Source organism: Diplotaxodon limnothrissa, linkage group LG4, assembly GCF_057381915.1.
Source record: "Diplotaxodon limnothrissa isolate DT_005_m linkage group LG4, D_limnothrissa_male_GT1.1, whole genome shotgun sequence".
Taxonomy (NCBI): Eukaryota; Metazoa; Chordata; class Actinopteri; order Cichliformes; family Cichlidae; genus Diplotaxodon; species Diplotaxodon limnothrissa.
In genome coordinates this window covers 5676599-5734612 of record NC_140599.1, presented here as the reverse complement: position 1 = coordinate 5734612, position 58014 = coordinate 5676599, and the positions used below count along the sequence as shown (strand labels likewise).

Sequence of the window (58014 nt, the reverse complement as noted above, 5' to 3'; positions counted from 1 at the left end):
AAAGTCTTTGAGACCTTTTTGAAAAAACTTGTTGGCAGGACATCTAAACAGCAGGAGGAGGAGTTCAGTTGACCTAAGATGTCCTCCAGGTCTTTGCTGTTAATAGGGTGAAACTGTTTGATGGTGGACACAGTACATATTCTGGATCTGCTGTTGATGTACCAACTGCTTGTCTAATCTTTTGGATTTTGTCTGTGAAGAATTTGGCAAAGTCATTGCAGGCCATGGTTGAATGAAGTTCGGCTGCCACTGACACAGGAGGGTTTGTTAGCCTGTCAACTGTAGAAAATAAGACCCGAGCATTATGGCTGTTTTTAGTGATGATGTCAGAGAAGTAGGACCTCCTTGCATTCCTCAGTTGTAAATTATAATTGTGAAGTTTCTCTTTATAAATGTCATAATGAACCTGGAGGTTTGTTTTTCTCCATCTGCGCTCAGCTTTCCTACACTCTCTTTTTTCATTTTTCACCAGTGTGGAGTTTCTCCATGGAGACTTTTTCCTTCCAGAGATAACCTTCACCTTAATGGGAGCAATAGTGTCCATTACATTTAACATTTTTGCATTAAAGCTATTGACGAGCTCATTGACTGAACCTTTGGACAGGTCAGGTGTTAATGGGAAGACCTGGTTAAAGATCTCACTACTGTCTTCAGTTATACACCGTTTTGTGATCACTGCTGTTGATATATTTGTGTGGGCTGAGATTTTACTTTCAAAGAAAACACAGTAATGATCAGATAAGCCCACATCAGACACAGTAATGTTTGAAATGCTCAGGCTCTTGGAGATCAGTAGGTCGAGAGTGTGTCCTCTATTATGTGTGGCCTCTGTTACATGCTGAGTCAGCCCAAAGTTGCCCAGAGTGTTACTCAGGTCTTTAGTCCCTTTGTCCTGAGGGTTGTCCACATGGATGTTAAAATCCCCAACAATAATTACACAGTCGAAATCAACACAGATCACAGACAGCAGTTCACTGAGGTCATTAAAAAAGTCTGTGCAGTATTTGGGAGGCCTGTAAACATTAAGAAACACAACTTTGGATGGGGCCTTCAGCTGTAAAGCCACATATTCAAAAGACTGAAAACTTCCAGGAGATAGCTGCTTACATTGAAATGATTCATTAAATAAGACCGCAACCCCTCCTCCTCTCCTGCTCACCCTGGCCTCACTGATAAAACTGTAGTTAGGAGGGGTCGTCTCGATGAGAACAGCTCCACTGTTATTTTGGTCCAACCAAGTTTCAGTTAAAAACATAAAATCAAGGCTGTGCTCAGTAATTAAATCATTAATTAAAAATGTTTTCCCAGCTAAAGATCTAACGTTTAATAAAGCCAACTTAAGTGTTTTAGAGGCATTACTTGTCCCCTCGTGTTTGGGAGCAGTCTGTGGCACACGAGGTATGTTTACTATATTTAAAGATCTTTTAGAGTGCAGCTCTCTGTGTTTTGACCAGGCCACATGTCTCCTTCTGTCACCTAAAAGTACAGAAATTTTAAAACCTTCTAGTAAACAGGGTCCCAGCTTCTCCTGGGAAAAGTCACCACTGCCATAATCCTCGCAGCCCGGACCCTCCACACATCACACATCAGACTGCGGAGACAAAGCATGAAGGTGGTAAGGAGGAACTAAGTGGGGCGAGGCTGGGCAATGTGACTTCGATTGCTCTGTTGAGGGTGGGGCTCGGTGGCGAACCTTTGGCTGCTTTGGTGGGGGGTTTATGGGGGACAAAGAGGGATTGGGCCGGGGGGTAGATCTGAGCCCAGCATTGACCCGCTCCATCATCTCTTCAGTGAATTTCAGGTGTGGGGAGGAGGGAGAAAGGGAGGGGGAGGAGGGTGATGGGGGTGATGGCCTGTCAGGGGTTTGGGGGACTGGGGAAGATCCTGGTCCTGGTCGTTGGTGTTCAGTTGTTTTGAAGGTTTGTTGTTAACCTTCCTATTCACGGTTGTCCAGTCCTGTTTCCTCTCGTATACAGGGGTAGAAGAGCTTCTCTGTCTCGTAGGAAGTGAAGGCCAGTTGGTTTCAGAGATTTAAGCTCGCTGTGCCCTGCCTGTGGTACGTCCTCCCCCTTCCAGGAGACATGATTTATGTCTTGGTTTTGCACCAAGACAGTCCAAGGGGGGATTATCGCTTGAGGAGCGAAGATCTCATCCTCCAACAGCTGAATGTGAGACTGGGAAGCTTGACATATAGATGGTATAACAGGTAAATGGTTAATTTGCAGTAAATGTAAGAAAACAGCTGTATGGAGTGTGAACTGAAAGATTTCTGGAGCATCATTCTATACATACATGTCTTGCAAGAGTAAGGTTATTTCAGTGGGCCTCATTTACTAACAGTGCATACACATAAATCTGTAATTTATCAATATTTTACTACTTTAGGATTACATTTACAATTCCTTCTTATGAACAAATGACAAAAATGACTTTGACCATCACTTGCAGTATAATTCCTTGGAAACTTTGGCAGTGGGTTTCTCACCTGAGGCTGACAGCTCCTTATCCTCCACCTGTTTTCTTCTTTTTTCTTGTAATCTGACTTTTTTTTTCACATCAGACTTTCTGATTCCAGGCTTTTAAAATGTTCGTCACTCCGTGGAAACTCTTTGGAAAGTTGAGCCTCAACAGTCAGACTTCCTCCTTATTTCCTGCGGTGGAGCTGCAGGCTTTGCTCTTATAAGTCTGTCCCCAATTTCTGTGCTTCAGCTGGAGATATTATATAATGTTTATTTATATAGCGAAATTGGGGGGAAATCCTCTTGCTTGAGGGTGTCAATGATGGCCTTCTGGAGAGCAGTCAGGTCGGCATGATTACCCATGATTGTGGTTTTGAGTAATGAACCAGGCTAGGAGTTTTTAAAAGCCTCCGGAATCTTTTGCAGGTGTTTAGAGTTAATTCGTTGATTCAGAGGATTAGGTTAATAGCACGTTTAGAGAACCTTTTCATGATATGCTAATTATTTGAGAAGGACCTGTATATGCTTTCGGTACCAGATTATATCAGTTGCTGAGCCCTCCTCTTAGCAAAACCCACTGGCTCACTCTTAACATCTTTCTCCGAGAGTGAAATTGTCACTAACCTCCTTATCCAGTCTTACTTTCGGGAGACAAAAAAAAACAAAAAAAAAACAGGTGTAGCAGAAAGACAAATCATCTTTATTTGGGTCAACAAGTTCAGACAGTAGAAAAGAAAAATGCAAAAAAAAAAGAAAAAAAAGACAGGCATACTACCAAAAAACAGTCCAAGTAAGAAAACAGTCCTTTGAATGAATAAGTGAGGTTACCTGTGCATTTCTCTGGTGAAGTTAGATGCATGTAGTGCCAGCAGGAATCTGTGGTCTAAACAAAAGCCTCGCCTCACAGAGAAGCTTTTACAGGTTAAATGAGCAAAAATTAAATTAACTGAGTACAAGTGTCAGTTCTTTCTACTTAGACTTCAATACAGGGGAACAAATATCCAAGTTAATGTTTTACACTCAAAGCAAGACATGTTATTCAGATTTTTTAAAAATACCCTGGAGATGATCCCATCATTATTTATTTGCTGGGATCTTCATGCGTTTTGTATTGAACTTTAATTTTCCTCATCTCCAGCTATACAAGACCTGCACTCAGATTCATACATGGGTAAGGTTAGTACATAGCCAAACATGCAGAATATGGAAAAATCAATTGATGCTGACTTTACAAGGGTGTGTGTTAAAATGGCATCTGATTCAAGAGTACAAATTACCAAGGTTGCCCTGGATTACACTCGTTTAATAAGGTTCACTAAATCACAAAAGACAAAAAAGTAACAGTAGTAGTTCTGCAAATGAAATTTATCTAGAAAATTGAGGTTTTTCAATAAGTGAGAGCTGAAAATATTGAGGTCCTTTTGTCAGAGCTGGCCCTTTAACATATGTCAGGTTTCTCAAAATGAATCGCAAAATAAAACTCTGCAGTGGTCCAAAAAATAAACAAACAAACATGGAGCGTAACAGCCACAGCATTGAAACCTCTGATGATCATCACAGTTGTGCTGGGAAAACTTGGCTACCAGCCTTCATCTGGTTGTTGAGATTCACCTACTCGCTGCTGCATACCAACAAGCTCAGCCGCTGCAGCACCACAACATCATAGATACACTCACACTGCAGTAATGAAGTGGACAACAGCAGGGAGGTGGTTTCAATGTTGTGACTGGTTGTTAATGTGCTTAATGCATGCAGATGTGTGTGTTTCAACCACATCCTGTCTATACAGTAAGCCTCATCTCAGGTGTTTATTTGAACCATAAGGGGCACGTGGCTGCTTTTTCTCGTTCATCTGAAGCCGTTTCACTCTGAAGTCAGTCGTGATTCAGGTTTGTTTTTGTTAAACCTTTTTATAGTCTTAAAAAAAAAAAGAGAGAGAAAAAAAGAAGAAGAAAACAGTCTCACTAACAGATTGATTCACTTCTGACCTCAGTGCTGGGGATACAAACCCTGATGATAAAAGTAAACGGACTTTCAGACTCGGTGGTGCGGTTTGTGCTGAGCAGTTGTTTCACAGCCCTGTGTTATCCTATTTCTGAGTGTGTATCTGATTACTTTAAAAAAAAATAACATCAAGTGACCTGATTAGAAAAGAGGAAATGCTCTCACAGTGCCTGGAGCACAAACTCAAAGAGGGCCAGGTGTTGTACTCTTTGGTGACGTTTCAATTAAGTCAGATTATCAGACCAGGCATGCTGAGTAAAGTTACAGGAGGCATACAGAGCTTTAAAGGAAATCCTACTTTCCCTGCGTTTGGTGCAGCTACATGAAGCTGGATGATGAAAATCTACGTCACTCTCGCACTATTTTTTTTTGTATTGACTTTACTTTTACACCTCTCAACCAATCAGTATTTCTCAGCTGTTACAGAGCCACTTCTTCTGCATCACTACAACACTGCTGCTCCATCCAGAGAGGGAGAGCTGCAGCACCAGGAGGACATCTACACCCATCACTGTACAGGCAGCACTACTACATATCGTACTGCTGGCTGCTCTGACTGGGGGTCAGTAGTGGTGGTGGTGGTGGTGGTGGAGGGGTTGCTTCTTCTGAGGGAGGGGCTGGTGCTGCGGCCTCATTAGGATTAGCTGTACTGAGGTTGGCTTCTTGGCCTACAGGTGGGTCTGGGAATGAGCCTGATGCTGCTGCTCCAGGTGGGATGTCTGAGGGTGGAGGAGGCATGCTGTTGCTGCTGCCCCCATCATCACTGGGGGCACTGCTGTTGGGAGTACTGCTCTCCCTGGGGAGCTCAGGGGGAGGTGTTGCTTTATCAGAGGAAGACGATGAAGTATCAGATGGTGGTGGTGGTGGAGCCACCTGGGGGTCTGAAAGCGGCTCTGCAGGTGCGGCCTCATCTAAAGAAAGGAATGGATGCAGATTTGGTATAAACACATCTGATTTAAAAAATAAGCCGTCTTTAAAGACACATGTCATTGACATTTAAAACCTGAATAATGAAGAATAGAATTAAACCACTCTTAAAAGTGCAATATTTGTATAAACGATGTTTAATGCTGTGTCCACTAAACTCTGCTCAGTTTTGATTAATTTTACTTGAGATGTTGCTAAAACTCAACTAAAACTAAAGTAATAGTAGCTGTACCTGACATTTACAGCAGTTTCAATCCAATCCAGTTTTATCGAAATCGAAAACAACAGTCACCTCAAAGCGCTGTACAAGCACTAAAGCACTTTGAGAGGTCAGTAGAAGTATTGTGTCAACAACATCTACGTACTAAACAGTTTTCATAAATGTTAACCTATCATGCAGCACATTAGCTAGCTGTTTAACTATTAGTAATAAGCTGACAGCCATGTTAGCCATTAGCAACATTTACAATTTGGAGTAATTAAAAAAGCCTTTTCATTCATTCTGTTGGTCCCACAATTCAGTCAATACAAATAATGAAGGCATTATAGTACACATCAAAGGTGCGGAGTCATAACTGGGTAACGTCCCAGTAAATCTGATTTAAATGTTCATTGCTACTTGTGAGCTCTGCAAAATTAATAAAACAGTTAAAGAAAAAAATTAACTCCACTGACCAAACCTATCTACAGTGGGGCAAAAAAGTATTTAGTCAGCCACCGATTGTGCAAGTTCCCCCACCTAAAATGATGACAGAGGTCAGTAATTTGCACCAGAGGTACACTTCAACTGTGAGAGACAGAATGTGAAAAAAAAAAAATCCATGAATCCACATGGTAGGATTTGTAAAGAATTTATTCGTAAATTAGGGTGGAAAATAAGTATTTGGTCAATAACAAAAATACAACTCAATACTTTGTAACATAACCTTTGTTGGCAATAACAGAGGTCAAACGTTTACTATAGGTCTTTACCAGGTTTGCACACACAGTAGGGCTGCTCAATTAATCGAATTTTAATCACGATTACGATCTGGGCTTTCAACGATCATTAAAAATGACTGAGCCGATTATTAGCCCCTCCCTCATTTATCCGCGACACCTTAAAGGCCGGTCCGTGAAAATATTGTCGGGCATAAACCGGTCCGTGGCGCAAAAAAGGTTGGAGACCGCTGATTAAGAGGACCCGAGGGAAGCTTCAGTGAACTTCAGTGGTGTTGCACACTATTTTATATTATTTTTTTAAAGTCATTGTTAACCCTTTAAAGCCGGTCAGAGCAGCACGCTCCGTTTTGCGTAACTATTGTTAAATCCCTGTAGAACCTGAACCGTGTAAGCTAGCGCAATAATTTGTTTTGCATATGAAACCGGAGGAGTTGTACTTACATCTTATGCCATCAGCTTGTCCTCGGTCACGGTTTCGTTCCACATATAGCTTTGCAAAAATTGCATAAAAAGCGCTTGCAGGAACAAAAACATAATATTCCAGAAACACGCTTTGCCGTTCCTATCAGCTGTTCGTAACACTTCCCACAGTGAAATGATGCACATGCTGTTTGCTTTGCAAATTTGCATCATAGGATTGTTTTTTGTTTTTCCTGCAGTATATAAAAATTGCTGTATCTCCAAAATAAAACTATGAAGACACTCAAAATAAATTTCCTGTGGTGGGAAACTATTTTTTGCAACTTTATTGTATTTAAAGTTTTGAGGGATAAACCTCTTAAATTTCTCCAAGTAGAAATATATGTAAACAAAACAAAAGCGATTTTCAATTTTTTTTGTAGTTTATTGCACTTTTTTGCACTTTATGTAATTACTATGGACTTAATGCATACATATTATTAAAATATGGGCTATAACAGTTGTATTGATGTATAGCAACTTGAAATGCTCCCACAAATGGCACTACAGCATGTAAAAAAATAATATAAGCTCTGGTGGACTTGGTTCTATAGTAGGTCTTAAAGGGTTAAATAAATATCGTCAAATAATCGTGATCTCAATTTCAGTGAAAATAATCGTGATTATCATTTTTGCCATAATCGAGCAGCCCTAACACACAGTAGCTGGTATTTTGGCCCATTCCTCCATGCAGATCTTCTCGAGAGCAGTGATGTTTTGGGGCTGTCGCCGAGCAACACGGACTTTCAACTCCCGCCACAGATTTTCTATGGGGTTGAGGTCTGGAGACTGGCTAGGCCACTCCAGGACTTTCAAATGCTTCTTACGGAGCCACTCCTTTGTTGCCCGGGCGGTGTGTTTTGGATCATTGTCATGTTGGAAGACCCAGCCTCGTTTCATCTTCAAAGTTCTCACTGATGGAAGGAGGTTTTGGCTCAAAATCTCACGATACATGGCCCCATTCATTCTGTCCTTAACACGGATCAGTCGTCCTGTCCCCTTGGCAGAAAAACAGCCCCATAGCATGATGTTTCCACCCCCATGCTTCACAGTAGGTATGGTGTTCTTGGGATGCAACTCAGTATTCGTCTTCCTCCAAACACGACGAGTTGAGTTTATACCAAAAAGTTCTACTTTGGTTTCATCTGACCACATGACAGTCTCCCAATCCTCTGCTGTATCATCCATGTGCTCTCTGGCAAATTTCAGACGGGCCTGGACATGCACTGGCTTCAGCAGCGGAACACGTCTGGCACTGCGGGATTTGATTCCCTGCCGTTGTAGTGTGTTACTGATGGTGACCTTTGTTACTTTGGTCCCAGCTCTCTGCAGGTCATTCACCAGGTCCCCCCGTGTGGTTCTGGGATCTTTGCTCACCGTTCTCATGATCATTTTGACCCCACGGGATGAGATCTTGCGTGGAGCCCCAGATCGAGGGAGATTATCAGTGGTCTTGTATGTCTTCCATTTTCTGATGATTGCTCCCACAGTTGATTTTTTCACACCAAGCTGCTTGCCTATTGTAGATTCACTCTTCCCAGTCTGGTGCAGGTCTACAATACTTTTCCTGGTGTCCTTCGAAAGCTCTTTGGTCTTGGCCATGGCGGAGTTTGGAGTCTGACTGTTTGAGGCTGTGGACAGGTGTCTTTTATACAGATGATGAGTTCAAACAGGTGCCATTCATACAGGTAACAAGTGGGGGACAGAAAAGCTTCTTACAGAAGACGTTACAGGTCTGTGAGAGCCAGAGATTTTCCTTGTTTGAGGTGACCAAATACTTATTTTCCACCCTAATTTACGAATAAATTCTTTACAAATCCTACCATGTGAATTCATGGATTTTTTTTTCACATTCTGTCTCTCACAGTTGAAGTGTACCTCTGGTGCAAATTACTGACCTCTGTCATCATTTTAAGTGGGGGAACTTGCACAATCGGTGGCTGACTAAATACTTTTTTGCCCCACTGTATATACAGTGAAACTGCTTTGAACGACTCCTCCATCAACCCAGTGGCTATCAGGTGGATTATGATTGTACTTAAATCCAAACAAGTTTTAAGATTTAAAGCGTTTTATCCAACATGCCTTATTCACACAAGCACTTTCCATCTCACACATTGATGGATGAATCTTGGGGATTGTATTTTTCCCAAGGATATTTGGCTTGCAGAATGAAGCACCCAAGGATAGACTCACCAACCAGACACCCTCCCCACCCCCCTGTGTATGTCTTTGTGTCCCCCCCACTGGTACCTGTCTCCATTGGTGTAGGTTTGTCCTCCTCCTTGGTCCCTGAGGTGGGGCTAGCATTAGTGCTGCTCTTCTCTGCAGCTTTGTTTCCAGCAGCCTCCTGTTGCTGTTGAGCAGCTTTCTCTGCCTGCTCAGCGGCCTCCCGCTCCCGCTCCTCTGCCCGGCGCCTTGCTGCCTCTTCAGCGGCAGCCATCTCTGCTGCTAGTTTCTCCATATCCACTTCCACCTTCTGACTGCACAGCTGGAAACACACAAGACTCAATTAAACAAAATGAATTTAAAAAGTTGCAAATGTCATAAGACTGAAGGCAAAGGGAAAGTAGTAGGCCTACACTTACAACACAACAGTCTGTGGTGACAAATTTCTATCTAAAGGGATATTTAGTCATCTAGAAATAAAGCTCTTCCTTCCTACACACTCAGCTCTCTCTAGGTAAATAAACAGTGCTGCTTTACCCGCTTCAGCTCAGTATTGAATGAGTCAGTGGTCTCCAGAAAACGTCTTTTCTTGTCTTGATGGCGGTCCTCGATCTGAAGAAGTTCAGCTTCAAGTTTCCTCTGAAATCACAAGCAATCAATCAGCAGGAATAGATCCTTCCTTTTAAATGTGAAACAGTTTATAAAACTAGTGCAACTACTTTTGGTTGTAAGCAAAAATCTTGTCACAAGGAAGCCAATCCCATTTGAGGAATGCACATTTATATTAAAGTGTAAACAATGCTTTTGAAGTCAGTTTGAGTAATATTAACACCACATTAGCTTTACAAGCTAAAAAACAAAGTAACAAAATGGAAGCAAAAATGTCCTGCTAACATACCTGGTGCACCATAAGAGACTGAACCTGCCTCTTGAGGACCTGCATGCGGGCTGTGGTGACCACAGAGCGGACGTCGGGCACCACAATCTCACTGAGGATGTCACTAATGAGCCGGTGGTTTCTCTGGAAGCGAGCTGCTGCTGTGTGCTTCACTGAGAAACCATCATCATAATCTAGGTGGAGCGAAAAGACAAGATGGGCAGAACCATGACGAGGACAGACAGACAGGTCAGTGTTTATTTTAAGCGCATTACATTACATTGTGAAGCCATGATTAAAAATCATAGATAGCTTCATAATTAACCTACCATCAGGATCTTCAGCAGGCTGAATGCTCATGTACGGCTCTCCTTTGTCCATACGTGACTGCCTCTGCCTGCTCTCCTCCTCCATTGCCGCCTCAGCCCGGTTCTTGGCGTTGATGTAGGCCAAGTAGGCAGGTGAGTTGTGGTAGGCCTTCAAAGAATCATTGTACTCAATCTAAGAGGAAGAGGGACAGGAAAAGAAAACAAGCCCTTTAAAACAACTCTGATCATTTCTTATTTTTCAATGCAGGGATTCTTTAGTTGTCACTTCTACAACTGCTGTTGAACTGCCAACATGTAAAGAAGGTATCCAAGAGCAACGGGTTACTTACAAAAGAAATTTAGGCTACGTTCACACTGCAGGTCTTAATGCTCAGTTCCGATTTTCTTGTCTGCTTGTTCACACTACAAATAAAATGTGACAGCAAACGTGCTCTAGTGTGAACCCTCAAAGCGGCCCGCATGCGCAAAAGAAGATGTCACACACAACGCGCGCTGTTTAGACCCAGACCAAACAGTATTGTTTGACTGATGGCCCTTAACATAAAGACTTGCTTCGGACTTTACGTTTCCCAATTTTGCTTTAAGTTATAAAGTTATTTTGTTATTTACATATGGCCTAATGATGACCCTTATTGCTATTTTAGAGAGGAGCGGTGCTTCAAAGGATAGTTGCAGATTTCTGTCAGAATCTGCAGATTATACAGTACAAACAAAATGTTCACGTTTCTCCAACGTTGACTTCCAAACAGTTTCACTAACATCTACACTGGATGACCAGGAAGCATTCACGATGTCTTCTCGGGCACGTCTCCGGCGCTGATAATTGGCGTCTGTCTTGTGTCAGTGATGCAAAAGGCGGATTTAATGTGACATGACCATTCAAACAACAGTCGCTTTCTAAAACATCAGATATGTATCGGATTCAGTACCACATACGAAAGTGACCCAGATCGGATTTGTGCTGTTCACGCTAGCATACCATGATAGGATATGGGTCACATAGGGTCAAAAAAGTCAGATTTGATGCGCTTTCGCCTGCAGTGTGAACGTAGCCTTAGACTCTTGCTCCTCCTTACCTTCTCAGCCTCGTACTCATTAAGGTAGTCCTGCTTCTCTTCATCACTCAGGTCCCTCCACATGCCCCCAATAATCTTTCCAATCTCCCACAGCTTTAGGTCTGGGTTGGAAGCCTTTACTTGGTCCCATACCTTTCATATTCACATCAAAACACAAACACACACACACACACACACACACACACACACACGCAGGATCAAATGACATTGACTGTTACAATACAAAGGAAATACGGGAAGCAAAGTACAGAGGTAAGAAACAGTGGATGAAATTATTAGTAAGGAAAAGCATAACTACTTAAGTGCTGCAAGAAAGCATGATGGAAAATATTCACTTATATATGGAATTCAATTTTTTTCTAAATGCAGGATCCTTTAGATCACATTTTGTTTTTGAGAATACAGTGTTAAAATTACAGCTCTGAACTAGAGAAAAGCAGGCAAGAGATGAGCCTATAAGGGGGAAAAATAGAGTGCCAGGGACAGATTATCCCCGTAAGAGGAAACATATGGAGATGTAGCAATTTTGCATGTTGACAAACACAGAAGGCTACTGTGAGTCAACGGAAACAAAGTGGAGAGCCTCCACTAGGTGGCTGAGGTGGTGGTGAGGCGTCATGGCTTGGCTGTTTCCCACCCTCAAACCCCTGCCAGCTTTTCAGGGGGATGGGAGGACAAGCAGTAAAAGCAGACACCGTGGATGGGTGTCTTACCTTCCTGCTTACCTTCCGGCTGTACCGCATGTATGGCATCAGTGGCTTGTCTGGTGGTTTGGGAGGCTTTGGGACGGTGATGCCCGAGGAGTTCTGTGGAAAGAAGGAGAGAGGGGGCACAAAGAAGAAGGAGGAAAAAGTATGAATGGAGAGATGGAAGGTATGAAGCCAAAGGGAAACAAACAAACAAGGGCCAGGTTTAGAGAGTGAACAGAAAAAACAAAAACTATCATAAAACATCTGCTGATTATGATCTGATATGGTTTGTGGAAAAGGTAAAACAACAGATGTGAATGTAAACATGACAATACACAATACTGAAATGTTCCTTAATGCTTTCATACAGTCAGATAAAAACAATTTTGATGTGTTAAGATGTTCTACAAGCCAAAGAATGGCTTTAAGTGTTTCAGAGCATCTCTGTAAGGCAAATGATGTTTAGATGTTTCACAGGCTGCTCATTTACATTACTATCACCCCCTAACTGGTGATGCAGAAAATGTTTTTTTTTGTTTTGGCTGTTCACTTTGGTTTTGTTACAAAAAAAATGAAATTCCAACATTGTCTTTATTTTGGGATTGTAATTCTAGAGGATTACGTGTGAACAAATCAAGCTGCCAGCTCTGATGTGTGTTAATGTTAGAAAACAGCACCACTGACTGAGTGCACAATGAGTGGGAAAATAAATAAATTTTCAAAGTGAACAGTTTCCTGTAGCATTGCTTTCTCGGTGTTTTGTTCTGCTGTAATATATCTTGTTTTATGCAAGTGCACTCAGAGCCTGAAGGAAAAAACCTTGTTTAACAAAAGGTTGGCAACTACTGTTGTGATACAAGTTATCTCAGATTCGGTTTTAGGTTGTGCTGAAAGAACTAGCAACGTTTGGCTAATTTGGCAAGGGCAAAACATCTTTTGAAGATAATTCAAACAATAAAGGAACACATTCACCACAAAGGTAGTGTTTTGCCTATGCCACCATGCACACCCACAGGAAGGCTTGTGTTCTAGTCCGACAAGAGCAGATCTACTTTCTATCTGACTTGATTACTGCTAACTGCAGTGCAGGAACTGTTGAGGCCGGATTGGTCACATTGAAAACGTTTTATTCCCCCCCCCCCAGGTCAATATGAAAATAAATCTTATTCCGTTTATATTTTTTTCCAAAAGCAGAGCTGTCATCAAATGTTACGTTCCAACTGACATCACATCTTACTTTTTTTTTAATGCATTAATTTGTTTTTTCAACACACATTTATGCACGCAACTGAAGCTCTTTAAAGCTGCAAGTCATATATTCAGTTTCCCCACTTCAATATACAGTCTAAGCCTTTCTTACAATCCTATCATTCTTCTCATACCTGGGCCCTTTATTCAATCCAAAACATTTACTTGTGCTTTACACTTTCTGTTACATTTAATTTGTTTTTCCAAATCGCTCCATCAATTCATTACCCTGCTGGAGCCTCCGGAGCTCCCTCCCAGTCGGAGGTTGTTGTAGGCCAGATGGCTGTAAGGGTTGTAGCCCACAAACCCTGGGGTGGAAGGCATTTGCTGATGGAAGACAAATGAGACAAAACACGAATGAGAAATGGCTCACACACAAGAGGAGGAAGAGGGATAAACATAAATAAGTGAAAAGGAGGGGGAAACATGAAAATACATGTATATATAGATATATATATGTTGACTTTTTGATTTGTTTGTTCCATGATCTTATCATGCAAGGCAAAAAAGGCAACTGGATGGCATTAAGAATTAGTGCACAACAAAAACTTATTTAACTGAGTGTGTATCAGCAGATTTCAGCTCTACACAGTGCTTTGCACTGCATCTGAATGTAAGGAAATGAAAAGCATCAAAACAAGCATGTATTCTGTTACTTCACATATGTCTACTAATAACATCAGCCAAGGTAGATTCTGCAAAGCTCTTCAGTCAAATAACAAACTAACTTGATCCCCATCAGTAATCTCAAACACCTTTGGTGCAAGACCTAAAAAAAAAAACGTGTGGCATGACAGGAAAAAGGGGTGAAAGCGATGATAGAGAACTGAAGAACAAGGTTTGTGGCAACCTTGGCACGTTCACACATTAAAGATTTAAAGGAAAGTAACAAAGAAAAGAAGCAAAAAAATAACATGGCCCTTGGCTGCTAAACCATGAACACTAAGACTGGTGCTAAAAGTGGGACACTTACTGTTGTTGGGGCAGGGGGAGGGGGAGGAGCGTAGGATGGTCGTTCTGTTCAAAGTTTAAAAAAAAAAAAGAGAAAAAGAAAAAAAATGTTAGTCAATCCTTGCATACCTGCTCTGTACAAATGACATGTTTTCCCTGCTGTTTACTTTTGCCTGACAATAATACCACTTGAGTGTGAACAGTGAGGGTTCTTCCTAACTGTCTACTGTGAAAGTACTTCAGCCCCATTTTTCACTCCTCTGCATCATGAATGTCTGAAAAGAGATGCACTTCTATATGAGGTAATCCAACTGACTGCTGCTGTCACCCAGGTACATTTTGCAATTCAGTATTACTTTCAGTTTTCAGCCATAGACAATTCCTTATTTTTACATTTCCATTAATGCCAAAAAACTAGATCTGTAGCATTTCACTTTATCGACCAGCCTGTGCTGGTCCTGAGTGTTACTCTGATGCTCTTCTGGGTCTTAACTGTCAGTTGTACATTTTCAAACTCCACCACTGTGTTCTGCATCTCAAGTCCAGAGTCCTCATTTCACTGCAACGTCAAACTCAATGTGACCGCAGAGCAGAACAAAGGCTACCATCACTATCTCCAGTTTGAATCAGTTGACTTTGAGTCTATACAAAACACGAGGAACTGACTAAAGAGGCAGATAGTACATATAGGACACAAATCTGATTCTATGAGAAATAGTGCAACTGTACACACTCTTCAATATTGTTTTTATTGAAAAGTCCACCGATCTAGACAGCATGACACTATGAAGCATGGCAACCTAAAGCTTAAAATTCTGCATGAGGCATCCTATGTGCAAAAACAGCGCAAAAATGTGCCTTATGTTATCTGAGTCCCTTACTTAATGAAATAGTATTCCTACATATTTTCCCCAGTGTACTGGTCGCATATATATATGAACCATAGAATGAGACAGGTGTTGGCATATAAAGGATATCAATGACTGATTTATTTACTTACTTGACATCGCAGCTGAGGAGCGGCCTATGGAATGGAGGCTATTTTCATGCTGGTTAAGCTGAAGAGGGAAACATAAAGAGAAAGGAACTCAACTACAGTCCACTCTGTAGTTTTGGCGTAGAACGAGGAAGAAGAAAAAAGCACCGGTAAATGAGCGGATAACAACAACAATGGCTGACTGGGTTAGCATTAGCTTACAAGGCCTACTAGCTAAACTCGCCGACACCAAAACCTCTTTGTCCCATATTCGTACGAGTTATCCATCGAATTTAATGGCTCTAGGTCCAAACAATAAAAGTAAGCAAACACGAATATGCTTTCATTCAAAACTATGTGACACTTTTAAAGAGCAAAACGCTTAAGCGACGTCAGTATAAGCCTTGCTGTTAAAGCTAGGTTAACGAAGAAGTCACCAGCTCCCGCTATCAACCAACATCAATTAATCAACCAGCCCAAGTTTCCTCTGGCACATGAAAATGTTTTCCCGCTTCTTCCCCGAAGTTACAAAATGCAACAGTGACACTTTTTAAAATATAAATACGTGCATATATTTATATATACACGCATGCTGGGAACAACATACAGCAATTCACTTAACCGTCCTTTGTTCCCTCTGTAGGGCCGCTTGTTCCGCCTCTCACTCACACACCGGAAATGATATTTTTCAAGCAGGTCGTCCGACGGATAAGAAATGAGCATTTCATAATAAAAGTATATTTGTGTTAAAATACTTTTTTTTCATGTATTTAAAATATCCCAACATCCAAACTATTAATTTTTGTATTCCAAACCACTTAAAAGTATGTGTAAACCGTGGAAGATATTGATGTATCTTCTTGCCAGAAAAGCGAAACCATCAAATGCCTTAAGCCAGGATAAAGGCCAGCAGGGGATTCCTGTGGTTGTAAGACAGAAGGATTTATTAGTCAATCCTTTAACCAGTGAGTCTGTGTTTAAAAGAGTTCTGTCATCCCTGTGATATTACCCTAAGTTGGGGAAGTCCTGTTGTGAAGCTAGTTGGTTTTCTGAAAATGGACTTGATCTCAGTGTGACACCTCATGCTCTTTGTTCTTCATGGCTGACAAGCCATTAGCCAGTGAATGTACTCTGGTTTAGCCATCTTTGTGACATCAAATAAATATTATAATTTACAAAATAAAATTAATGTCCCATTCAATAAGAGGTAACACCAGCAACAGAGCCAGTTATCAGGAAACTATCTCTTGACGTCATACAGTACACAACCTGCGAAACCAGAATCGATGCCCACTGTTGGTCATTAGAAAAAAACACATTCACTATTCAGATCTGGAAGCTACATCCATCCATTGAGTTCTGGTTACTGACTTTCCTGTTGCTTACCTAGATTTTTATGGCTCTTTCTTTGGCATTATATTTCACAGTAGTAAAACCTACAGACTTCATACTATGCTATTCTTAAAACGAAATAATTTTCCATGTTTGTTACAGTGGTCAGTTCCTCCCCATTTTTATTTCTCATACTCTCAGTCTGAAGTACGCTTTTCATACCAAATCATATTGGTCAGTTTTTAAAAAAGACATTTGTTGCCCTCTTTTGCTACTTTGATGACATGGTAGGGTTAAAAGAAATTCCATTGGCGCCATTTTTAGTGTTAATTCTGGTTGCAAAGACAATAGCAAGCCACAAGATGGCAGTAATGTAAAGGATGGATGCTAAGATATGAGCTCTTTGAAAACAACCTTATATCTTTCAATGTCTTTCACAATTCCACTGATATTTGTAAAAACCGCCAGTGTAGAAAAAATATCTACACTGTAATTCAACTGACATACAATTAGACATAGCTCTGGATTCCTCATCATGTTAACGTTCATTTAATAATAATAATACAAGTCTTGTAATCATTACAATCTTTTACTGGAATTTAACTTGCAGTGCAGGAAACACAGAAACACGAGAGAAATTGTTCTGCACTGCAGTGACTCTGAAAAATAAAATGACTGAAGTACAATGAAAAACTTTTGTAAAACTTTGAGCACATACTCGGAAGATGCCGGACATAAATATTCCAATAGATATTCCAAACGTTGTTCTGGAAAAATCATTTTATGATGTTATCAATGCACTTACTTTATGTGCACATGCAGTGTGAACATAAAGAATGAGTGTTCCACTTATTCCCTGTGTGACCCCTGGTGAGTTGTTAAAATTATAAAAAGTGCTGTACTTCAAATATTGTACTATTATTAAAACATGTTCTCATGGAGATGCATTTTCCCGTGTAGTGTGCGCAACAAAGAGTGCGCAACAAACACAAAAGTGTTCCATCATGGCCACAATATCAGACTGCAGCACACCTTGCATTAAGCACACAAACCATCATTGTGTGGTTTTAAAAAATGTATTCTGTTATAATAATTATGTTTCTCTTTCTTTAAGTAACCGATTTGGGGAGGTGGCTGTTTCTCATTTCACGCAAAAGGCGTGGCCGAGGGCTGAGAAAAACACAATAATGCCTGCTCAGCTGTACCAACCAAGTGCTTGTCAGAAACAGGGGTATTTTTGGTTTTGTTACGTTATTTTTTGTTTAGTTAGTAGTGGTGTTTCTTTTTTTTCCCCCCTATTGTGTGTAAATGGTTTGGCCAAACCACTATAAAGGTTGTGCCTTTGTCTTTAGATCAGTTTGTGAGTTAAGTTGTGTCTGCTTTGTTTGGTTAAGTTTCTGTACTGTTTACATGTTGTCATGTAGATCTAATAAACAAGAATACCTTTATTATCGAAAAGTATAGGTTAATGTTATTGTAGTTACTATTCATTAGAAATATCAGTAGATATATGACTGTAAACTTTTTTAATTCAATTCACTTCACTTTTATTTATATAGTGCCAAATCACAACAGCGGTCAACTTAAAGTTCTTTATATTGTATTGTACTGAAACCCAACAATATTGCAAAGATAATTCGAACAGTCACACTTTATAACAATCAACAGTCTTAGAATGAACTGGCTTGAGATGACCAGCTCAGATTGAAGTCCTTTTTACTCACTGTGGTGGGGTTGAGCTGAGGTGGAGAAGGATGAGAGTCCTTGAACACATTTTTATTTTACTGATGAATTCATTGAAAGTCAGTGTCGGGTGTGTTATCAATACTGCCTGTCCCCACTTTAGTGCTCTCCCATGAAGCAAGGTCATCATGAAGCCAATCTTAGACCCTAGCTGAGACTCTGCTGAAGGAACACCAAAGAACATTGCATTAGGAAACCAACAGTTTTATTCAACTCATCTTAAAAAACTTCTGGTATAGGGAGTGACCTCTCCAGCGTCTTGGAAGGTTGTAACGAGTTGTCCAAGCCAAAAGTTTGTACCAGGTTCTGTGGAACAGGTGGGTTAAGCAGTGTGACTGGAGCTGGAGTGGGGACCGTATCTTTTATCTCAGCCGGGCATTAAAATACCAGCCCTAACTATATGCTTTAGCAAAAAGGAAAGTTTTCTTGAAAGTAGAGATAGTGTCTGTCTCCTGAATCCAAACTGGAAGCTGTTTCCACAGAAGAGGGGCCTGAAAACTGAAGGCTCTCCCTCCCATTCTACTTTTAAATACTCTAGGAACAACAAGTAGGCCTGCAGAGCGAGAGCGAAGTGCTCTAATAGGGTGATATGGTACTCTAAAAGTGCTCTAATAGACTTTAAGACCTTGTATGTGAGGAGCAGGATTTTGAATTCAATTCTGGATTTAACAGGAAGCCAATGAAGGGAACCCAAAACAGGAGAAATCTGCTCTCTCTTTCTAGTCCCTGTCAGGACTCTTGCTGCAGCATTTTGGATTAGCTGAAGGCTTTTCAGGGAGTTTTTAGGACATCCTGATAATAATGAATTACAGTCGTCCAGCCTGGAAGTAATAAATTCAAATTCAAATTTTATTTGTCACACACACACAACCATACACAGTATGACATGGGGGTGAAATGCTTGTAGCTGTACAATGCCCGACCATTAAATGACAGAAGAAAAGTTTTACAATATTTACAATTTACTACAAAAATTTACAAATTAACTTAAGAATTTACAGTAAAGAATGTGCAAATAGCAGAAGAGATTATAAAGATAAGGATTATAAATTATAGGAATTATAGGATTATAGGAAATGTGTGGTGGTGCGTGTGGTGACGTGTGTGAGAGTCCAGTCTTATAGTGACGTGTTTGGGAGAGTCCAGTCCTACACCTGGTTCAGGCCCCGAATAGCCTGGGGGAAGAAGCTCCTCTTCATTCTCTCTGTTTTGGCCTTAAGGGAGCGGAAGCGCTTCCCAGACCTCAACAGTGAGAAGAGTCCATTGTTGGGATGGGAGAGGTCCATCATAATCTTCCTAGCTTTGGACTTGCACCGCTTGGTGTAGATGGACAGCAGGTCAGGGAGCTCTGATTGAATGATGCGTTCTGCCGAGCGCACCACCCTTTGCAGATCTCGTCTGTCCTGCTTGGTGCTGTTCCCAAACCAGGTGCAGATGTTTGACGTCAGGACGCTCTCGATGGTGCAGGAGTAGAAGTTCTTGAGCACCTTCAGTGGCAGATGGAAGTCTCTAAGTCTTCTGAGGAAGAAGAGACGCTGACGGGCTTTCTTAACCAGGGTGTTGATGTGACAGGACCATGACAGGTCCTGAGTGATGTGGACACCCAGGTATCGGAAACTGTCCACTCTCTCCACTGGCGTGCCACTGATAATGAGGGGTTTGTAATTCCTCGCCTGCTTTGTAGTGAAGTCCACGATCAGCTCCTTAGTCTTGCTGATGTTTAGGAGGAGGTTATTCTCCTGGCACCAGGTCTCCAGGTTCCTAATCTCCTCCAGGTAGGCCGTCTCGATGTTGTCGGAGATCAGGCCCACAACAGCAGTGTCGTCAGCAAACTTGACAATGGAGGTGGTGTCGGATGTGGCTACACAGTCATAAGTGTACAGTGAGTACAGCAGGGGGCTTAAAACACAGCCCTGAGGCACTCCAGTGCTGAGTGAGATGGAGGGGGAGACTTGTTTTCCTACCCTCACTGATTGGGGTCTGTCTGTGAGGAAGTTGAGGATCCACTGACACAGTGATGAGGTGAGTCCTAGATCCGTCAACTTGGTGAAAAGCTTAGAGGGAATTATTGTGTTGAATGCTGAACTGTAGTCCACGAACAGCATCCTAACATAATTCCCTCTGCCAGTGTCCAGGTGACACTGCATGAACTAGTTTTTCAGCGTCACTCTGAGACAGGATATTTCTAACGTTAGAGATGTTGCGCAAATGGAAGAACGCAGTCTTACATATTTGTTTAATCTGTGCGTTGAAGGACATGTCCTGGTCAAAAAAGACTCCAAGGTTCCTCACAGTGTTACTGGAGGCCAAGGTAATGCCATCCAGAGTAAGAGTGGTACATAGCCGATTATTAGAGATAAGTTGATCACATTTAAGATTGAAGCATTAATTAATGGCAGGACTGAACATCAATGGTACTAAGAGTAGCTGTAGATAATATTACATCTGTGGGATGATTATTGGTAATTTTTTCTCTAATGATTAAAATTTTATTTGTGAAGAAGTTCATGAAGTCATAACTAGTTAACATTAAAGGGATGGTTGGCTCAAAAGAGCTCTGACTTTTTGTCAGCCTGGCTACAGTGCTGAAGAGAAACCTGGGGTTGTTCTTATTTTCTTCAATCAGTGATGAATAGTAAGATGTTCTGGCTTTGCGGAGGGCTTTCTTATAAAGCAGCAAACTATTTCTCCAGGCTAAATGATGATCCTTTAAATTTGTGACACGCCATTTCCTCTCCAGATTACGAGTCATCTGCTTTAGGCTACGTGTTTGAGAATTATACCACAGAGTCAGTGCTTCTGATTTGAGACCTTAGTTTTCACAGGAGCTACAGTATCCAGAGTCGTACGTAGTGAGGAGGTAAAATTATAAACAAGATAATCGACCTCTGATGGTGTAGTGTTCAGGTAGCTGCTCTGCTCTATGGTACAGGGCATTGAAGATGATAACAGTGGGTGGATTATATTCTTAAACTTAGTTACAGCGCTTTCAGAAAGACATCTACTGTGATAAAGTCTACTCCCCACTGCTGTGTAATAATGTCAATAAAAACAAGACAGTGCTTCAGGAGCACTGTGTCGAGGCTTGGTTCATCTGGTCAGAGTCACGTGATCAGGCACATCCGAGCTTCATTCAGTACATCATTGCTTCGGTACCTGTTCAGTGGTTCATACAGAAGTAAATCACTGCCAGGATTTGTGGCGTGATGCGCGAAAATAGTGAACCAGTGTGCAATATAATGAGTCATGGAGCCCGTGAGGAAGAGAGGATGCTCTGCCTATTCCTAAATAAAAAACAAATACAATAATTTATGTGTAATGTTTTTATTTTATCTGTTTATAAGCAATTCTACCCCAGGGTAAAATCATACCTATAAGCTATAATATATTATATATAAATGAACATGTCCACTGATCAGTTACACAGCATGTAAGCATAAGCATTACTCCCAGCCTTTTAAAACAGCGTCTTATATATTTTTATATATAATGTATTTTTATCTATGAAGTTTATAAATGTTCAGAAGTCACAAGCAAAGGGAGCACACACTATGGCACATGTGTAAACAAGGATGGTTTATTCATCAAAATTCCAATCACACAGACATAACATTGCTTTTCTTCACCCCTACAAATACACATTCAAAGAACCACAATTGTAGCCTAATTTCACACAAAATCGTCACATGACATTAATGATAATAAAGCCGTTCATTTTAATTTGTAGAATTTAGCTGCTTTTCAGTTTTTAGCCAACAAAAGAGGACTGCGTTTAAATGTAATGAATGACTAATGATCCCTTTTTTTGATACATGCTTCAGTGCTTCAGAAAGCTTCATTTGGCCTTTACTAGTGAAAACACAGTTGTTGTTTTTTTAGCTAAAACAAAAATGTCAAAGCAGCTGGAAGTTCAAGTCTCCGCAAAACTTCGCAATAAATGCAAACAATAAGAAAAGTAGGAGGAGCGCCTCTGCTTCCTTATGAAGCTGCCCAAATGAGATTATCCAGAACAGGCGTGTCATTCTCAGCACGTGTGTTAGCCTGAAGGTGGGAAACTCCACTGTTCCCGACAATGTGCATAGGCCAGCACATACACGTCCGCACACAAAGAGGGAAAATGGGAGAATGAAGACACAGACCAGTCCAGAACAACAGCTCAAAATCATCATCAATTTTAATTAGGTTACTGTGTCCATACTGTGTATAGTAAATAGCCTATATGACTATGGCTACTACTACTCCTACAACCGTCACCAAACAGTTATGTGTTATCTGAAAGTTGTGATATTTAAAAATTCTTATATTTTATACATAAAATAATAAAAAAGACTTTGAACATGCATACAGCTATTTATTAATCATTTTATACTGTTCAACTTTATCACCATTGTTTCTGTATTTTGCAAATATGTAAATCTCATATTTAACATGTTAGAAAAAAGATGGTTAAAAATATTTATATTTTAGGTATAGGCATAGATTAATATGTATTTTATATTTCTCACTAATTTTCTACTACCTCAGTTATTGTGCTGAAGTGTGGGAGAATACATATGCGAGTAATATAAAACCCCTATGCTTGCTACAGTAGAAAATGGTATGAATGGTTCATAATGTTAAATATAGAGAACATACAAATGATCTGTTTATAAAATTGAAATTGTTGAAATTAGAAGATTTAGTGACATTACAGACAATTACTCATGTTCAAGGCAAAAAAAAAAAAAATGCATTACCTCTTAAGTTATAAAGGTTATTTGTCATGTGTTTAGGATGTGGGCATTGTAAAAGGAAATTTTACTTGTACTTGTACAGTATTATGTACTGGAATTTAACAAACACATTTTTCTTGCAGGAAACAGAAAAACATTTACCTAAAAATAAAAATGATGTGCAAGATAGAAATTTTTCTGTATGAGTTCAAGTTCCTGCAGATTACATATTAAATCAATGAATAAGTTCTCAGTAAGCTTTGATTCATTTTGCAGACCTTCTATTGTTTATCCATATGTTGACAGTTGGCTTTGAATCATGTTACTGCTATAACTCGCCTTGCAGGCTTTTTCCGTGTCCTTATTTATTAGATGGTAGTCATTGTTTTGTCCTGTCAAATGGTATGCTACCAGGTAGCTCACATGCAAGCTAAACATCACTGCTTAAAGTATGTGCTAATAATAATGCAGTAATTATCTCTGATTATTGACAAACAATCGGAGATTATTACTGGAAGTGCCAAGGATATTATAAGCTTGCTGGATGCTCGCACTCTCTCGCAGTACAAAGTGTAAAATGACATAAATATATTCATTAACACTCATCTAAAGTCATCATCTGCTTAAAGTAGTGTATTAAAGGCAATGGACTATGAACTCAGTCTTACACTGTCAATTAGGAAGAAAATAATAAGTGAAGGATTTTTTTTTTTGACCAGGTAAACTGCAGAGATGGAAAATGTCGTAGATGCACCAGATATTATCGGGAATGTGTTTGGCATTGGTCAAGGTATTGCCGGGGCACTGCCAACAGATCGTGCATACACTGTACAGATAAAGAATGAGTGTTCCACTTATTCTCTTTGTAACCCCTGGTGAGTTGTTAAAAAGTGCTGGACTTCAAATATTGCCCTATTTTTAAAACATGTTCTCATGGAGATGTATTTTCCTGTGTAGTGTGCACACAAAGAGTGGATGCTACGCCATTCCCTTCCCACCTACCATTCAACTATCTGCTGAAGGGGAGGCTCAGTTTGTCAAGCGTCCATCCAGACTTAAAGGAGCAGTGAGCATCATCACTTATGATCTTTGCAATAGTTCTTCCAAAGAGGCAGCTGCAAAAATTGCCATCATGTCCAAGGTGCCATAAAAACAGAAGCCAAATCAATGTGGATTGGGAGTCTTTGATATTGGCACAGAGTGTAACCGAGATCTCTTTCATGAGATGTCCAAAAACTCAGGCACAACATTTGTCAGAGGCCCAGCCAAAGGCCCCAATCTCACATACAAAAGTGAAAGTGTTACCATCATGGCCACAATGTCAAAAGGCATCACAGCTTCAGTTAAGGTGCAAGTAAAGAAAAACTGCAAATAACTTTCCAGTGGTAAATCTACTTTTTCAGAGTGATTTTGTGCTAGTTGTCTAAGCTAGTTTGATTGTTCAGCTTCATGTGGTTAATCACTGATATTTGCTTTGAATGATGCTTCTCTGGCTTCTTGGAAAACCTGCACTGAACACAGATCTGTAAAATGTTAAATAAATTGGTAAAACCAGCAATTTATGCATCTCTCTGTGTGTTTGTTTGTACCCTTTACGCATTGTCATGTAGCTGTATTAACAGCTGTGCCCTTATTATAGAAAATCATCGGTTAATGTGCTTGTTGTATTTTACAAATATTAGTAGATATATGTAATATGACTGCAAGCTCTTTCAGTTTAAATCAATTCACTTTTATATAGCTCCAACAGCAATCCCCTCAAGATCCCAGGATGTTTTAGGGTTTTCTACACTCTGACATTGATAATTGAGGTACATTACAAACCTGAATTGCTAATAATTAATTCAATATCCTTTTAATGGTGCCACATGGGGGCATGTGGCACCATTAAAATGTGGTTCTAATAACATGTGGTGCTAATAACTTGATTAATGGCTCTGTGGCATTAATGTTCTTATTGCCATCAACCTTATTGTGTTTTTTACCCCTTCCAATTCAAGTACATAAACTTATAGTGCGGGCTGTAGATTTGATTTGTCCCACGAGGATAATATGATGAGTGACCAGGATGGATAAAAAATGAGTATTGAAGGAGCAGCTCTAGTTTTGTGGTTTGGAGATAAAGTTGGAGAGGAGAGGTTGCGATAGTCTGGACAACAGATTCTGAATGTGAAGTTTTCAGGTAAAGACCACAGAGAAGATTCATGGGTGTAGTAAAGGAGGACATGCAGAAGATTAATGTTTCAGAAGAGGATGTTAGAATAGATCAACTGTGGTGACCCCTAAAGGGAGCGGTCGGAAGAATCTGGTGATTCCTGGGAAGCTGCAGCATGTCAATAAAAAGACTTGTAAATGAATAGCTTAATTGTTTATTAAAGGTATCACTGTAATGGTTTATTGCAGGCATCTCACATGCAACTGGTGAGGTTTTCTTTAAATGAAAGCTCAATGAAAAGTGAATGAAGGTGACATTTGGCAGCAGGTTTAAAATGTCTTTATCACTTTTAAAGAATCCAAGAACAGCTACAGCAGAAGCAGTTATGGTGGTGGACGTGCAGATTTGTATTCATCACTCACACATTTGTTTACACATTTAATTCAGCTGACCTTACAGCATGACTGGAAACTATCCAAAGATATATATCATAAAAAGCATTAAATCTTATCTCGAGACGTGAAATTTTATGTACTCGAGAAGAACACAGACTCCACCACAGCTACCAGGTTAATTTGTGACTACTCTGATTGCGTTTGAGGCGGGTCTTCAGGGCTAGAAGGTCAATGTAGAGGATCTGATTGAGGACAGCTGACGCACAAAGCAGTCCACCGTGAAGAGCTCCAGCCATGCCATTGCAAAATACGTCCTGACCTGAACACACACAGAAACATCAGGAAATCATTGCACTCAGAGTTTGCATATACTCAAAGAACTAGTTTGTAGTTGCCCATATGGAAAAGATATATATAAATCTTATAAAGTTTGTATCTGTCTTGTGTGAAACTTGTATGAAAAGCATACAAGAGTGAAAACAGATATAAGATCCCTTGAAAAATTATATAATGAAACTTGTATGTTTTGGATACTTACTAAAACAATGTATGAAAGTAATGGGAAAGTGGCCACTTTCATGAGTAAATCATATAAGTTTTTACTATTTCTTTTCCATATGGGTGAGTTTGTAGAGTAAGATTGTTGGGGCCATTTTTGTTAAATTCTTGGGAATCATACTTTTTTAGCCATTATTGTTATAGTAAGAATATACTTAAGCTAGTTTGCTTTTTAAATCTGTAATTACATTTTTAATTTTGGAAAAATTTTCATTACTGTGGTAACTTTTGGAACCTCCCATTAATTAAGAGCTTAAGAGAACACTGTGGGGTGCGGTGGAAATCTATTTTGTTTATCAAAGGTCCAGTAAGACGACAGGAGGGTTTTAAACGGCCTTTTTTTAACCACTTTTTGAACTTGTGGAATTATATTAAATAATTATATATATTAAAAGTGTAATTATAATAAACTTTCATTTACATCTAAGTTGTAAGAAATTATTTGGTTGATTTTTGGTTCATATTTATATAAGAAATAAACAACATATGTTTTTCAAAGAATCAAGGAAGTGCATTCAGAAACAAACTACCGGTTACCACCCATGGCCTTTTCTTGGAGTATTTTTCTTTTGTTTCTTAAAAGGCTGTGACAAAGATGAATTATTGTCACTGTGTGAGTGAGAATCTTAGTAAGTGTAGATATGGCTGGGGGAATGAGAATCACCTGTTAAATAGAGACCGCTGATGGGAGTCTGTGGTCGTGTCTTAGCAATCACTTCTGGCTTGAAGCGCTCCAGGTTGTGTTCAGCTCCATACATCTCACCTCTTGGAGCACCCAAATAGTGGACGTTTGTTAGAGGGGTTGCAGCATCTACCATTACTACCTGAAAAACATACACGTGTAAATTAATAGAGGATTTATCAATAGAGTTTGGGACTGTGAAATTTCAACTAGTTGTTGTACAAGTTGAGCGGATAATGAAATATACAGAGATGTTAGTGTTGCTTTTTGACAGTTAAATTGTGGACATTAAAAAAACTCAGAGCAGTTCTGTTGTAAAACGACAAAAGCATACATATGACAAGTGATGGAAGCCGGAACATTTTTGGACTTTCCAGCTTGAAAGGGATGACAATGAGCTGAGAACATGGAGCTAACAATGACAAAGTCTTTTTTTTTTCTTTAGATTTCTTCAAAGCATAGATGAGAATTCTCCCATGAGGGGTTAGATGTCACAGGGTTCAAATTCAAGCCTTTTCAGTGATTTTCAGCACCTCTACAAGTCCATTTTTAACCCTAAATAGTTAAAAAAAAAAAACAACTAACCCTGACTAAAAAGCAACTTTTGAACAGAAAACTGTTGAGTAATGCACGTTAGCTTAGTTTGCAAACAGATTAAGTTAATTGCATAATTTGACTAAATGTGATAAATCAAATTTAGATCATTAATGAATCAATCAGAATACATTGTCTGTGCAGACCATGAACACATTCACAAGTATCTACACACACCTTGTCTCGCAGATGAGGGAAGATGGTTAGTGCCCATTCCAGCAGCTCTTGGGCCATACTGTTCTTCAGATCCACGTAGTCCTGTCCCCGTTTCCCAAGCTTGGTCCCCTCCCATTCCTCAAACCATTCATAGCGTGCCATGGTTAACAAAGTCATACAGGACTTACCTGTGAAGAGATAGGAAGAAGAATAAAGGGTACTGTACTACTGTCAAACAGTCAGAGTGGTGCATCAAAGATGCACAGGTGAATTTTGTCCATGCAAATGTGCATTACCTGGATGTCTGATGCTGGCTGTTGGATCTTTAGCAGACGGAAAAGTGATAAACATCATGGGAATGTTTCCCAAAACCTGCTCTCTGCTTAGAGATGAATACTGCTCCATGCTTCTCACACAATGTTTTGTACAAAGACACAAAAGAAAATTTGTTAATTCAATCCATTAAATGTTAAATACACTGCAATGGTGATAAGATAGGGTTGAATTATTATTATTATTATTATTATTATTATTATAAAACACATAAACATGGAAATATTTAGATGGAACACTAGAATGACAAAAAAGTATAGACCCAGATACAATTTTTGACTAGATTTTAGAAGAAATCGGATATGTCTGTGAAGGTTCTCAGTCATCCAGGTCATCGTAGTCAAAGGAGCTTGCAAAGAAAAGCGTCTGGACTTACAGCATACACCACATTGTTAAGTTTGTGTTTTGGCGTTTTGTCTTTCGGGTGAACCAGTTTCTGTCTGAGCGTGTTGCTGGGTCTGAAACAATGTGGTGTATGCTGTATAGTGCAGCGAGGAATGCCCAGACCTCTACATTGGAGAGACCAAACAGCCACTTCACAAGCGCATGGCACAACACAGAAGAGCCACCTCCACAGGACAAGACTCAGCAGTCCATCTGCATCTTAAGGATAAAGGACACTCTTTCGAGGATGCCAATGTTCACATTTTGGACAGAGAGGACAGATGGTTTGAAAGAGGAGTGAAAGAAGCCATCTATGTCCACTGTGAGCGACAATCTTTGAACAGAGGCGGGGGTTTACGACACCAACTCTCTGCCATCTATAATCCAGTTTTGAGATCCCTTCCCAGACGCCTTAACGCCCACTCACATCCTGGGCCATCTGACCTCAGGAATTCGCATGATAAGGTGGGGCCAGGTTTCACAATGAACACACCCGAAACTCTGGCTGATTGGGACCCACACCCAGTTTCACACCTTGGCTCAGGCGATTAGAGGATCATCAGGGGGTCCTTTTGTCCCTCTGTGGGGGGAAACTCCCACTAGGTTTATATCTGGGACTCTCCACCATTTGACCTTAGAACTGAAGAAGCTTCTCGGATGAGAGGTGAAACGTCTTCAAGCAACTTAAAGAAGTCCAGACGCTTTTCTTTGCAAGCTCCTTTGACAAGAAATCAGATAGAAGTTACAAGTAGAAATAAAGATAAACTACAAAGAGATGAAGGAATGAAAGAAGAGAGGAAAACCTACAGTGAGTCCAAGTCATTGTCTTTATACATCCAGAAGTTATTGGAAACAATGCCTAGCTCCTCTTTGGTTCCATCCAGACCAACAAAGACCAAAAAGGAACCCATGCCATGATGTACCATACTCAACAATGACTGGATCTCTATACAACAGAAAACATATAGAATCTTTAGAGGGCAAAAGACACTTCAGGAAATGCATGACACTCATATCAAATTAAAATCAAAAACAAGTGCAACACATCGACTGTTACCTGGTTTTTCTTGTATATTGTGAGGTAGAAACTTCTGGAAGGTGTTGAAGATTCCAGCATTTGAAATTACAGCAGGGGCAAGAACCTCTATCTCTTCTTGTCCTTTAAGAACCACCACACCTGAAAGATACAAAGTGTTATCCTGATATTATTACTTGGTGGAGATATCGTTTTTGGACATTGGATCACACTTGCTCCTGTTTCTCAGATAATGTAGAGTTGCTTTGGAAAAACAGTAAATCCAAACTTCAGATAACCTGAGACATTAATTTCAAGACAAAGAAATTTCTCAATAAAGTTATCCAGTCTAAAACCATCATGACATTACAAATTTACTACCAATGACCTAATATCTAAGGTGACTAAAATTCTACCAGCAAAACATTTGCCACTAATTGCCACCTCATTTTACTATCTGTAACCACTAAGTAAACAGAGATAACTGCCTTACTTTTAATAATCTGGTCTGACAAATAAGTTTGTCTCACTGGTTGTTGCGGTTTTGTGCAGTAGGATTAAGAATGTGTTGTTCTGAAGAGCTCAGTGAATTAGAGCATGGTACTGTAATGGGATGCCAAGCCATTTCATGAAATTTCTTTCCTCCTAGATATTCCACAATCAACTGTACTTGGGATTTTTGCAAAGTGGAGGAGTTTTGGAACTACAGTAACTAAGCTATGAAGTGACCATATAAATTGCAGAGTATGGTCACTGAGATGTATAATAATGCATAAAACTCTGCTGAATTAGTCACTGCAAAGTTCTTCTGGCATTACAATCAACTCAGAAACTGTGCTTCAGGAGCTTCATGGCTTGAGTTTCCATAGGTGAGCTGCTGTGGGTTTAATGTGTAGATATCCCAGTACTTTTGCCCATATAGCATATACTGACAGGTTGACATTTAATATTGCAAAAGATCTGCTGTAGTTTGCAACAGAAAACATTCAGCAAACTTAGTATACTTTGAGTACATTGTGCAGTCATACAAGTTAGTAATTCAGGCTGTGTCCATTTGGACACTCGGCTAGACCCACAACAAGCCATCAGACTGTTCTCAAAGAATTTGTCAAGAAATTAAACATGAAATATGAAGTTATTTTCTCTCCCCCTGTCCCACTCACCATACGCCTTCCCCTGTTCGTTGACAAGGATGCGTTGCACTGGAGCCCTGACTAGGACTGCACCACCTGCTTGCTGAATGACTGGGATGATGTGAAAGGCAAATTCACTTGCGCCCCCGCGTGGATAGTATGCACCACGCTTGTAGTGGTGAAGGAGGAGGGCATTAATGAGAAAGCTGGAGTCTTTAGGAGGGACGCCTTCAAGAGAAGAAGATGAAACAGAACCATGAAGACAATGTACCGTCTGATCTGAGTGGCAATATGCCTTTGTGTGTGTCCAGCACCATAGAACAGGTATGCAGAAAGTGCCTGCAAGTCCTTGCTCTGTGTGAGGTGGGATATTAATTCTGAATGGCTGGTTGTTGCAAGACGAAACACTGAAGATATCCAATGTAATAGGCCAGTCCGGATGAGAAAGTTAACCAACCAGTACGGAACGATCTTCAACATGGCAATAAGTGGCGTCCTCTGTGAACCAAGCTGTAAGAGAGCACACAGTCATATTTATTAATGAGAGCCCTATCTACGCTTTACTTATCTGGCACCATTTATAATACAAGTGCAGTTCAACGGTTTTACTGTTAAGGTGCCAAAATCTATTGAGCAATTCTTCCAAGTTCATCTGGGAAGAGCAGAACTGGTCATCTGATAACAGATTGCTATACTGATTGTATTTCTGGAACTGGATCAGTTAATTGGTGATTTTTGGCTTCAAATAAGTATCCACTATTTTAAGCTACAACCCATTCTGTTTAGCTGATTCATCACATTGTTGGACATGTATACAGTTGCATGTGTGTAAACAAGTAAGTACTGCAAACAAAATAGAGCTCAATGGAAAAAACTCATGCTGGATTTTTGTATTGATATGGACAGGGTAAGTTGTTAGGAACTGAATGAAACAGATAAAACAGAAAAAATAGTAGTTTGAATTAGATTTCCTAGAGTCTCTTGTTCCTTTTTTGAGAAGTACATATCCAGTGGACAAGCAAGCATTTGATCCTCTTTGAAGCGGTGCCTGTAAAACAAGGTGATAGTCTTGATATCACAAGGAAAGCTAAAATTCCTGCTGCAAGATGTTTGAGGGTTTTTTTATTTTTTGCTTATGCCTTACATTTTAATATACTAGTCCATTGCATAATCCCTGCACCCTTCTTTTTGAGGCATCCACTTCCTTATGATTACCCTTGCTTCTGTCCCTTTTTACCTTCATCAGTCTCATTAATTCATCAATGGCTTCTTCTTCTCCTGGAAACTGATTCTTCAGGCTGACTGCCATTTCAGTCTTCCCTGCATGGACATGGTACTCCCTGAGAATGATGGGAGATTGGAAGATTTATGATGAAAGTGAGGAAAGATGTGGCACTAAAGGTGGGAAATCCAGTTTGTTTCATTTGCAATAGAAAGTTGGCAAAAAAGTTAACGAAAGTCAGGGATACTGAAACAAGTAACAAAATCTGATCTACCTGCGCTGGTCATGCTGACCTAGGATCACTGTATCAAAGTGCTGCTCCAGCCTTGCAAACTGCAGCTGTCCCTCTGTGATCTGATCCAAAGCAACCTTCAACAAGCTGTTCTCATGAAGCTGACCCAGGTAATGGATACCTGGTGGTAACATAATGGGTTTAAATTCACTTGTGCATTTTTTCAAAAATGTAAACAAACAAAAAAGAAAGAAAGCACAAGCAGTGAAACCAAATTAATCTCTCACATTTAGATGAACCAGTTTTTAAGGGTTTCTTAAGAATTTCACGATAAAGGAATCAAGTAACTGTGCAGTCATAAAATGGATAGTACTGCATAATGGGTTACATCACCCATACACAGTGTTGGGGAGTAACTTAATACATGTACCGCCGTTACGTATTTAAAATACAAAATATGAGTAACTGTATTCTGTTACAGTTAACGTTTAAAAAGGTGGTATTCAGAATACAGTTACTTTGTTGAAATAAATGGATTACACGGCGGTATTTTCCTGTTTCATATTGTCGCGGGTCAGGACTGTTTGGGTTTTGTTTGACAGCTATGTTCTGTTGTTCCAGGGGCAGTGTTACAGTTGCCATGGTTACAGGATGACACGCTCTCTCTGCAACTGTGTGTTTCCTGGGTGAGAGAGCGCCTTTTTGTTGTTGTTGTTGTTGTTGTTGTGCTAAGCCAGTGGTTCCCAAACTTTTTTTTGCTGGGCCCCCCTTGTTTTACAAGAAAAATGTTCGCGCCCCCCCCCCCTTCTCGCGCGCGCGCACGCACAAACACATCCTCCAACCACACACACCCATATTTAGCTCCATTTCGGTTTATTTCACACCTTTTCGTAACATTTCGTAAACAATTAAGCAAATACAAGTAATCTGCAAAAAATTACAGGTAGTAATAAAATAAACTACTAACTCTTTTACGCTACGTCCACACCTACATGGATATTTTTGAAAACGCAGCTGTTTCGTCCACACGTAAACGGCGTTTCGAATCACCGAAAACGGAGATTTTTTTAAACTAATTTTTTGCGTTTACGTGTGGACGAGGAATACAGAGTTGGTCACTTAATGTCAAAGGTATGTGCCTTTCTCACGTCACGCTGTATGCACGTTATTTTTTTTACATGAGATAAATTGCAGAATAACAGATAGAGACAAACGACTGTTAATCTGACTATCTGCAGGTTTTACACGCTTACATACAGACGGCATGTTACTGTCCCTTCATTTAGAAAGGCAGAGGCCTCACGTGTAATTATTTTACATGTAGTTTTTTTTTTCATGTGTAATAATATTCAACATTGCTATCAATACATTTTTCAAAAAATGCCTCTCTGTGCAAAATGGGTTTAAAAACATAAACAACTGTAGGATCCTGTTTGTCCGCGATTTGAACAGCCCAGCGCTGCTGACACAGGGAAAACCAATTCTGCAGGGGAGACCTACCTTGGCACTTGTGCAGGTGAAACCAAAGGGCAGATATGCTTCACCATATTTTCTAGTCTTTGGCTTAGAATGAAGTTGGTTTGGAAACATATTCAGCGATGCTTCATCTCCTGCTTTGTGTTTCTGTGGGCACCCTGTGCTAGCAGTGTCTAAGCGTTTTGTTTTTTTCTCCCCCCTTTTCATTCTGCGCCCCCCCTGCAATGGCTCTGCGCGCCCCCCCGGGGGCGGGCCCCACACTTTGGGAAGGTCTGTGCTAAGCCATGCCGAGCAGTTGGGTTATCGGCCGTGCGTTTCTGTTGGAAAATGAACGGCTGTGATCCCTGGCAACTCGGGGAAGCAAGACTAAATGACACCTCTGTCTCCTCCTTGTCTGAGCTAGCCACAACATGTATAATACACAGAGGTATTTTCCTGTTTCATATGTTGGGCTACACCCTCTCTATTTTTGGTAATTCCACGCCAGTGGAAACCCCCAAAAAACACGCATTAAGAGGCTCTAATGCCTTTGTCTCAATCTTGTGTCTCATAATGATGTGAAGAAATATTTTTTAAAATGATTTAATATGAAGGCAATAGGCAGAACGCTACCCTAAAGAATGTAGCCTCATGGGCAGTGTAGTCCGTGCTGCAGGGACTGCCATACCTGTTATTTGTCTGTGAGCCCGAGGAGGGAGAAAAATGAGAGTGGAAAAGTATGAGCTGTCACCGAGAAACAGGAGATGGAAGCATGTAAATATAATAATAACCACTGCAGCCAAGAAGAGTGCCTGACGAGCCTAGTTGTAAGTACGCTATTAAGACTCGACTGTACCCGTGTTCATGTTTTCTCCGAAACAATAAGTTCCGTTGGAGCAGTCTTTCAACGCCTCTCGCCGTCTCTCACCTCTCTCTGTCTCTCGCAAGCAAACTTGACCCAGACAACAAAGTAAAGCTATTTTTCGGCTACGAGCCCGACACGGAACCCGACGTATTAGCCAGAGGTCCCTTTACTACGGTTCGGAGCTGTGGACCTTAAGTAACAGTAATAAATCACATTCATGTAGTTGTAAAAAGCATGACAATATATTAAGTAATCCAAAGTATTCAGAATACGTTACTCTCATTGAGTAACGTAACGGAATACGTTACAAAATACATTTTGGGGCATGTATTCTGTAATCTGTAATGGAATACATTTTAAAAGTAACCTTTCCCAACACTGCCCATACATTAAATAAACATGTTTAATCTACTTGGACTGAATTATGTGTCATGAATGTTTAAAGCAATTAAATATATTTTGACTAGTGCTGTCAGCGTTAATCTCGTTAAAATGACGTTAACTCCATAACCATTAAAGCGGGGGCTGCACAGCGTTAACACGTGTAGAATGTTTAGCTTATTTTAGAGTTTAGAAATGTGTTAACCTAGAATGTAGAACTATTGTAGAGACACTGCCCTTAATATAATAAAGGCCTCACTGTGTCGTGAACTTAGGAGTAGATTGTAGGAGACCCCTCCCCCACTTGAACTGTGAAAGTAAAACAGAGAGGAGTTAATGCTGAGTGGAATTTCCCCAGAGGATGTTTGGGTGGGGGTCTCAACATTTGTAACTGGATAACTGTGGTCTGGAAGGGAGATGGGTTTTATGACCTCTAGGGAGTCACCTAAACCCACAGTGTTTTAACTGTCATGCACACACATCCACACGCACACTCACTCATGTGCACACACATACACACAGGTATGCGTACACAGTCACACACGAGCACTCACATAGACACGCGGGAACGTGCACATGTAGGCATTCATGTGCTCGTGCACATAGATACAGACACAGAGTTTGCAGCACACCGTGGGGGGTTTTATGATAGGGTCGCCCCTACAAAACTGTATTTCACAGACAAAGGAGTGTAGATTTTGCAGAGGGGCACTGGCCTGGCAAGTCTTCCCTTCTAGAAGATGCATGCTTAAATGAGGGTAAATGAAGATGAGTAAAGATGAGTAAAGATGAATAAAGATGAATAAAGGTTTTGTGAAAATGACTACTGAGTCCGGTGCCATCTCTGGATGCTCGAGGAATAAAAAGAACCGGGGTAAAACTGATTACGCAACACACGTTAACAAGCTAACTGTGCTAACGCGTTGACGCAGTGCAGCTCCATGCACGGGGCGATCCGCGTTAACTAGCTAACGGAGATTTGCAGCATTAATGCAGTTATGGCATTAATGTCATTTTAACCAGATTAACGCTGACAGCACTAGTTTTGACATTTTTGGTCTCTATAACAAGATGAATTCTCAAATTGGGATCTCTATTATTATTTATTTCCATTCATTCACAACATGTAACAAGTTTCAGATAAATAATATTAAATTATGTAAACATCCCTGTGTGCATAATATACTTGGAAATTGTCAGGGTCCTGGGTGTGACCCAGTGTTTTGTGTGTTTGTAATCTATCCCAGTATTTATTGTTGTCTGTGTGTAGAAAAGCCTGTGTTAGTGTGAACTACATTACCCAGCAGCCTCTGGGCAGTGATGGGATTCATGGGACTTCTGAGCTAGATGGTCTTCGTTTGTTCCTGGGCTAACGATTGAGGAGAGAGCTGCTTGGAAGGGAAGCAAATAGCCCATCCTGTATTTGTTGGGAATGGTGTGCGTCACATAAACGTGAGTTAATGTTCCATGCTTAAGATGGTTACACTGCTACTTGTGTGTATTGGTTTTAGTTACCTTTAGTATATGTGCTAGTTAGTGTTAGCTATGGCAGCCCAGTTATTTGATTGTTTTGGGCTTGTTACAGCTTTGTTTGTTCCCTCTGTCAATTTATGTGAATTTGTATACTGTAATATCACTGTATTATGTAGTGGCTAAGTAGGGGCTGTTTACTAAGTGCATCAGTGTAAATAGGTCATCTCTTGTGTTGGAGTGCCCTTTTGTGGCGCCTTTTGGGTAGTGCCTTAGTAAACCTGAACCCTGTAAGAAGTGGTTTCAGACTGATTTGTAGTGGAGGAATTTGTTGCCAGTTTTCTTAATCTTTAATCTGTATTCATGTTGTAATGCATACCCTGTTCTTAATCATAGAAACCACACCATATCACCTCTCCACATCCTCCTACTGTATGCCATACCTCCCTGTACCATCCATCTGACCGCCAATAAACTCCACCTGTGGTAATCTAATCCCTGGATGTCAGCCTCTCCTTCTGACCGAGGATAGTTACTATTGCAGCACCACCCAGCATTAAACTGACGTACACCATTCTGTACTAATCCCTGAACGATTACCGGCCAGTTGCACTGACCTCGGTAGTAATGAAGGTGTTTGAGAGGCTGCTGAAGAACATCATCTCCTCCTCCATCCCAGACACCACAGATCCGCTGCAGTTCGCCTACAGATCCAACAGATCCACAGAGGATGCCATCGCCCACGTCCTACACACCACTCTCAGCCACGTGGACAAGAAACAGGGTAACTATGTGCGAATGCTGTTTGTTGATTACAGTTCAGCGTTTAACACAATAGTGCCCTGCAGACTGTTCACAAAGCTGAGGGATCTGGGACTTAACAGCCGTCTGTGTGCATGGGTGTTGGACTTCCTCACTGGCAGAACTCAGGTGGTGAGGGTGGGCAGGTGCTTCTCCAACAGCATCACCATCAACACAGGAGCACCTCAGGGATGTGTCCTCTCGCCACTGCTCTACTCCCTCTACACTTCAGACTGTGTGGCCACCCATGGCTCCAACACCATTGTGAAGTTTGCTGACGACACAGTGGTGTTGGGTGCCATCTCCAACAACGATGAGGCGGCCTACATGGATGAAGTGAAGAATCTGGCATCGTGGTGCCAGGACAACCACCTCCAGCTGAACGTCTGCAAGACCAAGGAGCTGGTGGTGGACTTCAGAAGGGGTCAGCACAGAGACTACAAGCCCATCATCATCAATGGAGCTCCAGTGGAGAGGGTGCAGTCCTTCAAGTATCTTGGTGTCCACATCTCCTCAGACCTGACATGGGCTGCCCACATTCAGGTCCAGACCAAAAAGGCTAGGCAGCGCCTGTATCACCTACGACAACTGAGGAAGTTCAGGGTCTCTCCAAAGATCCTCAGGATTTTCTATACAGGCGCTGTGGAGAGCATCCTCACACAGAACATGACATCGTGGTTTGGGAACAGCTGTGTGAAGGACCAAAAAGCTCTCCAGAGAGTGATCCGTACAGCAGAACGCTGCTGCAGGATTGCTCTCCCCCCGCTTCAGGACACCTACACCAGGAGATACCGGACTAGAGCAGCGCAGATACTGAAGGACCCGTCCAATCCTGGCAACAAACTGTTCCAACTTCTGCAATCTGGTAGAAGGTTCTGCATCTTCCGGGCAAGGACAGAGAGACTCAAGAGGAGCTTCTATCCCCAAGCCATCCGTGCCCTAAACACACACACCCGCCCTCTCACATCATCTATAATTGACTGAGTCAGGACTCTTCCAGACACTCTAAACCAAGGCACAATGTACATTTCAATTCCTTTAATTTTAAATATGTTTATATTGTCTATCCTGTAAAATAGTCAGATGTCTATTCATATTAATGTACAGAATTCACCTGCTTGCTGCTACTACTGCACATTCACCCAGTGTATATACTATATATATATAATGTTCTTCCTCTACACCCCCACCCCCCCCCCCCCCCAATTTTTGCACATGTCGAGGAGCGTGTCAGGCTACATTTCACTGTGTGTTATACTTGTATAACTATGCATGTGACAAATAAAGAACCTTGAACCTTGAACCTTGTACGCTGTGCCTCCCTTATGTTTGGTCTCTGTGCTTCTCAGTTGCTCTGTCTCCCCTGTCAGTTGTATCCCCTAGTCAAGTCCGCATCTCATTGTTACATTTCCTCTTTTACTTTGAAGGTCTGTGTCCTACATGAATGTATTGAATTTCACTTCTTGTCATGTCTGATTTCTCAAAGCTGTGCTCTCCTCCTGTGTCTCATTCCCCTCATTATTCCCCAGTGTATTTAAGCCCTGTGTTTCGCTGTGTCAGTGTTGCTTTTTCCCCTCATGGCTGTGTTTCTCTGTGTGTTTCCCGGCGAGTTTAGTTTATTCTTTCTCAGTTTAGTTTAGTTTTGTGTTGTATGCCTTTTCGTTTGCCTGCAATAAAGCTGTGGTTTTTGAGTTCATCCTTCATATCTGAGATTGCATTTTGGGTCTAACTCCTGCCTGCACACAGCCGAATGTTGACAGAAATATTCACCACTGACAAGTTCATGCCATAAACCCTGTTCTTGAAAAACATCCTATTAATGGTAATGTACTTAACTGAATAACAATCCTCATGGTTCTGATAGTAAATAAAATTTAATTTTTATAATCATTTTAAATTTGGATTTAAAAAAAATATATAAATGAATGTGAAATTTGACCATAGCTAATTTTAAGATGTGTTGAACTCAACAAGAGAGCATATGAGATTAGGCTTAAAACTCCAGCTATAAATTTGAGCATTTTAGCAGTTTGTCTTGTTGGTTTTAAAGATATATTGTTGTGAGTTTTATTTTGTGGACTGGTGTGTGTTTCCTTCAGCAGCTTACCCACATCAAACTCAAATCCTTTATTTTGGAAGGTGTGTGTGCACCCTCCTGCTTGGTCATGCTGCTCCAGAACTACAACCTTCTTCCCAGCTTTGGACAAAAGTGCTGCTGCCGTCAAACCTCCTATGCCACTGCCAATCACCACTGCGTCCAGATCAGCAGGAACACGGTCCACACGAAATCCTGTGGGGGAAACATTTCAAATCAGCCTGATGGAGGATTGTGAGGGTTTCTAGACACACGAGACAGAAACAGAGGTTTCTGATGGCAATGCAACCTCCACAGAAAGATCCACTTCAGATGTTTGTATAGCTAGATCTAGAAAAACAAATAGGGGTTGACACAAAATTTCAATTTACATGTAAATATGAAATTCTTTATGAATAACAGCTATGAAGTTGTGTGTATTAAATTATTTATTTTCTATTCTAAAAATACATTTTCTTCAGAAGCTAAAAAATGACAAGAAAATGTAAGAAAACACTGGTGATTTGAGCTGTGGTAACTAAACGAAAAGCTTAATGTTTAGTGTAATTAACACTACAGCTGAGGTCAAAGGGAATGGCATTGTACTTGAGCTGTGGTAACGCACAAATTTCCTCGTCGTGGGAGCAACAAAGTCTTATCTTAAATTTGCAGGTGTTGCTCATAAACCAAAATACTGACAAACTGATCCATTGACTATCAACATTAATAGGAAAATTAGTACTTCTTCTCAGTTTTAAGGATTTATTATGACTAGCACAAGTAAGAAGTCTTGATTAGCAGAGTTTTACAAATTCCTCATTCCTTAAATAAAAACTGAGTAAAAACTAAGCATCAAGTAGTCACCAAATTGAGCACTGCTCCCATGCATACATTACCTCTCTTCAGCCTGGCATCCCTGAGTTTGCTGTCAGCGACAAGGGGTCCGGGTGGTCTCAGGCACGACTCACTAAATACCTTGTAGCGTTGCCCCACTATCAAAAAGAAAATGACAATAACCGCCAGCAGCACGCAGCTGAATAGACCAAGCAGCCACCACCACATACTAGCTGAAGGGAGCTTTGCACCTTCTACACTGACAACAGGAGAGAGATCAGAGGTAAGAACGAAGCAGTGAGGAGATCAAATGGGAAGCTTTCCAACCGGGCTGTAGAGGAGAAGACCCAATGAAAAATGAAAACTTTGTTGTTTCTTATAGTCATGAAGTAACAAGCACATAACATGTGACATTATGTGAAATCATACCACAGAATTACAGGAGTGGGAAATGAATTTTCCACAGTAGGCGAGCACTGGCACAGAATAGAGGGCTGGTTGTATGTGTGTGATATCCACATCCAAAAAAGGACTTTTATTTACAGCTATGTGACTGTTTAGCTTAGATCACTGCAGTTCTGCTTTATGATTGTGAACAAAAACGCTTTGAGAGATAAAATGCAGTGACTGAAGTTCTTAGTCCTCTGGGAAATATGTAAAGGTTACAAATTCAGAGGGCAATATTATACACTGTGAATAGACCGCTGAGCAGCAAAGTTGCTCATACAGCAAAGTATGATACATGTGATGAACAAAATTGGAATTAGAAAACCAGTTATAATGTAACCAGGCAGAAATATAATTCATATATTAGATTTGTGTGCAGACTTTATTCCAGGATATTTTATTATTTGGAAGATTTTTTTATTTTGAAGGCTCTGCCGAGAAGTCCTGTTCTGGTTTCTTGTGACATTCTTGTATCTTTGGTTTCACTTTTTACTGAAAGTGGAGATAATTTATCTGAATTTCAGGAGCAGGACCACACCTCATAAACTACTCTCACGGCTCTGCATCGATGCATGCCTCCTGAACCTTCATAACGCTTGGAACGCCATAACCAAGTGGCTGGCATAGTGTACAGGAACATCTGTGCCGAGTATAATCTGGAAGTCCCGAGGTCAAAATGGGAGATGCCCCCAAGCGTGGTGGAGAATGACCGAGCTAAGATCCTGTGGGACTTCCAGATACAGACGAACAAAATGGTGGTGGCTAACCAACCGGACATAGTGGTGGTAGACAAACATGAGAAGACGGCCGTAGTGATCGATGTAGCGGTTCCGAATGACAGCAACATCAGGAAGAAGGAACACGAGAAGCTGGAGAAATACCAAGGGCTCAGAGAAGAGCTCGAGAGGATGTGGAGGGTGAAGGTGACTGTGGTCCCCATGGTAATCGGAGCACTAGGTGCAGTGACTCCCAAGCTAGGCGAGTGGCTCCAGCAGATCCCGGGAACAACATCGGAGATCTCTGTCCAGAAGAGCGCAGTCCTGGGAACAGCTAAGATACTGCGCAGGACCTTCAAGCTCCCGGGCATCTGGTAGAGGACCCGAGCTTGAAGGATAAACCGCCCACAGGGGCGAGCGGGGAATTTTTATTTTAATAAATACATGTGGCATTATAATGAATATCAAAGTCCAGACCATATTGAGAACAGGCCTTCGGGCCAGCACTATATGGGGAGAAGCTCGCTAATTCATCTGCATATATCAAATGGTTAAATATGGTCTTATCAACTACACAACCTGTCACACAGTAATCTAACAGCTTTGAGAAATTATCCATATAAACATTAAAAAAAATAAAGATAAATACTCCCCTGTCTAACCCCATTCCCTGCATAAAATTTGGCAGACATGCAGTTACCTCATTTTATGCGCATAGACTGATGAGCATACCAGAAGGACAGAATTCTTACCCAAGATTTAGGAACCCCTCTGCTGTATAACTTATAAACTAGCTTTTCATGATTTACACCAGGGGTGTCAAACTCAAATACACAGTGGGCCAAAATTCAAAACTGGAACAAAGTCGCGGGCTAACGTTAATACTTATTGAAATATATTTATTCCTTCAGATATAAGAATGAATCTTTTCTTATGGACTCAAACACGTTTTGCTGAAAAACTGAATATGGAACAAGCAAAGCTTAATACTAAACAATATATATATTAGCTGTATAATACCAGTAGGCCAGCTCTAATAGTAATTTGGTATGGCTTCACGGGCCAAATGTAATTAGGCTGCGGGCCAGAGTTTGACACCTATGATTTACACGATCAATCACTTTACACGTCAATCACTAGGGGCATCAACTAAGCACATAATTATGTTCCCTCTAAGCAGTGCGCGTGAGCAATCACGCACTGCTGACACTGTCTCCCCACACAGAAAATCTGCGCTGCGCACACACACACACACACACACACACACACACACACACACACACACACACAAAATCCAGCCTGAATTGGAATTAAAGTAAATACAAGTATTTATTTTATTTCGCTAATTTTCTGTGTGCAGCGACTGTGTCAGCAGTGCACGATTGCTCACACGCTCAGCTTGGAAGGAACAGATCCAGGATTTCCTTCAGGGCAAAAATACACATATCTGTACTTAGATTTAAACCCAAACTGTTATCGGACAAACTTTTACTTGTGTTTAAAATGATATTTTCAAGGACTTTGGATAACATGCTAGATAACGCTGTAGCTCGATAATTATTCTTGCTGTTTATTTTTCTAACATGACAGCAATAATTGAATCTGGGAGAATCACACGAACTATGAACCCTGTGAAACAAATAGCAAGCAAATGTTTCAAATGTTCAGCAGATATCGTGTCCATCCCACGTGCTTTACTGTCTTTTAATGTTCTAATTGCATCATAAATTTCTATTCATGACATTACATCTTCCTTATTATCGATTTCATCCACGGCAGAAATTGAACTTTTGGTTAATTAGAAAGAAGAGTTAAATAGATCACCGTAATGTTTCTGCCACATTCAAGTAATTTTCTCAGACCACCAACACCATCAATATTAGCTGGTAAGGAAGTCTTAACACTATTCATTGTTTTCATGTCTTTCCAGAATTCCTTTACCAAACGTATCTCCAATTTCTTAGCAAGGGAGTCTGCCCTCATTGTATCTTTATTCATTTTAATAAAACATAGCACATACTTAAATTTAGCATTTTCGCATTTCTTATGGTTAAATTTGAGGGCCAGAATGTTGCAGTCCTGACTCCATCCAAACTTTAGAGGACCTTACCTCAGCATGAAGCTCCTCACATCATAACTTGTATTATAATAATTTTTAGTGATTTTATCACTGAACTGTTTTCAGTTTGTCATTTATGGCATATTTGTTGTTGTTACTGAAATATAAGGAAAACAAATAGTTAGGAAAGCAGAATCAGTAGGAGCTTTTACCTTTTAAAAGCTGGCTTACAAAATTTAACTTTGCTTTTACAAGCCTCTACCAGCCAGTTTTGCATGTATCCATATAGTCAAATACATCCATGCCTCAGTGACAGGCAAAACATGTGCTGCATCCTGTCATTCAGGATCAGTGACCTTTGATGAAAATATTTTTTTCGAAGGTCACTGATCCTGAATGACAGGATCAGTGACCTTCGAAAAAAATATTTTCATTTGAGTTTGTTTGTGAGATAATTAAATAAATAAGATTTATTTAATAAATAATTAAGCTAATAAATAAGAAGGCTATTCCGTCAAGTAAAAACTGGAAATTTATTACATCATTTTAGATTTTATTAAATATGTTTTTAAAGAGTGGGCTTTATATTTAGACTGTAATGACCATCCTGGAACGTCAGCACCTGTTCTCTGGGAAGGAGGAAAAGCTGTGATGAGAGGTAAAATAACTATATTCTCACCAAAAAAGCCAGAACAAATGTATTCAGGAATTAGAAGGAACCATCAAAACCCTAGAAGCAGCCAACCAGCTGGCTGGAAATACTATTCCGAATTTCTGCTTCTACCCCACTGTAATATGGAAATATTAAATATTTAGGCATTAATGTTTGTCCTAGGCTTCCAGATTTGATTTAATTAAACCACATCCCACTTTTAAAGACAGTAGAAGATGATCTGGCAAGATGGAAGTCTCCATCCATATCACTGATGTCGCTTCAGTAAAATTGATGGTTTTACCAAGAATCAATTATTTATTCTCAATGATCCCGAGTAAAATATCACCGGACTGGTTTATGCTCCTAGGACCTGGTGTCCACATATGTGGACATCACATTTTGGGTTATCTAGACAAAAATACTAAATTTTGTTCTACAAGGGCCTGATACCCACTTATGAGGACATTATACTGCCACTGTTCTATCGAAATTTAAAGCGAATGTCCTCATATGTGGCTCTCATTCTTTTCAGAAACAAAAATCAGGTAAAAAAATAAAATAAAATAATTCTTTGTTTTTACATTCATCAGGTCCCAAACAACCCAAGTAGCAAAGAGAAATTAAAAATGCATGCCTAGGGATTGGAATTGAAAACCGGTTCTTGTGATTCCCACTCAATTAATTGGAATTGTTTGTCATTTTTGCAAAGGATTCCCTTATCGATTCCATTCGCCTCGGATGACGTCACCACGTTGCGGAGCTACTAGGCAGGAAACACGGCGCCTAAGTGGCACAAACGCTCAAAAGTTTGGTTATACTTTACGAGAACGGATGACAACAGGGCATCTTGCAATACTTGCAAAGTAGATATTTCATTAAAGGGAGGAAACACTACGAATGTGCATAAGCATTTGCTCACAAAGCACGCGATAACCTTAAATGAATGTCGTGTTTTTAATTCCGCTCCGGACTCGTGAAGCTCAGCGGTGATGTTTGCACGTCCTCTCCCGTTAATGCGGCAGGTAAATAATCAACTAACAGTGCATATTATGTTAGTGCAATCTGCCTTATTACAAAACTGTGTGTTGCATTAAGATGACCATGATGAGAGAAACAGACAGAGTCTGGCTGGCTCAGATGCTGGCAGTTCTTGCTGCAGTGACTAAGTTTGTGGTAAAAGGCTTGCACCCATTTGCCACAGCAGATGATTTTCGGTAAGTGAATGTGTTCAATTGTAGGCAGGGACATTACTGGATATTCTTGTGTAATTGCTACAGAATAATTTATGTTATACTTTGTTATTGCTCCAGCAGAATATTTATTTTATTAATATTTTACATTTACAATTTTTTTCTGGGGACCCCGTGACAGCCCATCGAAGAGCCGTAGGCTGTGGATCTCTTAAGATCTCACTGCTGGGTTTGTAAGGCCATGCTACTCCTAAATTTCTATCTTGTTCAAAGAGAAGACATAAAACAAAGTTCTGAGCTAATCGACCTTCGTGTTCTCCTTTTTAAAAAGAATCGATAAAGAATCGAATTGCTAAACAGAATCGAAAATGGAATCGGAATCGTGAAAATCGTATCAATTCCCATCGCTATGCATGCCATAAAAGAGTTTGGTTCTTAAGAGGTTAAATCTCTGGAGTCCACCATTTCTAAAGAAAACCCAACGCGTATTAGCTTAAAAATGTTGCAAAGGACCAAAGATGGAGGAGGACTAGATCTGCCTTTCAACTTTCAACACTACTTCTTAAAAAGCAGCATGGATTTAGTGTGGATTTTACGTCATCCAACACCTCACAATGTGAAGGCAATAGAGATTGAAAATGTGATGTCATTCAAGGGTAAAACCGCAAAGAATTCTGGGAACTCGTGGCAAGAGGTACTAGTGCACGCAGGCTTTCAATTAAAATCAGTTACACAGCGATAAAAAGAAACACAAAAAAATGGTTATATAGGTTACAAGCAAGTCTGGCGCTGTATTATTGTCACTGCTACATTTCTGTAATGCTACCAGAAATTATTTCCACTACTAATTAATTACCGTTGAGCTCAAAGGTTATATTAATAAACGGTTAACGAATGTGTATTTATGAGGACGATTTGTGAGACTGGTCAACTTACCTTTGTTCGTACGATGGTCTTTTGTTCTACACGGTCATTTCAAGGTCCTGCACCCATCCGTCGGTAAACTGTACCTGGGCTTGTTGCAGTGACCTGAAGTTACTAAACTTCACGAGTGTATGCATTCACTCCAAGAACCGTATAATTATAAATATGAGCGTGGTGAAAGTTGGGCAGCACGCTAACGTCTTTTGTCCACTCTGTGTGCTCGTAAGGGTCTGACCCTTTCACTCCTGTGATTTTTTTCCTCCTTTTCTTTGACTTTTCATCAAGTGTGTCTTTGTACGGACCGGGATTGTTCTCCTTCGTTTTGTACATAACTTTTTTGGGGGACAAAGAAAAAGCAAGAAGGTATTGGAACCGGAGAATGAACGTTTTGCGGTGCTGCAAATGCTTGCATTTGATGCGGTACTTGGATTGCCACGAGTTCCCGGCATGCAATGCGTGAAAGTCACGCGGTCTGTCAATGTCTATACACCGGCCAATTACAATCACACTCTTTGGTCCACCTGCTCCGAGGTTTTGGTGTTGCATATGTGAAGTCTTATCAAAGTGTCTGGAATGTAACAGCCAGCTTTCCCTTTAGTTTGCTTCTTGAGGGACCTAGATGAGGTCACTAAAGAGATGAGATTGCCAGGACGACTCTCCTTATGATCTGGAAAAATAAAAAGAACCTTAATATTAACCAATATAGAGACCATTTGTTGGACCACATAAGCCTTGATACAGCCTCTGCTGCCACAACAGATCAATCTCTCTGGGCTCCTTTGATCAGCTCCATCACCTAGTTGGGGTGGGGGTTGCCGCGGTTTTGTTCTGCTTGTTCATTGTTGTTGATGAGTGTTTTTTTTCTTCTGTTGGTTGTTGCTGTGGTTTCTCTGCTGTGTTATTGTTTTTTTCAGCAGTGTTTGAAGCAGATTTTCAGTGTTTTTTTTTTCTCTCCCTTTCTGTATCCATCTCCTTCTGTTAACTTTCTCCCCAACTTCTGTTTCTTTCTTCTTTTTCTTTTCCATCCCCCGGTCTCGTCCACCGTGATTGTAATAACTCAGAATAAAATAAAAGTTCTAAATTGACTATCAAGTGGGGAAAGTAAATTTGTTGGGGATTAAATCTATGACAATTACCAGGAAATCACATACCAGCAATAACAACTTTTCAATATATTCTATTTTTTAAATGAGTTTAGCTGCTGCAGGTGGAGAAAACCAATGAAAGAGCGAAGTGAGTATAATAAGATTTGACAGGTTGGTTGGAACTTAGCAGAAAAGAGTGTTCTATAAACATAAATGTTTTTATAAATCCTTACATTACAGAGATGCAAAACGATTATTTCTCAAAGGATTGACAGCAAAAAGAGAAGTAGAAAGGACGAAGATCCCCAACACAAAACCACATTTGAATGCTGCTTAGCATCTTTTTGGAAATTCAGAAAGATTTAAATGAAATTGAGGATAGAAAGCCAGAGCTATTCAAATGCTTCAAACAAAGGCGGAGTCTATGCTAAAGAAAAGCTTTGACAAGTATCACAGTCCATGAGTATCTCACAGACTTGATAAAAAAAAAAGCATCATCAGGAGACCCTGAGCTTCAAAGGTTCCCCATTATCTGCTGTCAAGGTGAGTTCTGCTGTAGAAGCTGACACACAGTGCAATGAATGGTTTAACCTGCTGAGAGTATATCACCTATGCATGCCCCACTTCACTAGAAAAGACTGTTCAAGTTGTTAGCCAATTTTTTTTTCTTTAAGTTAAAAGTTTACAAGATTTACAAAGTTTACTGTTTTAGTTATTTGTACCATACATGATTAATGTGAAAGTCTCGTAGGATGACATCAAACAAGTACATTAGGTAAAATATTGAGTTGATTAAGTAATATTACTGTGACTAAATGTCAGTTACATTTATACAGTTCTTGTTTAATCCAAGACTCATCCACATTTCCTAATGTCATCATCTGTCCTACATTGTCATTGCTCAGAGAGACACTTGACTACTTCATCGGTGAAACATGGCTGCGCAAAAAACTCCAATCTTCTTCTCTGCGACCCTTTTCCTTTTTGTTACAGTGTCAATGCATCCTAAGGAAGATGTGCCTTCTCATCCCTCTGCTGCTTTTTATTTCTCCTGTCTGTGGGGATCTGTTAAACTTTAAACCTTACTCTGGGTCTTACATGACAACTTGGACAAATGCCCAGACCTTCTGCAGGAAGTACCACACTGACCTGATCACAATCAGAAATGAACAAGAGAACACATTTTTCAAATCTGGAGGCTGGATCGGATTATATCGAGCTAATACAAATACATGGAAATGGTCCCGAGGAGATGAGATAGCTAGCTTCATCAAGTGGGATAGTTCTCGTAAGTAACATGTTTTAAAGCTCAAGTATTAATCTTAGAATAACACCTGGTGTGAGAGCAAATTATTGGTTCTTATTAGATTGTGCAAGATCACATTTGTTGATATTAACATTAGCGTGTTATTTGCTGTTGGGAACAGTAAATAACACAAATAACAGTGTCTCTTTGCTTCTTCTTTCAGAGCCAAGTCAAAATGGAGACTGTGAGAAATATGGTGTATGGTGGACTCACGGTTGCCATTACAATCATTCTTTCATGTGTTATGATGAGAAACTGGTTTTGGTGAAGGAGAATAAGACGTGGGAGGAGGCATTAAACCACTGCAGGTCTCTGGGTGCAGTGGACACAAATGATCCCAACTCTCCCTACAGGAACCATCGCTACGACCTGGCCACACTGATCACTACTGATGACCACACCTATGCACGGGAGAGAGCACAACAAGCTACCACTGATGAGGTTGGACAGTTTCCTACAGCTTATTCGTGTTGCTGAGAAACTCATACACCATGTTTACAATTGTCTCTCTGTTCAATGTTGTCAGGTGTGGACGGGCCTGTGTAACCTGGCTGGTGAGTGGCTGTGGGTGGGTGGAGGACAGATGCAATATGAAAATATTCCAAACTGCCCGACTAATGGCTTCCGTGGCGTCCTCGAGAAGAGTGGGACTGCATCCTATGGCATAAGAAACTGTCAGCAGAGAAGGAACTTCTTCTGTTACATAAAGCCATAAAGCCACTTACTCAAGTTCTGTATGTTTGTATATAAGGATTTTCTTTGCAATGGCTCTTACTTAATTTTGACTACTTGTTTAAAGATATTTCTAAATTACTTCAAACTTTTGATCACTATTATATGCACTATTTTACTGGGAATGTTATACTAGTTACTGCAAGATGTGTGTTTATTATGTCATTACAATTTATTAGAAAGTTTAGCCAAGCAGCATTTCATCTGTAAACCTAATACATGTTGTGTAAACAATAAATTGTGTAAAAGTCTTGTGATTCTCTTTAATTGTATTGAGCTTATGACAGGTGATGGATAAATGGTGGACTACAAAAAATATATATTAGTTGTTTAGCGTGTCTGTACTTAGGAAGGTAAAGCTAGTGATCTTTTAATTGGAAGGTTGGTAGTACAGTGGACTGGTTCTAGACAGGCGTATGTGAGGTGGCAGACAGAAATGTAATGGGGGCACATGGTGGCAGATGGACAAAGGATTTTCTACTCACTGCCAAATACAGGTGATACTTTCGCCTCTCCTGTTACTGCCCTAGTATGGGCTCAAATTGTGGTCATAAATATTTTGTACTTGTAAATCAGGATATAAGATAAGATAAGATAAAACTTTATTAATCCCTCGGGTGGGTTCCTCTGGGAAATTCGGTTTCCAAAAGCACAGCACCGACAGAAGTTACAGAGTTACAGAATATTATATATATATATATATATACACACACACACATATAAATACAGAGACATATATAAATAAAATATACGAAGGGGATAAATAGAATAAATAGGAATAAAAATAAAAATACAAGTGAATTGCACATTTCAAGTATTGTATATGTATGTGTAAAAAGAATTTGTGTGTGGACTTAGCCAAAAAATAGGTGTGAAACTCTACACTCAAGTTTTAAGTTACAAGTACAAATTCTGACCCTATTTTTCTTCCTTTCATCTGATTGGCCAATGTCATGTCAATCACAAATTTAACTATCCAATCCGAGAACAGACTATGGTTATACATAGTTCTGCTATACGTCACACACAGTTTACTTAGTTCCACTTTTTCTGTTTGGTTTCCTGTGTTTTATTAATATGCTATGCAGCTCTGCACTAACTTCCTGTTCTCTGCACAAGACATGCAGTCTCCTAGTACTCTGTGACTTTTGGCACATATTCTAACTCACAAGGGCGATTTTCTACACTGGCCTCTATAAAACAATATAAACAGAAAATAAGGATTAATTATATATATATTGTAACAATATATATTGTCTTGTAACAATCCTTTAACCAAATGCCCTAGTCTAAACTTTTTCACTTGGCCGACAGCACACAATTACATTAAACACAGCACATCAACTTTAAACACACAACACATCAACTTTAAAATTCCCCCAACCCTGACAGGAATAAACTTTCATCAAATATTCCCCAGACTTTACTTTTTATTTGTCACAAATTACCCAAAATCACCATGGACATGTCACCAGAAATCTACTTAACAGATTTTCACCACTACTGAGCCAATTTAACGGTCAAGCTCATCAACTCGGCCAACAGATAATTTAGAATTCATCCAATCTGCACAATTTGCTTTTTTGAACAGGCTGTGCCTACCTTTAAATCTTTTTAGACCGGTCTCCTGTCCACCTCATTTCAGATCCGACCTTCGGCCACATTTGTCCTCTCAGCCGCAAAAGAATCGGGGTTCATGGCACCAATTATCAAAAAATAAATAAATAAAATATATATATCTATATATATATATAAAAAAAAAAACACCCAGCACGCCCCTGCGGGCGGTTTATCCTTCAAGCTCGGGTCCTCTACCAGAGGCCTGGGAGCTTGAGGGTCCTGCGCAGTATCTTAGCTGTTCCCAGGACTGCGCTCTTCTGGACAGAGATCTCCGATGTTATTCCCGGGATCTGCTGGAGCCACTCGCCTAGCTTGGGAGTCACCGCACCTAGTGCTCCGATTACCACGGGGACCACCATTACCTTCACCCTCCACATCCTCTCGAGCTCTTCTCTGAGCCCTTGGTATTTCTCCAGCTTCTCGTGTTCCTTCTTCCTGATATTGCTGTCATTCGGAACCGCTACATCGATCACTACGGCCGTCTTCTTCTGTTTGTCTACCACCACTATGTCCGGTTGGTTAGCCACCACCATTTTGTCCGTCTGTATCTGGAAGTCCCACAGGATCTTAGCTCGGTCATTCTCCACCACCCTTGGGGGCATCTCCCACTTTGACCTCGGGACTTCCAGGTTATACTCGGCACAGATGTTCCTGTACACTATGCCGGCCACTTGGTTATGGCGTTCCATGTATGCCTTGCCTGCTAGCATCTTGCACCCTGCTGTTATGTGCTGGATTGTCTCTGGGGCATCTTTACACAGCCTGCACCTGGGGTCTTGCCTGGTGTGATAGACCCCAGCCTCTATGGATCTTGTACTCAGAGCTTGTTCTTGTGCTGCCATGATTAGTGCCTCTGTGCTGTCTTTCAGTCCAGCTTTGTCCAGCCACTGGTAGGATTTCTGGATATCAGCCACCCCCTCTATCTGCCGGTGGTACATACCGTGCAGGGGCCTGTCCTTCCATGATGGTTCCTCATCTTCCTCCTCTTTCTTGGGTTTCTGCTGCCTGAGGTATTCACTGAGCACTCGGTCAGTTGGGGCCATCTTCCCAATGTATTCTTGGATGTTCGTTGTCTCATCCTGGACTGTGGTGCTGACACTCACCAGTCCCCGGCCCCCTTCCTTCCGCTTAGCGTACAGCCTCAGGGTGCTGGACTTGGGGTGAAACCCTCCATGCATGGTAAGGAGCTTTCTTGTCTTTATGTCAGTGGCTTCTATCTCCTACTTTGGCCAGCCTATTACCCCAGCAGGGTACCTGATCACGGGCAGGGCGTACGTGTTGATGGCCCGGATCTTGTTCTTACCATTCAGCTGACTCCTCAGGACTTGCCTGACCCTCTGCAGGTACTTGGTGGTTGCAGCCTTTCTAGCGGCCTCTTCATGGTTCCCATTTGCCTGCGGGATCCCCAGGTACTTGTAACTGTCCTCTATGTCTGCAATGTTGCCTTCTGGTAGTTCAATCCCCTCAGTTCTGACTACCTTCCCTCTCTTTGTTACCATCCGACTACACTTCTCCAGTCCGAACGACATTCCATATAGATATATAAAAAACACCCAGCACGCCCCTGCGGGCAGTTTATCCTTCAAGCTCGGGTCCTCTACCAGAGGCCTGGGAGCTTGAGGGTCCTGCGCAGTATCTTAGCTGTTCCCAGGACTGCGCTCTTCTGGACAGAGATCTCCGATGTTGTTCCTGGGATCTGCTGGAGCCACTCGCCAAGCTTGGGAGTCACCGCACCTAGTGCTCCGATTACCACGGGGACCACCGTTACCTTCACCCTCCACATCCTCTCGAGCTCTTCTCTGAGCCCTTGGTATTTCTCCAGCTTCTCGTGTTCCTTCTTCCTGATATTGCTGTCATTCGGAACCGCTACATCGATCACTACGGCCGTCTTCTTCTGTTTGTCTACCACCACTATGTCCGGTTGGTTAGCCACCACCATTTTGTCCGTCTGTATCTGGAAGTCCCACAGGATCTTAGCTCGGTCATTCTCCACCACCCTTGGGGGCATCTCCCATTTTGACCTCGGGACTTCCAGGTTATACTCGGCACAGATGTTCCTGTACACTATGCCGGCCACTTGGTTATGGCGTTCCATGTATGCCTTGCCTGCTAGCATCTTGCACCCTGCTGTTATGTGCTGGATTGTCTCTGGGGCATCTTTACACAGCCTGCACCTGGGGTCTTGCCTGGTGTGATAGACCCCAGCCTCTATGGATCTTGTGCTCAGAGCTTGTTCTTGTGCTGCCATGATTAGTGCCTCTGTGCTGTCTTTCAGTCCAGCTTTGTCCAGCCACTGGTAGGATTTCTGGATATCAGCCACCTCCTCTATCTGCCGGTGGTACATACCGTGCAGGGGCCTGTCCTTCCATGATGGTTCCTCGTCTCCCTCCTCTTTCTTGGGTTTCTGCTGCCTGAGGTATTCACTGAGCACTCGGTCAGTTGGGGCCATCTTCCTAATGTATTCTTGGATGTTCGTTGTCTCATCCTGGACTGTGGTGCTGACACTCACCAGTCCCCGGCCCCCTTCCTTCCGCTTAGCGTACAGCCTCAGGGTGCTGGATTTGGGGTGAAACCCTCCATGCATGGTAAGGAGCTTTCTTGTCTTTATGTCAGTGGCTTCTATCTCCTCCTTTGGCCAGCCTATTACCCCAGCAGGGTACCTGATCACGGGCAGGGCGTACGTGTTGATGGCCCGGATCTTGTTCTTACCATTCAGCTGACTCCTCAGGACTTGCCTGACCCTCTGCAGGTACTTGGTGGTTGCAGCTTTTCTAGCGGCCTCTTCATGGTTCCCATTCGCCTGTGGGATCCCCAAGTACTTGTAACTGTCCTCTATGTCTGCAATGTTGCCTTCTGGTAGTTCAATCCCCTCAGTTCTGACTACCTTCCCTCTCTTTGTTACCATCCGACTACACTTCTCCAGTCCGAACGACATTCCAATGTCATTGCTGTATAGCCTGGTAGTGTGGATCAGTGAATCGATGTCTCGTTCACTCTTGGCATACAGCTTGATGTCATCCATGTACAGGAGGTGGCTGACAACTGCTCCGTTCTGTAGTCGGTATCCGTAGCCAGTCTTGTTAATGATCTCACTGAGGGGGTTCAGGCCTATGCAGAACAGCAGTGGGGACAGAGCATCTCCTTGGTAGATCCCGCACTTGATGGTGACTTGTGCTATGGGCTTGGAGTTGGCCTCTAGTGTTGTACGCCACATCCCCATTGAGTTCCTGATGAAGGCTCTTAGGGTCCCATTGATCTTGTACAATTCTAGGCATTCCAGTATCCAGCTGTGGGGCATTGAGTCATAGGCCTTCTTGTAATCAATCCAGGCAGTGCACAGGTTGGTCAGTCTGGTCTTGCAGTCTCGGCTGATTGTTCTGTCTACCAGTAGCTGGTGTTTTGCGCCTCTGGTATTCTTGCCAATTCCTTTCTGTGTCCCGCTCATGTATTGACCCATGTGCCTGTTCATCTTAGCCGATATGATGCCTGACAGGAGCTTCCATGTAGTACTGAGGCAGGTTATTGGTCGGTAGTTGGAGGGGACCGGTCCCTTCTTGGGGTCCTTGGGGATCAGGACCGTCCGGCCTTCAGTTAGCCATTCCGGGTGTCTCTCGTTAACTAGCAGCTGGTTCATTTGTGCTGCCAGACGCTCGTGGAGTGCAGTCAGCTTCTTCAGCCAGTAGGCGTGAACCATGTCGGGCCCTGGTGCTGTCCAACTCTTCATACTGGAGACCCTTTCTTGGATATCTGCCACTGTGATGGTTACTGGACCCTGTTCAGGGAGGTCGCTGTGGTCAGCCCTCAGATCCTCTAGCCACTGAGCATTGCCGTTATGGGTTGCATCCTTCTCCCATATGCTCTTCCAGTATTGCTCCGTCTCCAGCCTTGGTGGTGCTGTTCTCTTATTGTTCCCTTGCCACTGAGAGTACACCTTTGCTGGTTCTGTGGAGAACAGCTGGTTTATTCTCCTGCCTTCTATCTCTCTGGTGTACCTCCTCAAGCGGCTGGCCAAGGCTGTGAGTCTTTGCTTGGCAGTTTCCAAGGCCTCAGGTATGGACAGCTTGCTGTATTTCTTATGCACCTTCTTTGTCGCACCTTTCTGCAACTCCGTTAGTTGGCTAACCTCCCTCCGTGCTACTTTGATCTTGCCCTCTAGCCTCCTTCTCCATGGAGGGTACTGCCCCTTGTCGCTGTTCAACTTGTAGCCAAGCATCTCACTGATCACTGTTGCCGTATTGTAGATCAGCTTGTTAGTGTCGGTAATCGTGGTTGTAGGTATTGCCCGTAGTGCTGCGTTAACATCATCTAGCAGACCTTCTGAGGTTACCAAGTTACCAAGATTACGTGAAGTTCCCTCAGAAGGTCTACTTCACGTAATCTTGGTAACCGGCTACGCGGGATCCAGGTTTCAAGCTTGGCCATGATCCTATTTTTCAGGTCAGTTCCTCTCGCACTCAACGATCCTTCTCCTATCGCACTTGGGGCTATGTACCCAATCTCGGGTGGGGGTGATGATATCTCCCCCCTGACCTGGCGTCCTGACTCCTCCTTGCCGTAGCATTTGTGTTGTACCTCGTCAATCTCTAGCTGTGAGAGCAGTCCCTTCTTTCGAATGTTGGAACACTGAGCTACTAGTTGTTTCGCCGTCATTGTGGATGTTGGGTATCGAAGAATCCATAGGTCCCTCATCCTATTCATGTAGCCCCTTCCGCCGGGGTTACTTGCATAGTAGCATTCCAACAACGCCCTGTTTTCGTCTCTTGCCCACCGATGCCTTCTTGTTCCAGTAGCCCACTTTTCGTCAGGGTGCCCTGGTTCCTCAACACCTGACGCGGACCTTGTTGATCCGGGCGACGTCCGAGCCGGCATGCCTTCATATTTATCTGTCTCGCTCATGTCTGCGGTAGGCTTGCTTAGCATAGGGGGTCTAGCCTTAGGACCCTTACTGGATACAGACGCCCCAGGCAGGAATCGAACTTGCGATCCTCTGTTCCAAAGGCGTGTAGTCTAACCACTACGCTATCCAGCTGCTTTTATATATATATATATATATATATATATATATATATATATATATATATATATATATATATATATATATATATATATATATATATATATATATATATATATATAAAAAAAAATAAATAAGTGGGCTACTGGAACAAGAAGGCATCGGTGGGCAAGAGACGAAAACAGGGCGTTGTTGGAATGCTACTACGCAAGTAACCCTGGCGGAAGGGGCTACATGAATAGGCTGAGGGACCTATGGATTCTTCGATACCCAACATCCACAATGACGGCGAAACAACTAGTAGCTCAGTGTTCCAACATTCGAAAGAAGGGACTGCTCTCACAGCTAGAGATTGACAAGGTACAACACAAATGCTACGGCAAGGAGGAGTCAGGACGCCAGGTCAGGGGGGCGATATCATCACCCCCACCCGAGATTGGGTACATAGCCCCAAGTGCGATAGGAGAAGGATCGTTAAGTGCGAGAGGAACTGACCTGAAAGATAGGATCATGGCCAAGCTTGAAACCTGGATCCCGCGTAGCCGGTTACCAAGATTACGTGAAGTACCCTCAGAAGGTCTGCTAGATGATGTTAATGCAGCACTACGGACGATACCTACAACCACGATTACCGACACTAACAAGCTGATCTACAATACGGCAGCAGTGATCAGTGAGATGCTTGGCTACAAGTTGAACAGCCACAAGGGGCAGTACCCTCCATGGAGAAGGAGGCTAGAGGGCAAGATCAAAGTAGCACGGAGGGAGGTTAGCCAACTAACGGAGTTGCAGAAAGGTGCGACAAAGAAGGTGCATAAGAAATACAGCAAGCTGTCCATACCTGAGGCCTTAGAAACTGCCAAGCAAAGACTCACAGCCTTGGCCAGCCGCTTGAGAAGGTACACCAGAGAGATAGAAGGCAGGAGAATAAACCAGCTGTTCTCCACAGAACCAGCAAAGGTGTACTCTCAGTGGCAAGGGAACAATAAGAGAACAGCACCACCAAGGCTGGAGACCGAGCAATACTGGAAGAGCATATGGGAGAAGGACGCAACCCATAACGGCAATGCTCAGTGGCTAGTGGATCTGAGGGCAGACCACAGCAACCTCCCCGAACAGGGTCCAGTAACCATCACAGTGGCAGATATCCAAGAAAGGGTCTCCAGTATGAAGAGTTGGACAGCACCAGGGCCCGACATGGTTCACGCCTACTGGCTGAAGAAGCTGACTGCACTCCACGAGCGTCTAGCAGCACAAATGAACCAGCTGCTAGTTAACGAGAGACACCCGGAATGGCTAACCGAAGGTCGGACGGTCCTGATCCCCAAGGACCCCAAGAAGGGACCGGTCCCCTCCAACTACCGACCAATAACCTGCCTCAGTACTACATGGAAGCTCCTGTCAGGCATCATATCGGCTAAGATGAACAGGCACATGGGTCAATACATGAGCGGGACACAGAAAGGAATTGGCAAGAATACCAGAGGCGCAAAACACCAGCTACTGGTAGACAGAACAGTCAGCCGAGACTGCAAGACCAGACTGACCAACCTGTGCACTGCCTGGATTGATTACAAGAAGGCCTATGACTCAATGCCCCACAGCTGGATACTGGAATGCCTAGAATTGTACAAGATCAATGGGACCCTAAGAGCCTTCATCAGGAACTCAATGGGGATGTGGCGTACAACACTAGAGGCCAACTCCAAGCCCATAGCACAAGTCACCATCAAGTGCGGGATCTACCAAGGAGATGCTCTGTCCCCACTGCTGTTCTGCATAGGCCTGAACCCCCTCAGTGAGATCATTAACAAGACTGGCTACGGATACCGACTACGGAACGGAGCAGTTGTCAGCCACCTCCTGTACATGGATGACATCAAGCTGTATGCCAAGAGTGAACGAGACATCGATTCACTGATCCACACTACCAGGCTATACAGCAATGACATTGGAATGTCGTTCGGACTGGAGAAGTGTAGTCGGATGGTAACAAAGAGAGGGAAGGTAGTCAGAACTGAGGGGATTGAACTACCAGAAGGCAACATTGCAGACATAGAGGACAGTTACAAGTACCTGGGGATCCCGCAGGCGAATGGGAACCATGAAGAGGCCGCTAGAAAAGCTGCAACCGCCAAGTACCTGCAGAGGGTCAGGCAAGTCCTGAGGAGTCAGCTGAATGGTAAGAACAAGATCCGGGCCATCAACACCTATGCCCTGCCCGTGATCAGGTACCCTGCTGGGGTAATAGGCTGGCCAAAGGAGGAGATAGAAGCCACTGACATAAAGACAAGAAAGCTCCTTACCATGCATGGAGGGTTTCACCCCAAGTCCAGCACCCTGAGGCTGTACGCTAAGCGGAAGGAAGGGGGCCGGGGACTGGTGAGTGTCAGCACCACAGTCCAGGATGAGACAACGAACATCCAAGAATACATTGGGAAGATGGCCCCAACTGACCGAGTGCTCAGTGAATACCTCAGGCAGCAGAAACCCAAGAAAGAGGAGGGAGACGAGGAACCATCATGGAAGGACAGGCCCCTGCACGGTATGTACCACCGGCAGATAGAGGGGGTGGCTGATATCCAGAAATCCTACCAGTGGCTGGACAAAGCTGGACTGAAAGACAGCACAGAG

The 58014-nt window shown here is 41.7% G+C and overlaps 3 protein-coding genes across 4 annotated transcripts; 1 reads left to right on the top strand and 2 right to left on the bottom strand.

The window, feature by feature from the left end:
* Positions 1 to 3147: 3147 nt before the first annotated feature.
* Positions 3148 to 15778, bottom strand: LOC146633112 (SWI/SNF-related matrix-associated actin-dependent regulator of chromatin subfamily E member 1-like). Of its 2 annotated transcripts, none has more exons than XM_085351319.1 (11): positions 15714 to 15778; positions 15131 to 15188; positions 14153 to 14196; positions 13408 to 13506; positions 11956 to 12048; positions 11243 to 11374; positions 10167 to 10338; positions 9859 to 10031; positions 9498 to 9599; positions 9045 to 9282; positions 3148 to 5374 (listed from the first exon to the last, which is right to left on the bottom strand). In XM_085351319.1, exons 2-11 carry the CDS (start codon positions 15135 to 15137, stop codon positions 4992 to 4994), a joined length of 1443 nt encoding a protein of 480 aa, XP_085207445.1. In that variant the 5' UTR covers positions 15138 to 15188; positions 15714 to 15778; the 3' UTR covers positions 3148 to 4991. The 2 variants fall into 2 exon arrangements, with proteins under 2 accessions (XP_085207445.1, XP_085207446.1); XM_085351320.1 differs by having other exon boundaries at positions 11968 to 12048.
* Positions 15779 to 25610: 9832 nt separating this feature from the next.
* LOC146633111 (all-trans-retinol 13,14-reductase-like) lies at positions 25611 to 39860 on the bottom strand. Its single transcript, XM_085351318.1, has 12 exons — positions 39695 to 39860; positions 38832 to 39014; positions 31795 to 31933; positions 31536 to 31638; positions 30613 to 30808; positions 30329 to 30526; positions 29208 to 29327; positions 28958 to 29096; positions 27730 to 27839; positions 27455 to 27621; positions 26666 to 26825; positions 25611 to 25762 (listed from the first exon to the last, which is right to left on the bottom strand). The coding sequence occupies exons 1-12, from the start codon at positions 39858 to 39860 to the stop codon at positions 25611 to 25613; spliced, it is 1833 nt and encodes a 610-aa protein (XP_085207444.1).
* Positions 39861 to 47722: 7862 nt separating this feature from the next.
* On the top strand, positions 47723 to 48729 carry LOC146633110 (macrophage mannose receptor 1-like). Its single transcript, XM_085351322.1, has 3 exons — positions 47723 to 47996; positions 48178 to 48455; positions 48541 to 48729. The coding sequence occupies exons 1-3, from the start codon at positions 47723 to 47725 to the stop codon at positions 48727 to 48729; spliced, it is 741 nt and encodes a 246-aa protein (XP_085207448.1).
* The last annotated feature ends 9285 nt before the right edge of the window (positions 48730 to 58014 follow it).

What these genes read in the sequence shown, in the direction of transcription:
- LOC146633111 (XM_085351318.1), bottom strand. Translation starts at nt 39,860, where the DNA reads ATGTGGTGGTGGCTGCTTGGTCTATTCAGCTGCGTGCTGCTGGCGGTT. An exon ending in GGTCAGCATGACCAGCGCAG is followed by an intron (nt 31,639 to 31,794) that starts GTAGATCAGATT and finishes CATCATTCTCAG; the next exon opens with GGAGTACCATGTCCATGCAG. An exon ending in AGCCAGCATCAGACATCCAG is followed by an intron (nt 27,622 to 27,729) that starts GTAATGCACATT and finishes ATCTCTTCACAG; the next exon opens with GTAAGTCCTGTATGACTTTG.
- LOC146633112 (XM_085351319.1), bottom strand. An exon ending in CTCCCCCTGCCCCAACAACA is followed by an intron (nt 13,507 to 14,152) that starts GTAAGTGTCCCA and finishes GTCTTCCATCAG; the next exon opens with CAAATGCCTTCCACCCCAGG. An exon ending in ATGAGTACGAGGCTGAGAAG is followed by an intron (nt 10,339 to 11,242) that starts GTAAGGAGGAGC and finishes TCTTCCTCTTAG; the next exon opens with ATTGAGTACAATGATTCTTT.
- LOC146633110 (XM_085351322.1), top strand. Translation starts at nt 47,723, where the DNA reads ATGTGCCTTCTCATCCCTCTGCTGCTTTTTATTTCTCCTGTCTGTGGG. An exon ending in CATCAAGTGGGATAGTTCTC is followed by an intron (nt 47,997 to 48,177) that starts GTAAGTAACATG and finishes TTCTTCTTTCAG; the next exon opens with AGCCAAGTCAAAATGGAGAC. An exon ending in AACAAGCTACCACTGATGAG is followed by an intron (nt 48,456 to 48,540) that starts GTTGGACAGTTT and finishes CAATGTTGTCAG; the next exon opens with GTGTGGACGGGCCTGTGTAA.